General features: G+C 38.0%; 3 protein-coding genes across 3 annotated transcripts; 1 reads left to right on the forward strand and 2 right to left on the reverse strand.

Moving 5' to 3' along the window:
- Positions 1–7: 7 nt before the first annotated feature.
- LOC109219981 lies at positions 8–3,352 on the reverse strand (the record flags this gene model as incomplete). Its single annotated transcript, XM_019384442.1, has 3 exons — positions 3,035–3,352; positions 692–1,386; positions 8–434 (listed from the first exon to the last, which is right to left on the reverse strand). Coding segments are annotated over exons 1-3 (1,440 nt in total), but the record flags the coding sequence as incomplete, so codon positions are not given.
- A 3,193-nt stretch (positions 3,353–6,545) lies between these two features.
- On the forward strand, positions 6,546–9,628 carry LOC109219982 (40S ribosomal protein S15). Its single transcript, XM_019384443.1, has 4 exons — positions 6,546–6,656; positions 6,770–6,915; positions 7,214–7,271; positions 9,040–9,628. Exons 1-4 carry the CDS (start codon positions 6,654–6,656, stop codon positions 9,286–9,288), a joined length of 456 nt encoding a protein of 151 aa, XP_019239988.1. The 5' UTR covers positions 6,546–6,653; the 3' UTR covers positions 9,289–9,628.
- A 3,682-nt stretch (positions 9,629–13,310) lies between these two features.
- LOC109219983 (auxin-responsive protein IAA14-like) lies at positions 13,311–15,645 on the reverse strand. The gene is made up of 5 exons (XM_019384444.1): positions 15,367–15,645; positions 14,921–15,168; positions 14,182–14,317; positions 14,024–14,085; positions 13,311–13,704 (listed from the first exon to the last, which is right to left on the reverse strand). Exons 1-5 carry the CDS (start codon positions 15,624–15,626, stop codon positions 13,667–13,669), a joined length of 744 nt encoding a protein of 247 aa, XP_019239989.1. The 5' UTR covers positions 15,627–15,645; the 3' UTR covers positions 13,311–13,666.
- Positions 15,646–57,163: the final 41,518 nt, after the last annotated feature.

A 57,163-nucleotide genomic window follows, 5' to 3' on the forward strand; every position in this document is an offset into this window, starting at 1 on the left:
GTGCAACGAAAGCATACATGAACAAGTCTTCCTCTGTTTTTTTCAAATTTACCACCGACATAGGATTTGTAAGAACTAGCATATAAAAGTAGCTTGGCAGCTTTTCATATGATTCGCTTGGGTTCCCTCTCAGTACTTGAACTGCATATTCTTTCGATCTCCATGCTTGCATATATGTCATCTGAAGACCATACTGCTTGTTCATGTCTCCAATTATGTCATTAGGAGTGTATATTGTTTTTGGGTCTTTATACTTGTCTATCAGAAGACTGCCGATGAGTTTTGCAGTAGCTTGACGTTGTGCGTAAGATCTGTCTTTCAGGGGGCATGAGTGCACTTTGCTGAAATTTCTGACCTTGAAAACGTTTGCTTTTTTCAGGCTCGAAGACTTAAAATACCAATCACAGTTGTTGTTGATGCATACTAGGCAGTACCTACGACAAGGATATAAACTTTTCCATCAATAAACAGAGCGACATGAAATACAATGATACATAGTGATACACACTGCAATCAACAATACTAGATGAAAAAATACAACGACTATACAGTACTAGACGACGACAACCACAATTTAAAAGTGTACATCCACATACTTACAAGTAACAACTTATTTTCTGCATAATTATGCTTCTAACATCAACTACGATATACATTGAGATACATAATTATACAATAAAAGTTTTGATACCTGCTTTCACTTGATCTATGCACCTTAAACTGAAATTTTTCCGTTAATGCCAAGTGCTTCATGACTTTGATTATCGTTGCCTTGTCTTTATAAATTTGACCTTCTTCTACATCTGTGTGTTGAGGGTCAGTTATTATTGTATTTTCATCAGATTCTGTATCATTCCAGTCTTCTCCATCCCCAAACTCGATCATCTTAATTGTATCGCCATTGTATCTCTCCTCTACAACTGAGCTTTGTGCACATTCTGAGGAAATCACAGCAGAATTGGAATTGTAGCAGATCATGTCCATATCCTTTTCACTCGATGTTATACAAAGGGGATACATTGTAAATTCTGAGCTTTTTTTCAGCTCAAGATATACACATAGACCCATACTATTGTGTATCACTATTGGCGGAGAACTGTTTTGGACAGTGTATTTGATTTCAATATCATTCAATGAAGTATCTATCTTAAGTTGTTTCGAAATCACGTCTACAAAATCTTCAAAACTTATATTTGGAGTAACTATTACAACGTCTGCATTATAATCTACAAAGCTGTTGTCAACATTCCATCGGCCACCATACTGAATAAAAATTGGTAAATTTGCCATAGAAGTAGCTGAAATTAGGTCAAAACTCACTAATTCCTTGATTGATTGTGATTGCAGTTCGTAGTTCCTTCTACACAGAAATTGCAAAAGCTGTATCTACACAGAAATTGCGAAGGTATATAGTGAAATTGATCGATTTTGAGTGAAATTTGGAGCTCATTTTGAGAATTTTTTTGAGAGAGAATGTCGTGATTTACAGAGGTAGAGAATGTCGTGATCTGTTAAATTGATACACACAGGGAAGGAAGGAAGATTTTTAGCGTGATTCTCGGATAGAAGAATCCTTCCTTACGTGTATCTCTAATTTTGGGCTACTTTTGGTAAGTGTCTAATTTTGGGCTACAGCTCGGTAAGTTTGTATTTAAATTGGCTATTTCTGTACTTTTCCCAAAAAAAACGATATTTCTGATATCAATTTTGTGATTTTGAATTAAACAAAGAGAGTTTAAAACCAAACGGAGCGTATTGGGCCTGAAAATCACTTCTGCAAAGGCCTCATCTCTTACCCAACCCAGTTTATATAGAAAAACTAAGGGAAAATGACATTGTATAGCCGCTTTTAATATAATAGCAAAAAATAAATATTTTTTGTATACATACATTATGTATATTATATACAAAGATATATAAATTTTATATACTTTTTCGGCTACCGAATGTAAATAGGTTTTGGTGCGAGCTAATAGTGATAATATCCCAAAAATTAACCTAAATAGCCTCCCAATGACAACTTAAACTAAGAATAATCAACAATAATAACAACAACAATAATAAATCCAGTAAGTTTCCACAAGTGGGGTTTGGGGAGGGTAAGATGAACACAGCTTTACCTCGACTCTGGAAGGGTATAGAGGTTGTTTCCGATAGACACTCGACTAAAGAAAGGAATACTAAGAATAATCATCGGATATTAATATATGTATAATCTAATTAATACTATATGTATAACTATTTACTATAAGTATCTAATCAATGTATACTAGCTAGAAAAAATAAACTGTAGCTTCAGTCGGCTATTTCTATACAGATCGTATACAAGGCCCAAGAGCTTCACTGTGGTTTCAAATCTTCCTCATCAATGGTAAAGCTTTTCTTAAAGGAAAAAAAAAAACTTTCTTACGCAATATAATGTATTATCTAGAGGATTTTATATAGTCATCTTACTCCTTTTATAAACGCCAAAGTTGTGCTTTTCTCTAAAACTGTTCCTTATATCAAGACAAGACTTTTTATACTCTTGACAATTTAGAAGTACTTTTAAACAATACTCATAAAAAAGGCAGTCTGATACACGAAGTATTTCGTATTTACGCAAGGTTCGAAAAAAGGCTGCAACTCAAGGGGTGAGATGTAGGTAGTCTACCCTAATGCAAGCATTAGCGGCTGATTCCACGGCTCGAACTCGTGACCGATAGATCACATGGAGAAACTTTACAGTTGCTCCAATGTTCCCCTTCTTTAAACAGTACTTATCAAGGGGTATGATGTAGGTAATCTACCCTAATGCAAGCATTAATTATTGATTCCACGACTCGAACTTGAGACCTATAAATCACACGAAAGACAACTTTAACGTTGCTCCAATGCTCCCCTTCTTTAAACAATACTTATCAATAATTTAAAAACTATAGAAAAAAAAGCCTAAGGAAAACACTTATGCATTTATCATTAATCACATGATTAATTACAAATCAATCTCTTAATCACTTCAAAAGGAGTATTTGGATGGATCAGCAAAACGAACAGAGAATGATTTAAAAAGATGATCAGGTTCGTCTGAGTTGAAACCATTGTCAAAATTCTGTGCATAAGTGTATTCATTATAACGAGGATTTTGTACATGCACAGACCTAGAAAACTCAAGCCTTAATCCCTTCTTCTTTTCTTTTTTCTCCTTTGTCAACTTTTTCCACAAAACTTTCCAAATTGAACTTTTGCTACCTCCACTTTTAGAAAATACTGTTTCTTTCACTCCTTCAACTTCATCTTGATAATTTCTTCCCAATTGAATACTTCTTGTGCTTCTTGTGCTAAAGCTTCTGTACCAATTCTTGACATCCATTGTTAGTAAGAACTTTGATCAATAACAACAACAATAGCAGTAATTATGTCACGGTTTCAAGTGAGTTAGAGTTAGCTATATAAATCTTCACCGAGCAAAACCGTTGGTCAACAACAACAATAAACTCAGTGCAATCTCACGGGTGAGATCTAGGAAGGATAGTATGTACGCAGACTTTATCCCTACCTTGAGAAAGTAGAAAGGCTATTTCCGATAAACTCTCGGCGAGTAAAAATCTTTGTTCAATTAACGAAAACCTTTGATCAACAACAACCATAATCCCACGGGTAGGGTCTAAGGAGGATCGTGTGTATACAGACCTTACCCTTACCTTGAGAAAGTAGAAAGATTGTTTCCGATAGACCCCGGCGAGCAAAACCTTTGATCAATTAACGAAAAAAACTAATTAGTTGCTCGGAGTATATTGAGATATGTATGGTTGTGAGAAAGTATAGATCTATATAGTTGAGAATGATATATATTTTGGACTTAAATAGAATTGGTTGTGTGGCTTTTCAGTTATGACAATTGAAGTTTATGTAGCATGGTCCAAAATGGCAGCTAGCTAGCTATAGTTGAAATATTTTGCATGCTTTTGATAGGAGATTTAAGACAAATTAAGATGAAGGGCTTAGACTTTTGATTTTTTCCAGAAGGTTGATCACTTGGTTTGACAAAATAAACTAGCTGGCAATATAATATTGTGAGAACTATTAGGAGGGTAAAACTTATTTGTATCGATGTTTACTTCGAGCCAATTCAACTTACCAATTAACTAAGTGATTCATCCAGGAAATTAAAATATTTTTTTAAACACCTATTAACCAATTATTTTTAAAAAAAATGGGGCCTCCCAAATTTTGGGGCCTAAGGCACAAGCCTTATTAGATACAAGGTTAGAGCCGGCGCTGGTAGTTGATCTTAGGGGTGGCAAATGGGGTGAAATTCAAAAATAGCTAGATTTACAAGTGGTAATTGAAAAATAGCCACAGTTTCAAAAGTAATCGAAATTTAGCCTCTTTTCATGTAAAGATAAATCTAAACGAAACAGTGTTCAAAATCCGAAAATATTCCAGCATAATATACCGGACTTCTAGCATAATATACTGGACTTCCAGCATAATATGCTGGACTTCTAGCATAATATACTGGACTTCCAGCATAATATGCTGGACTTCCAGCATAATATATTGGAGTTCCAGTATAATATATTGATCCAGCATAATATGCTGGAAGTTCATACACATGTGCTCAAATCTCCAGTACATTATGCTGGAACTTTCCGTGTGTTGGAGTTCCAGCATAATATGCTGGAAGTTCATATAGAGGTGCACCAATCTCCGGTATATTATGCTGGAACTTTCCGTGTTGCAGCAAAATAGTGGTTATTTTCAATGACTTTGCAAACGCTGGCTATTTTTCAATTACTAGTCTGAAAACTGGCTAGCCCGTGCTATTTTCACTGGCAAATGGGCTATTTGGCTATGTTTGGTTGGTCAAGATGGGCTGAACTAATAAATGGATCAATGCCCAACCCAACCCAAAATTCACTTGGGTCAAGATGGGCTAAATAATGAGTTATGCCCAACCCGCCAACTTCACCAAATTTTTAAAATGTCATCAACTTTGCATTTATCCACTGTAAATCAACAATACAAACTAGTTAACTTATTCTCATGAATCGCATCAACCTAACAATGCATTTCAAATTTTCAACATAATAGTGCAAACATTTCACAATTTGACATCAGATAACTAGTTATGTGTTGACGTTTTAGATTTTGTTAGTCATAAGTTTTATTAGTACTCAAACATTTCTCTAATAAAATTAATTAATGTAAAACTGATATTTTGTGAGTATCTAAATTATTTAATTTTACCCTATCAAAAAAGAAAATAAATCAGAACCAATCAAAAAATTCTTTATATTTTGATATGATTGTCTAATCTAATACTTTTTCCAAAGAATGAAAAAATAGCTAATACTTCTAGGTATATTTGTTTGCATATTTTTTATTAGATGTAACATTAAGCATTGGTTTCTGAAACAAAAAAATATATGAAAACAATATTTTTCTGTTTTCTAGAGTACAATTTAGTAATTAATTTTTGAGTCAGTCAAATAGGAAAAGAATTATTTTAAAGAAATAGAGAAAAACTAATGAAATGGGAAAAGGAGCAAAGAGAACTTTGTATGTGAGTTCTTCCTCTTCTTTGTCAATTTAAAGCTTGGAAAAATGACACTATATAGCCGCTGTAAAAATAATCGTCGAAAAAATATATAAAATTTGGATATTTTTTGTATATATATACATTCTGTATATTATATAAAAAAAATTATATAAATTTTATACACTTTTTCGACTATCAGATATAAACAGTTTCTGACACGGGCTAAAAGTGATAATACCCTTAAAGCTTGGACACGAGTTAGCTTTGGGTTCCTTCACTGTTGCACTTGGGCTAGCTGATTTTTGGGTTAATATGGGCTATGTCCAAAGTCAGCCCATCAGGAATTATATCATGCCCAACCCATGAAATATTGGGTGGGTTGGGTAGGTTGGATGGGCTTGGGCCATTTTTGCCAGCCCTAATTGGTTAAAATAGTACGGTATAGCCAGTTTTCGGACTGGTCATTCAAAAATAGCCAGCGTTTACCAAGTCAATGAAAAATAGCCACTATTTTGCTGCAGCAGAGACCAGTCCAGCATAATATACTGGAGTTCGGTGCACCTGTGTATGAACTCCAGCATATTATGCTGGACCGGTATACTTTGCTGGCTCCAGTATAATATACTGGAGACTGGAGCACTGGTGCTCCAAACTCCAGTATATTATGCTGGACCGGTATACTTGCTGGAACTCCAGTATATTATGCTGGAGTTCTAGTGTACTTACGCTGGAACTCCATCATATTATGCTGGAGTTCCAGCATACAAATCTTGGAACTCCAGTATAATATGCTGGAGTTCAAGTATACTTATGCTGAAACTCCAGCATAATATGCTGGCGTATTTTCCGGGTTTTGAACAATATTTTCACTCAGATTTATCTTTACATGAAAAGTGGCTAAATATCGATTACTTTTGAAATTGGGCTATTTTTGAACGACCAGTTGTAAATGTGGCTATTTTTGAATTTCACCCCTTATACTCACTTACCCAGCAGATCCATCAAAGGGCCCATTTGGCCCCAACATCTCAGCCTCTTGTGATATGTATTCCATTCTCACCAGAAAACCCTAGCCCCTACTGTACTCGATCTGTTTCGTTGCTAGGTTGCCAATTCCATCTCCACAACCATGGTATCTTTCTTCGTACCATCGTCATTGCAAAGCATTCACATTATAGCTGTTTGTGCATACACGCAGATGCTTTTTGCATGTTCTCGGTGTTCTTACAGTTGTTTGTTTTATAGGCGGATGTTGAAGCCGATGTGACGGCAGGACAGCCAAAGAAGAGGACGTTCAAGAAGTTCAGTTACAGAGGGGTTGATCTCGATGCTTTGCTTGACATGTCCACTGACGAGCTCGTAAAGCTCTTTAATGCTCGTCCTCGCAGAAGGTATTTATGTACTGTATATTCTTCAACCCAATTTGTTGCTCATTGTTCCCTTTTTTTGGTTAAGCATTGAGACAAACTTATTAATTTGAACGTTCACTTAATTTTATGCCTCAATGGATGATACAAGGGTCTTTATACGTAATACTATAAATATTTAGTTCATGTGCCGATTTTTTTTGAACTCCGGTTTTAGTCGAACAAATGCCAAGCAAAATAGGATGACGAAGTACAATTCTAGTGATAGCTTCATTAGGTTTGTTAGTGGCCCTTAATAATAAGTTGGGCCCATTTGTTGTAGGTTCCAGAGAGGTTTGAAGAGGAAGCCAATGGCGTTGATCAAGAAGCTACGCAAGGCGGTATGCATGTTAATTATTGGTCCTTTTTCAGTTGCTTGTGCGGTGTGCCCTTAAATGTTCTCACTGTGTCCATTTGACCAACTAATATATATGACTTTGGGTGTTACTGCTTGAGTAGTTGCTGTATAGCCTTTTCAGTGATAGCTGATGAAGCATAAGATAGTTTATCAATGGTACATACTTGCACTTAGCTTACTTTTGATGATATATGATAGCCAAGTTGGTCTCTTGGATAGTTGCTTTTGCACTTCAAAGCACTTATATGATATGATAGATGCCCATCCCATGATGAGAAGATTACTTATTGTCTACTTGTTATTGGATGGTTCCTGGCTTCCTGCATATTGTTTTCTCCTTTTGTCTCTAGTGTTTTGATTTTTTCCCCCTGTTTCTCTAGTTTTCTTAACTTAATTTTTGTTGTTGACTTGGATTTCTCTATGGGAAATTTCGTCACCCAAAACTCATCTCTATAAACTAAATTAAGTTGGGTCCTGCAGTGTACATAACTTTGATTTCACACGGAGTAACATATAATCATCCTGTTATGCTAACAACCCATTTTCCTACTCTAGCCAGTTTCTAGTCCACAGCACATTTAATATCTTTACCAGATTCTTCAACACTTCTGTTGAAACAATAAGGTGTAAGTAATGGAGTGTTTATAATTCTTTTTGGGCTGTAAAATTACCGTTCTCTTTTCTGATCTCTAACAGTAAGAAAATTACCATTCTTCTGGCTGATGTTATTAGTGAGTGAATGATTTGGCACCTTTTGCACATAAATTCAAGGATAATCACAAAATGCGTATGATATTGTAGGTACTAAAATTAATAAATAGCCGATAATATATGGACAGAAGAACTTTGAAAAGTTCGTATATGGTATTTGGCTGCAATAGTCAAACGTCATTAGTGTAAACCCCCAAAACGGGACTCAAAGAAGGTTTGAAGCATATGAACAAATGTTGCTTTAAGCATAGAAAAGAGTTTTACTTGGTTCTTTTGGTTTGAATCATGATCTGTCTTTGACGTACATGGTGGTTAGCTTGTCTAGACTTTCATAGAAAAGAGTTTTACTTGGTTCTTGTAGTCTGAATCCTGATAAGTCTTTGACGTACATGGTGGTTAGCTTGTATAGACTAAGGTTGGATTGAGAAAACAAGTTATCCCGTTTTTTCATGAGAAAAGCTCTTCTTGACTGATTATGACATGATTGAGGAAAAAATTGATTTCGTTATCTGCTTTATGTTGCATTTTCACTATTGTTAACCATTGGTATTTAAATTTGAGTGACAGAACCTTTAATAAGTTGCTTCTTTGGGCTCACTCTTCTCTTTGAGTTTTACTGGCTGAGGCATAATTTTGTTCCAATGAATTACATACTGGTAGCATCAGAGGGTAGAATAAGAATCTCCTCAGGCTTTTGCTTGTCCTGAACCAAATCTCTGTTGGTAGTCCAGGCCCCAGGGCAATTTTATGTGTGATTCTACCCGTTTGTCTAGCACGCTTTTGTTGGTTTCTAGACGAATTGATATCTACATCGTTTCTCGAAGTTGCTGTTTAAGTGAGTGAACACACCATATTTTCGCGTTTTCTTATCTTCTTCCCGCCCTAGGAGTAGCACACCTTGTGTTGTAGTTATTATAAAAGTTTCCTTGTTTATTTTATTCCTTCAGTGTTGTATGAGTTCCATATGTATGTATAATTTGGTATTGCTTATCTTTGTTTGGTATGCTAGTGCACCTTTTCATTTGAGCATTTTAATGCAGAAACGTGAGGCGCCACCAGGGGAGAAGCCAGAGCCTGTCAAGACTCATCTGAGGAACATGATTATTGTTCCTGAGATGATTGGAAGTGTCATTGGAATCTACAATGGAAAGACGTTCAATCAGATTGAGGTCAAGCCTGAGATGATTGGTCACTATCTGGCTGAGTTCTCAATCTCATACAAGCCTGTCAAGCACGGGAGACCCGGTATTGGTGCTACTCACTCATCCAGGTTCATTCCTCTGAAGTAATATGGGATGTCAGGTTATTTAGTGCCTTCTTTTAATAGAATTTTGATGAAGGCCACAGATTATGAAAGAGTTGAGTTTGAAATTGCAGTGGTCAGCCGATAAATATCTATTTTTAGTTGTTTGTTATGACGTTCGTGTCTTAGACTTTTCTTTTCAAATGCTCAATTTAGGAGAGGGCTTGATGAGTGATGCTCACAAGCCGTATATTCAAGTTCTCTCCTGATTTCCTAGCACACTCGAGTCTTTTCTTGAGTTCTTAACAGTTGAATGAATTATAGTTTTGTGAGAACCTTTGCACTTTCTTTATTTGTTTGTGAATATCTTGTGTAATTGTGGTTGAGCTTGTGCATCCTGGGACATGTTGGACAGTTGGCCTAAATCTTTTCATGTGAGAGTTGCTCTGTGCTTAGCTGGAAGGATGATTACAGGATAATATAGGTTATGGAATTAAACGGTGCCTTGGTGGTTCTGAAATTTCAAAATATTTGCCGAAAAGGATGTGCTCTGAATTATTAGTTTGTTTTTGGAATATGCTGAGCTTATAAAACAATTTTCCACAAGCAAATTGAAATTGTAACATATTTTGGTGTCAATGGCATGTGCGATGTTGGGAAGGTGTCTAAATGAGCTCGACTTGTACCAGTAAAAATGATCATCTTTCACATTGCGAGTGGAATTCCTTTCTATTGAAAGTTGATACTGGAATTTTTACTCTGCTATCCTTGATGGACTCCCCCACCCCCACACCCGAAACACACACGCATACACTCCGTCTCTCACCATAAAAGGTGGATATACAGCCAAGTTACGCCAAATTCTCATCTGTTAAATGCTTGAGCTGCTAACTGAATTAAAATTTTGAAGAGTTACTAAAAACGGAATCTTAAATACAGAGAGTTTCTCTTGAAGATAATGTGACCAACGAAAACAAAGAGGACGGGAAGAAGTAAATAGGTCTGTTTTCATCTTATTCGATGCTACACAGTCTGTCGAGCAGTACCTGGAAAGGTATAAAGTATAGTGATATTTTTATCATCTACTCTAGTTTCTTGCAAGTAGTAGGAGGAAGTTTCTCTCTGTTGTAAATAAAGTACTTGTGCATTGCTTTTGCCACTCCCTACTGCTCTTCTCGGTCTTCGGAAACATTTTGAATAGACATAAAATATAACACACTAACGAGAAGTTAAAAAACATCATTAAGTGGTCGTTTGGTATGATGGATAATATTCGGAATAATGATATTCGGGAGAAGGTGGGCGTGACTCCCATTGATGTTAACATGCGGAAGTCAGGCTCAGATGGTTTGGCCACGTACAAAGGAGAAGCCCAGATGCATTGATGAGGGGGTGTGAGCGACTGGCTTTGGAAGGTACGAGAAGAGGTAGAGGGCGGCCTAAGAAGTATCAGATAGAGTAATCAGGCACGACATGGCGTGACTTCAAATTTTCGAGGATATGGCCCTTGATAGGAAGTTGGGAGGTCGAGTATTAGGGTAGGAGGTAGTTGCCCCTATTTCTACTTCGTAACTATGTGAGGCTAGTTTGAAAGGATTTTTGTCTTAGATTGCTAAGTGGTTTATGTTGTGTTCTCACTACTCTTTCGTTTTTTATAGTGTTGGGTCTATTTACTATTTATTTCTATTGATTTTCATCTATTTTCTGATTTTTATGATGTTGTTATTATTCCTTTGGTTTCTGTTGATGTACTGATATATTGTCTCTTTTCTCTGTTCGTCTTCTTGAGCCGAGGGTCTTTTGGAAACAGTCTCTCTACTCCCTCAGGTAGGGGTAAGGTCTGCATACACACTACTTCCCCAGACTCCACTAGTGGAATTTTACTGAGTCGTTGTTGTTCTATCGCTTTATCCCTTATTTGGTTACTAATCTTGGGATAAAGAAAATAGTCGGATGGACTAGTAATCTCATGATAAGTTATTCTAGGGTAAAGCATTAAAATTGACAACCCCTAGATTAGACAATATACTAAACAGTCAATAATAAATAAGGAAACTACCAGCTATGTCCATTTATAAGTAGCTCATTACAAAAATTGGCCAATTCATTAAATATTACTAATATTAGTCGAAAGTTACTAATATTAGCCAATTAGCTATTTGTAGCCAAAAAAAGGTTAAATTTTTGCTTTGTTTTGAGTGAGTGTTAGTAGAATAAATTGGGTACATCTCAAGGAGTTTGAATCTCAGTTTTCGGATGATTTGTCGGAGTTTTGAGGTGGTTTGAATTGAAAATTCGAATTAGAAGATGAAACATGAAAAAATGACATTGGTATCATTTATTTATCATATATGTATCATTTTGTATCAAATGTCTATCACATGTATACCTTTTTGCGTGATACATGTGTTGCAGAAAATTTTTTTGAACTCGATTTTAACTACGAATTTTGATCCAAATCAGTCCAAATAACCTCCAATCTTTATGAAAATTTGTATATTGACTCATCTCTTTTCAATGAATTTCAACCATACCCATTGAAAAAGGTCTTTTTTTGCTTAGATTTTTGGAATCTTATATATATATATACATATATATATATATATATATATATATATATATATATATATATATATATATATTTTGTATTTCATCACATTGTTTGCTACCTCATCCATGAAATTTTCTTTCCGTTTTGCATCAATGTTGCTGATCACGCTTAAAAATATGGAAGGAGATCTTTGCGTGTGATTTTTTGAGAGAATGAACCTTATTTATTTAGGTTTTCAATTTTTATGTGCTTGACTAGTTTTGGTAAGTCTATGATTAATGGCTAGTTTTGGTAAGTTTATGATTAACGACTAGATATTAATAAGTTGGAACTTATTTGAGACATATATATAAGATTCCCTAAGAAATAATATCAAGATAACTATTCTAACATAATTAATTACAGTATAACTAATTCTAGCATAACTTATATCTTTAAATGAAACGACGCCTAAGAGTTAGCTTTTTATCTCTCTCGGTGTAGTAGGAAGGTGTAGGTGGAATATATGGGCTTTCATGGATCTTTCTACCAAACGATTGCTGCATATGCCAAACCCTTCAGTAGCTGTCGGATGAAAGATTAAAAAATAAGAAAATCGCAGCCTAGTGGCAAATAAAAATAACAAGCCGCTTATAACTTGTCGAAAGATTAAAGTTACCCATGTATGAAAGAAAAACCAAGAAATGCCACTTGGTAACAAGGGATTTTCGTACGTAGGCAAAGAGTAAACGGTTAAAAAGAGATTCAAGGTTGGTTCACTTCCATTATTAATTTTGCCAACTTGTCAAGAAAAAACTAGTAGGTAGTTTTTTATTTGTCCCCAGACATACAGAAACATTGTATGATCCGAGAATAGATCATATTTTTGCTACAAGTGGATGAGTGAATAATGGGTGTTGATGGGAGGAGAGGAAACAATGCATTAAATGGAGAGTTCAAATTCAACTGATCAGCACGCATTCATTACTCTAAAGACTCAACCCTCGGATTTTCTTGATCAACTACTTCTCGAAATAGCAAGTTTTATATACCATTGACCTATTAATTATTGACAGTGTAGTGATCCTTTGAATCTTAAATTAATCACAACAATCTTCTGTGCATATTATATTATTTATCTGTGTATATATATATAGATAGGCCTAAGAGTCTTTGTCTACAATACCCCTTTATTTTTTCTTTAAATATATATCACTTAATTAACACCATAATAATTGGAGCAACAATTGTTACCATCAAATATTCAGTTTGTCAAGATAACTAACATTGAATAATATTTGGACCGGAAGAGAGTATTATAGAGCTGCTTGTTGCATGTGCTCCTAATTATCCTGCACAGTCCTTACATTACAAAATTCAAAGTCATTAAAAGCCGTGGAGTCCATCCCTTACATGTACGTGTACGAGTGATATTAATAATATTTAATTTTAAGGGAAATGGAGTAAATAAACAAAGATTAAATAATTGGCCGAGACCCATAAACATGCACATGGCCTTGTTCCCTCAAAACGTAGACTTCATAATAATAAATGATACTAATTCGATAAAATACACATTGATTATACATAAATGGATGAATAAATAAGATACATGATGCGGAAAATCTGGTTACTGGAGAAAATGTCATTTAAATGAAGGAATAAAACACTATGACAGAGAGGACAAGAACAACCACCCAAAGAGAAGAAAGAAAATGGAAAGAAATTTGGGACAATTATTAAACAAGCCCCATTCCTAATAAACAAACCAGAGATTAGGGTTTTCAGTTTATTGCTGCTTCTTTTTCACTACAAAAATCCAAAGATCATTTCTTGAATTACCTACATATAATAAAAACACAGACATATATAATAAACTGCTTCATCAACGTTTTCAGCTCCTGCTCTTGCATTTCTCCATGGCTCTTGGTGCTAAAATTAAATGAGATAATGAATTAGGATAAACTTCTCTCTGATCTCAAAATTTGTCTAAAAATGTTTGACGTTTCATAAAAGCAAGACATCATTTATAACATTTTCTTTAAATCTTACCCTTGTTGTTCCATTTAATGGAGTATCAAGTATGAGATGCTTAGGGAGAGATAAATGATAGTTTAAACAGATACTGTTATAACTAATAGTATAATTTATTTATTTTTGAAAAAATATAGAAAAATCTTAAAGGACAAATAATATAAAGAGTAAATAGTAATTTTGTTGAAACTTAGAAAGGAAGGAAAGCCATATATACCAAGTCCAATAGCTTCAGATCCTTTCATTATGCGTAAACGCTTGCATGAATCAACAAACATCCTGAATAAAATCATATGGGTACAGAAATTCGATTACCCATTTGAATATTGTTAATAGTAAGGAGAAAAACAATTTTACAAATTAAAAAGAACTTACTGCCAAGGTACATCTCCCACGAGCATCCAGTCCCCATCCTTATCTTCATAGGTAGGTACATAGTCAGAAGTGTTGAGGAGATCCATCAGTTTCCTCTCATTCATAAAATCTATCATTCCTTGGGCCCCATAATTACCTGTTCCATCAATATGCATCCCATAATTATTTACTAGATAGTGGAATTCAAATAACTTTATAAAATATCACACGCTACTATATTTGTATTAAAAAGCTAGCTAGGCTGTACTATATGCACCCATATGATCATGATATACTAACATCTAGCTTTTTCCCTTTAATATTTTCAAGATTCTCTTCTGAAAACGCATAATAAACTTATTACTTTAGTTTATCCTCAAATATGACATTTCTTACATGCATTATGGTTTTAGTAATCAAAACTCTTCACCATTAGATCCTTAAATGGGATGTTCTAAAGAAAGTCATATCATATTAATCCCTCCATCCATTCTATAAGAAAATTTGATTTCTTAATTAAGATAAATCCTAACATATCTGGTAGAAAAGAACTCCACTTTCCTTTGTCGATGCAATTATGAGAATTGTTGAAAGAGTTCAATTTCTATGTTGTAAAAGTCTTTCTACACTACTATTAAGACACCTAAAAGATATATGTAATATTCCATAATAAGTGTGATTAATTAATAATTACCTGCTACAAACATGTTAAAATATATACTAATTAACTTGTTGAAATTGTAGAAAATTGGGGAGTTACCCATAGTAAAGGAGATGAACATGTTGGCCAAAGCATGAGAGAGTTGTTGGTAGCTTTTGTACATGTTTAAGTCTACCTTTCGAAGGTAAGGTGCTCCATCCATGGACACCTTCACAAATGCTGGAGTAGTACTGCTGCTTATTCCTCCCTTGGAATTCTCACTTTCTTCACTATTACTGCTGATGCCTTTTTGTGCCATTATGTTCTTCCTGAATGATCTCACTGGTGGCCAACCCACCACTTGTGCCCTGGAATTTGCATAAACATATTTCATAAATACGTCAACTTCTATATATGTACTGATGATAGTGTAAAAAGATGATAGGTTCCGGGGAAGGGCCGCACCCCAAGAGGTGTGATGTAGGCAGCCGTCTCGAACCCATGACCTAGCTATATATATATATGTACTGGCTGACAGTGTAAAAGGAAGAAAAACAGGAGTTTACTTTGCCGGTGGTTTGGTTGAGTCCTTGTTACAAGTTTCCTTGGAAGGATTCTTATTCTTCAGATCCAAGGCAGAAGAATCATTGGATTGAAGGTTGAGTTTCAGATCAACAGTCTCAGAAAATCCTCTTTTTTTAGTGATGGAGTCAATATTATTCTGATCAGCAGGATGAGCTGCTCTTAATTCTCCACCGCCACCAGGCAGCCCCAAACATAGCTCAGTCTCCTTGAGATTCAAGTCCATTTTCCGCCCAACTTCCATCAAAGAACACAACCTCTTCTTTCTTGATTATAATGCCTACTTCTTCTTATTTTTTTCTTCTTAAAAGGAAGAGAGAGATAGATACACTCACACAAAGGTTTATAATGTGTAGTTCGATCTAACAAATAAGGGGAGCATGTATATGGATTTATGTGCTTATATACCAATTATTCAATTTTCTATGACATTACAATCCTATGGCATGTTGACACGTGGACATATTTGGTATGTTGGTTTTCTTGGGATCAGAGGGTGTATTTTTCTTTAAAGGATTAGAGGGCATTTAGTAACTATAATTATATAACATCTAGTGTGACGTGATGAATGAGATTCCTTCATTTTAGTTTAATTAGTTTTATTATACGCGTTTTGCACGTCTACCCATGTCAATTATTATAAATTTTTTTAAACAAACGTATAAATATTATTAAATATTATGTTTGTATGAAAGAACAAAAATAAAAATAAAAGTTTCTAAAAAATAATAAATCATGATTCTTCCACCTCAATGCCCCAGGCGTATGGCAGCATGCACCCAACGCCTTGCGCATAAGCTCGTTTCAAAGTTCTTTTGCAATCATCTGTAATTATATTTGCATGTAGATCATTGAAAATCATTAACAATCCATTGAGCCGTCAAAAACTTTCTTTAGTAATCGCATCTCAAAATTTGAGAATATAAAGTGAATTTGATAAAACTTTTCATCTAAAGTTCTAATTTTTGTCAGGTATTCAATTTGATTACTTATATTTTTCTTCAAATTTTATTTTTTATGTTATTTTGTTTGGCAAATAATTTTTTTATTTGTGGTTTATGAAAGTTATTATTTATTAGTTAGTATTAGTGAGTAAAAATTTATGAATATTCATAATGTTATTTTAGTAATGAATTAACGTATTGGATTGTCTGTCAATTTTTTTTTTTTTTTTGGTGAGAAAGATAATTTGCATTAAACATAAGTAGAGTAACTATAGAGAGGGAGATGCGTACGCATCTGCATGATAGTTGTTTGATATGCGAGAAATAGAAATACTAGCACTAGCTATCCTATGATAATTGTCCATTATAAAGGAGCTATTATATGCAGTCATGCACAGATCATTTGAGTTGTTATAAAAAATGTCCTGATCTACGTCTTCCAGTTGTTGTTGTAATAAGCATGTTGCCTTCCTTGTACGAATTACTCCAGCTTGGTCCTTTTGCAAAAAAGTGTTAACAAAATCTGGTGGTTCTTCAAAAATCAATGGTTTATCTGCCGATTGGAAGTTGCAGCCAGCTTTAGCTAAACCATCAACCACCTCATTGCCCTCCCTGTAGGTGTGTTATACGATCACACTATTATCTGTCAAATTATTAATAGCTTATTAGAAGCACACGATGGTAAAATATAATATATAATTGTGAATTATTCCTCTAAGAATAAATGTTGTTTTCTAATTTATTTAATTCTTAACTTGGTTTGCCTCTCAAAACTATGTCAGTAAAGGAGACATTAGTCTTCAATTTACTTTTTTTTTTTCATTTACTTCTCGCCCAAATCAATATAATGGATTAAAGTAATAGATAGTCAAATATAGAATATGGCTTTTGTGGTAAACTATTTTTTTAAGAAAATAATTATATAAACTTGATGTATATAGAATAGTTTAAATATTTAATTTGGAAGATAACTGTACATTATATGGAATCTTAACATACTTTATCAAAATTTATAAATGCACGTTCCTAGTTTGTAGGTCTAAAAAAGTAGAAACAAATTATTATAAATGAATTGTTTGATCTATACAAGGTCAAATTTTAATTGATTTGATGTCCTAAATTTTAGACTTATATGTAACCGTTTTAATAAGGAAAACTTTAATAAGTAAAATTTTATTTGATTTAAAAATTCTAAATATTTTGAGATAAATTAAATGACGATCTTGTCCAATATAAATTAAATTTTTAGGGTAAAAAAGGTGAACGACATTTCACTAAAGGCATTCGTGCTTTTAATATAGTATAGATAGATATAAATATAGATTAAAGATTTTGGGTTAGACAATTAAATTAGATAGGATGGGTGTCCTTTAATACTAATGAAGTAAGTGGACATTCAATTTTAAATACATAATGATTAAACTAAAAAAGAAAAAAAATCTGTAATTGTTTTAAATTATTGCTTTTGCTTTAGCTGGGGACATATGTAAATTCTAGGAGTAATTATTATGATACCCCCTAATGATTTTCCTTTTTTTTATTTATTTAATAGTATGTCAAGTGGATGGGGAATTTTTAATTTAAATATTTTAAATAATGAAAAATAAAAATATAAATAATAGGAGGAGAAATAATGACATGTTAATGTAACAATGAGCCTGAAATGAGTAGTGGTCCAATGAAGAGCCATGATCAATCAGCACCGATGTACAATATTTATTGTATATTCTAATAAATAAAAATAAAGTATTTTCTTATTAAAGTATATACCGATAGCTCCATATTATTTAATGTAGGACTTGAATTATTATGTATTGTCACTTGCAACTCTACAACAACAACAACAACTACCCAGTATAGTCCCACAAGGTGGGGTCTGGGGAGGGTAATACGTACACTGGCCTTACCCCTAGCCGAAAGGGCAGAGAGGCTGTTTCCAATCGACCCTTGGCTCAGGAAAAGGAAAAGGAAAACAAAAACAAAAAACAAAAAGCAAAAGAGCATTAGTAACTCCAGCAGAGATCACATAAATAATTATCTAAACATAAACCATAAATAAAATGGCATGCAAATATATCGACCGGTAACTACCATAAGGGGGCACAATACAATACACAGATCATCTATGGAGAGCCCTACCAAAACCCCCCAGCCCCGGGACAGAAGTACGATGTCACTTGCAACTCTATCCATCTGTTTTCATGTGTTCCATTTTCCTTTTCATCACAATCATCAACCGGCCTGAATTTAGGTAACTTAAGTTTAGTTTCGTAATGACTTACTTAATGATGATAAAGAATGATAAATTAAATGGGAAAGTACCTGGCTGTTTTAATTGCATTTTGTTGATGTAACCACAGCAACTGGCCTAGTCAAGATTTATAAAATATAGATACTACTTTGTTTGGTCTTCCTCTACTTAAGTGAAAGCAAGACAATTTGATCTGGTAGACGGGATTGAAATAGTTATTTTAACTAAAGACCAAATTAATCACATTAAAGGAGATGCAATGGTGTAAGTATAATTTCATAACTTTTATAGTAAACTCCTATAGGTAATTAATAATAACTATTAATTTGAGAAATATTTTTTTTTAGTCGCTCCAAAAAATAATAGCAGATAAAAATAATTTATTTTGTATATATGTATATTATATACATATTGTCACGATCCGGAATTCGCACCATCGGGACCGTGATGACGCCTAACATTCCACTTGCTAGGCAAGTCGACTTTAGAGAATTATTAAGCCAACCCTTATTCAATTCAGTATATAATAGCCAATAAGCTAAAATGAAATAAAGCGATCGAGTTTGGAATAATATAAAAACTTCAATACTTACTACCACCCGGATCTAGAGTCACAATTCACCAACTTCTAGGATTTTACTACAAATAAAAGTCTGAAAGGAATAAAACTGTTTGAATGAAAAACAGTAATAACAGAAAAGATAGACAGGGACTTCAAGGTCTGCGAACGCCGACAAATCTACGTTGAGTCTCCGATGAACCAGTCCGAGCTGCTATGCCTCTCGATCAGCTGCGACCAATACCAAAATCTGCACAGGAAGTGCAGAGTGCAGTATCAGTACAACCGACCCCATGTACTAGTAAGTGTATAGCCTAACCTCGACGAATTAGTGACAAGGCTATGACAAGACACCTATATATCAAACATGTGCAATTTAATAGTATATGTACAAATAACAACAATGAAAGAAACTAGACAGGTAATATCGGGAGGAGGAAACATGTTGAGGGGAATACAAGATAGAGAACTACAGCAGAATAGTAACTTGAACAACCAATATGCTATGAACCAATAAGAACAAGTAAACACGGTAAAGGAAAAATGCACGGCATCACCCTTCGTGCTTTTACTCTCAACCTTACCATATAATCAATTGAAACAGAACGGCATCACCCTTCGTGCATTAACTCTCATAACATAGCACGACATCAGTCTTCGTGCATTAACACTCACAATATGGCACGGCATCACCCTTCGTGCATTAACACTCTCCCTTACCAAAAAGCAATGAACAAATGAATACAAGGAGATAGAAATATCAAGAACATGTTTTACTTCAACATTTGGTTCCACAATACCAACCTCAACCATGGATCAATACTCAATTATTACCAAAAGTCCGTAAACATGATAAGAACGATCAACTTAATGATTAACTAGTCTAAGCATGGATAATATGATCAAGAAAGGCAACAATTACAAGAATAAGACCCACCCGCATGATATAACCCGAAAACAACGCATAGGTACTCGTCACCTTACCTATACGTTGTACCCAACATCTAAACACGTAGCAAATAGACAAATTAGTCCTAATCCCTCAGGTTAAGGTTAACAACGACACTTACCTCGCTCCAACGGCCAAACTCAAAGCACAACCACGGCGTTTCACTACTACAAAAAAGGTCTTTGGCGGCAATTATTTAGCGGCAATTAGGTAATTGCCACTAATGAATTATTTAAGCTAAAATACTAGCGACACATGACCATTAGCCAGTAAAAGATATATTTTTAACGATAATAAAAAACAATTGCCACTAAAAATCCCTAATTGAATTATATTTTTTATTATTTTGACTTTCCCTCTGTAGAATCTTTCCCTCCAATTTTTTGGGACAATAAATTACATTTCCTCCAATTAGAAAACCCTACAATTAAAAAAACAATAGGAAAAATCAAACCCTGTAATTAAAACGATACAGAAGAACGACGCCTGTAATTAGAACGATACAGAAGAACGACGGAAAACCTGCGCGTTAGCAACATCGCTACAAAAGCCTCCCCCTGCCACAGTCTCCGGCCATCCCGGGTCGTTCTCGATCGACTTACATATAATTTTGGGTTGATGTTGCTCAATTATTATCAGTCTTCTCTATCAATCTTCTCCCTCTCATTCGTCTTCAACTTCTGTTTCCTGTAGGTTTCAAGAATTATTGCAGAAAGCCTTCGTCTCCTTCAATTTCTGCTCTTAATCGGCAAAAGTTTTTGCTTACCATGTTCCAATTTTGATTTTTGATTTTTGATATCCAACTACGGCCTTTTGGGATTAGTGAAAGTATAGCTTTTTCTGTGTTTACTAAGTCGTTTGTGATATCTGGTTGTTGTTAGATTGATAGTCGATTGATTGAATTGATTCCTCCTCTGTTACTCTCTTATTTTTGAATTGGTTCCTCTGTTTTCAAGGCTACTGTTATTTTTGTGATATTTCAGAAATTTTCTAAGTGTCAGTTGATGCATATTGATGTTTTAGTTGAATGCCGGTTGTCGAGATATGAATTCAACCATGTTCAAACTTTTTGCCCGAGTATGATATATATATATATATATATATATATATATATTATTATATATATATATANGAAGGTCTGAAAGGATCAGAATAATCTTTTACTTATATTTGAACACTAAAAGTATCTATTCGAAGTGAAATCTGAAAAAAAAATAGTAGTATCGAATAACTGAGAATAGATAGAATAGAAGAATGAGATAAACGAGTATATACAGAACTTTGTTCTTTGTTGTACAATAATTTACTCATGATAAAATTGGTTGAATCATTTTGCATTCTCTTAAGTCTGTATTTTCTGCTTCAACTTGCCTTTTCACATTAGTCCGAACATCTGCTACATTAAAAAGATTTCCAGATTTGTCTAGCACATGTAATGCAGCTTCAGGTTACACCTATGTTTTCAACTCACGTCCATCAATATTCCATATAGTACCTCTGTTTTCGACATTTAGTTGTTGCAAAAATTACCCCAAAAGTATATTTTATGATTTATATCTGAATTGGTTTAATGCAATGGATTAATGTTCAGTAATTTTGGTAGTTTGAATGCTATCTATTAGGGAGATGATCAGGAAGGCATTTCCTGTTATGCCTTCCTTGTGGGATCAAAACTTGACATCTGGTACTAGACTGATTTAGTGTATGATATGTTACGTTATGGAATGGGCCTATTTCTTTTAGGAGTCCTAAGTGTTATGTATAATTTTCACCGTTCGCGGCTTCTCAAGAAGGCTATGCACCATTGTCACTGTTTTCTGTATGAAAATATTTGTAACCGATGTATTTCTTTGTTCTTACTATATATGAGATTTTCAAGAATATCTTCAATGTTTTCTTCTTGTAGCAGCAGCTATGTGTACCTGAAAGTTATCGTCGTTGTTCCTAGCCCTTTGCACCTTTCATTGTACCATGTATGACTTTAACATTTTTAAGAGAAAACTGTTAGCTTTACAAGATGATACATTAGTTAGCTTTGATACTAACTAACCATATTGAGCCTGTATCCGGCATATTTTGGGGAAATATTATGAACTTGGACGCATAAACTTTGTTTATTGGTAAAACTGGTATTTACAATTTCATACTTTTAATATATAAAATAACTTATATTCCGTTTAGCTTTAGAACTAGTTAAACTGATGCTTAATGAACAAAAGAGTTTTAAAAAAATCGGTAAAAATGGAGTATATATCTAGAGAGTCAACAAATAGGAGTAGTAAGTTTTGAAAATTTTAAAATATATGATATATAGTTCTTCTATAAATTATTAGTTTAATAATTCTATTCTTAAAAGTTTATTCCCAATATGTGAAAACCATAGAAGAAGTATAATTTAGAAGTTTAATAATTCTATTCTTAAAAAATTTATGAACCAATATTTGAAACCACAGAAGAAATTAGAGATAGTTTCAATTGTTAAAATGATAGTTTTAATAGATTTATGTTTGATAGTTTTAATTGTTAAAATGATATATTTGAGCTATAGAATTACCTGCCAATAGGGTGATTATTTTATATATTTGAACTACATTTTTGTTAATTCCTCCTTTTTACTAATGAATTTTTAGCTCTTGCAGCAATTATACAAAAGATAAGAATATCTTGAACGTCATGGACAATCCTAGAAATAAAAGATGGATGTATTGTGATAGAGTTAGTAAAGAATATTTGGATGGAGTAGAGGATTTTTTAAATCATGCCTTTTCTGAAAAACAAGAAGGAGAAAAAATTGCATGTCCTTGTACGGAGTGTGTGCTCATCCATCAAGTAAATCGGGCTACAACATATGATCGTCTTGTTATTAATGGTATTATACCATCATATGATACTTGGTTTTGTCATGGGGAGTCTTTAAAGGGATCAAACAATGCTCGAGCAAATAACCGCAGCCAGTCAACTCAAAGGAGCGATGATATGAGAGGAATGAAACATGATGCATTTGGAGGTATTACACAGTTTATGGATACTGATGTTAGTGAAACAGGTGGCATAGAGCAAAACTTACAAGAGAGTACCGCTCATCCATCTGAAAATCACCTCCATCAAGAGGTGGATAAGTTTGAACGGCTCATGAAGGAGGTAAATGAAGAATTATATCCTGGATGTAAGAAGTTTAGCAAACTGTCCTTTTTGCTGCATACGTATCGCACAAAGTGCATGTTCAAGTGGTCAAATGAACCAATAGAATTTGGCAAAATTACCAACCAAACGATTCAAATTAAGCCTCAGGAACTACCCACGATTGCAAAGAATTCAATTTAGGCCATTATTGAAAAAGTCAACAAAAGTCAACACCCGGACCCACTTGGTCCAAACCCGAAATTCGGTTCAAAATCCGATCACCCATTCACCCCCTAGCCCGATTATATAATTAGTTTTGGAATCCGACCTTAACTTGAGGTCCAAATCCCGAATTTACCAAATCCCTTAATTTCTACCCAAAAACCCAATTCCACCATGCAAACTCTAGTCTAAAAACATCATACTAACTTGCTCGCGTGATCAAATTGCCAAAATAACACCTAGAACTACGAATTGAACACCAAATCAAATGAAATTTTCAAGAAAACTTTGAAACTTCTGTTTTCACAACAGCACATCCGAATCACGGCAAACCAGCTCCGTTTCTCACCAAATTTCACAGACAAGTTATAAATATGGTACTGGACCTATACCGGGTTCCGAAACCAAAATGCGGACTCGTTATCCAAAAATTCAAACATTGGTCAAACATTTACAATTCATTAAGCCTTTAACTTTCAAATTTCGACAAAGTCCGATATCTCGGGCTAAGGACTTCCGATTTCGATTTCGGGCATACGCCCAAGTCCCAAATCACGATACGAACCCACCAGACCGTTAAAACACGAATCCGAGTCTGTTTACCAAAAACATTGACCGAAGTCAACTCCAATGAAGTTTTTAGACAAAATTTCTTATTTTTAACAGTTTTTAACATAAAACTTTCCGGAAAGACGCCCAGACTGCGCACGCAAATCGAGAAAAGGTAAACAAGATTTTTAAGGATTCAGATAATAGAATTAGGTTTCAAAACATGAGATGACCTATTGGGTCATCATATTCTCCACCTCTAAAACAACTGTTCGTCCTCGAACGGACATAGAGAAGTACCTGGACTGGTAAAAAGGTGGGGATATCTACTCCGCATGTCCGACTCAGACTCCCAGGTAGCTGCCTCAACGGGATGACCTCTCCACTACACTCAAACTGAAGGATAGCTCTTCTATCTCAATTGACGAACCTGCCAAGATAGAATAGGCACCGCCTCCTCCTCATAGGTCAAATCCTTGTCCAACTGGACAGTGCTGAAATCTAACACATGGGATGGATGGATCACCGTGTTACTTCTGGAGCACGGACACATGGATCACCGGATGAACTACTAATAAACTAGGTGGCAACGCAAGCCTGTAAGCCACCTTTCCCACTCGCTCAAGAATCTCAAAAGGTCCGATATACCTAGGGCTCAACTTGCCCTTCTTACCGAACCTCATTACACCCTTCATGGGTGATACCCGGAGCAACAGTCTCTCTCCGACCATGAATGCAATATCACGAACTCTACGTTCGGCGTAACTCTTCTTCCTGGACTGAGCTGTGCGTAGTCGATCCTGAATAATATTGACCTTATCCAATGCATCCTTTACTAAGTCTGTACCCAACAATCGAGCCTCCCTTGGCTCGAACCATCCAACTGGCAATCGACACTACCTACCATATAATGCCTCATAAGGAGCTATCTGAATGCTTGACTGATAACTGTTGTTGTAGGCAAAATCCGCTAGCGGCAAAATTGATCCCACGAACCTCCGAAGTCTATAACACAAGCGGGGAGCATATCCTCTAATATCTGAATAGTGTGCTCGGACTGCCCATCCGTCTGAGGATGAAATGCTGTGCTCAGCTCAACCCGCATTCCCAACTCATGTTGTACTGCTCTCCAGAAGTGCGAGGTGAACTACGTACCTCGATCAGAAATGATAGACACGGGCACACCATGAAGACGGACGATCTCGCGGATATAAATCTCTGCCAACCGCTCTGAAGAATAAGTAACTGCCACGGGAAAAAATGCGCTGACTTGGTCAACTTGTCCACAATGACCCATACTGCATCGAATTTCTTCTGTGTCCGTGGGAGTCCAATAACGAAATCCATAGTGATTCGCTCCCACTTCCACTCAGGAATCTCTAACTTCTGAAGCAAAAACTATCGGGTCTCTGATGCTCGCACTTTACCTGCTGACAGTGTAGACTCCGAGACACATATGCAACTATATCTTTCTCCTCTACCAATAATGCTGCCGCAAGTCCTGATACATCTTGGAGGCGCCCAGATGAATAGAATATCGGGAACTGTGGGCCTCCTCAAGAATCAACTCAAGAAGTCCATCCACATTAGGCACACAAATATGACCCTGCATCCTCAAAACTCCGTCATCTCCAACAGTAATCTGCTTGGCATCATCGTGCCGCACTGTGTCCCTAAAGACAAGCAAATGAGGCCCAACAGTAATACAAGCTAAAAATCAGCTAGGCTCAGAAACATCCAGCCTCACGAACTGATTGGCCAAAGCCCGAACATCTAATGCAAGCGGTCTCTCCCCGACTGGAATGTACGCAAGGCTGCCTATACTCGCCGACTTTCTACTCAAAGCATCGGCCACCATGTTGGCCTTCCCGGGATGATACAAGATAGTGATAGTCTTTCAATAGCTCCAACCACCTCCTCTGCCTAGAATTGAGCTCTTTCTGCTTGAACAAATACTGCAAGCTACGATGATCAGTGAATACCTCACACGGCACATCGTACAGATAGTGCCTCCAAATCATCAGCGCATGAACAATGGCTGCCTGCTCTAGGTCTTGACCGGGGTAATTCTTCTTGTGAACCTTCAGCTGCCGCGAAGCATATGCAATTACCTTGCCATCCTGCATCAATACCGCACCGAGTCTAATACGAGATGCATCACAATATATCGTATAAGATCCTGAACTGTGGGCAACACCAACACCGATGCCGTAGTCAAAGCAGTCTTGAGCTTTTAAAGCTCGCCTCACACTCGTCTGATAATCTGAACGGAGCACCCTTCTGGGTCAACTTGGTCAATGAGGCTGCTATAGATGAGAACCCCTCCACAAACCGACGGTAATAACCCGCCAAACCCATGAAACTCCGAATCTCCGTGGCTGAAGTAGGTCTAGGCCAGTTCTGAACTGCCTCAATCTTCTTAGGGTCCACCTGAATACCCTCTGTTGATACAAAGTGCCCTAAGAAGGCGACTGCGTCCAACCAAAACTCACATTTTGAAAACTTAGCATATAATTGGCTGTCTTTCATAGTCTGAAGTACGATCCGAAGATGCTGCTCGTGCTTCTCTCGGCTGCGGGAGTAGATAAAGATATCATCAATAAAAACAATCACAAAGGAATCCAGATAAGGCTTGAACACCCGTTTCATCAAATCCATAAATGCCGCTGGGGAATTTCTCAGTCCAAATGACATCACCAGAAACTCATAATGCCCATATCGAGTCCGAAAAGCTGTCTTAGGGACATCAGATGCCCTAATCCTCAACTGATGGTAGACGGACCTCAAATCGATCTTTGAAAACACCTTGGCACCCTGAAACTGATCAAATAATCATCAATCCTCGGCAATGGATACATGTTCTTAATGGTGACTTTGTTCAACTGCCGGTAATCTATGTATATCCTCATCGACCCATCTTTCTTCTTCACAAACAACACGGGCGCACCCCAAGGCGAGACGCTAGGTGTAATGAAGACCTTATCAAGCAAATCTTGCAACTGCTCTTTTAATTATTTTAACTCTGGCGGGGCCATACGTTATGGCAAAATAGAAATGGGCTGAGTGCCCGGAACCAAATCAATACAGCAGTCGATGTCCCTGTAGGCTGGCATCCCCAGCAGGTCTGCAGGAATACCTATGGAAACTCACGGATAACTGGTACCGAATCCATGAAAGGAACCTCCGCACTAGAATCGTGAACATAAGCCAAATAAGCTAGACACCCATTCTTGACCATACGCCGAGCCTTCATATAAGAATAACCCTGCTGGTAGAATGACCAGAAGTCCCTCTCCACTCTAATCGAGGCAACCCCGGCAAGGCTAAGGTCACCGTCTTGGCGTGACAATCCAATATAGCATGATAAGGTGACAGCCAATCCATACCCAAGATAATATCAAAGTCTACCATATCGAGAAGTAGAAGATCCACACTAGTCTCAAGACTCCCAAGGTAACCACACACGAACGATAAACGTGTTTTACTACAATAGCATCTCCCACAGGTGCGGACACATACACGGGGGCACTCAAAGAATCACGGGGCACAACCAAATATGAAGCAAAATAGGATGACTCATACGAATAAGTAGAACCCGGATCAGATAGAACTGAAGCATCTCTACTGCAAACTGAAACAGTACCTGTGATAACGGCGTCAGAAGACTCAGCCTCAGGCCTGGCTGGAAAAGCATAGCATCGGGGCTGCGCCTCACCACTCTGGACTGCATCTCTAGGACGGGCCCTAGCTGGCTGGCCTCCACCTCTAGCAGCCTGACCTCCACCTCTAATGGCCTGACCACCCCCTCTGCTGCCTGAGCCCTACCTCTAGCTGACTGAGCGGGCGGTGAAGCACCCGGTGCCAGGTCCATGGCATGAGAATTCTGATGCTGAGAACTGCTCGATACACGAGGGCAAAATCTAGCGATGTGCCTCGAATCACCACAAGTATAACAGGACCTCAGCTGCTGCGACTGCTGACCCTGAAACTGACCCTGTCGGCCTGAGTAACCACCCTGAAAATTCTGGAGCGGAGGTGCACTAATAGGAGCTGGTGGTGCACTGTAGGCTAGCTGCTCGGAATAATGCATATGAGGACCACGACCACCTAAAGCACCATGGGATGCCTAGAGTGCTGAATGAAACGGCCTGGGAAGATGGCCTCTACCAAAAGTACCTCAGCCTTCAGATGAGGCTCCACTGAATCCACCGGAGTGACGCGACCTCTTGTTACCCCCTGACCACTCCCCTGAGCTAGAACCATCTCGACTCGCCTAGAAGCATTGGCAGCCGTCTGAAAAGAAATCTCACTCCCAGTCTCCTTAGCCATCTGCAATCTGATAGGCTGAGCAAGTCCCTCAATAAAGCTCCTCACCCTCTCTCTCTCTCTCTCTCTCTCTCTCTCTCTCTCTCTCTCTCTCTCTCTCTTTCTCTACCTCTCTCTCTCTCGGTAGGAAGTAGAAAAAGAGCATGACGGGCCAAATCCACAAAACGGGTCTCACACTGAGTGACGGTCATACTGCCCTGCTGGAGACGCTCGAACTGCCTGCGATAGTCCTCTCTCAGGGTGACAGGAAGGAACTTCTCAAGAAATATCTAGGAGAACAGGTCCCAAGTAAAAGTAGGCGACCCAGCTGGTCTGGTCAGTACAAAGTCACTCCACCATCTCTTGGCGGAACCAGTCATATGAAACACAGCAAAATCGACCCCGTTGGTCTCCACTATCCACATGTTCCGCAGCACCTCATGGCAGCGGTCAAGATAATCCTGTGGGTCCTCAGAAGATGCCCCACTGTAGTGTCTGGAAAGAGCTTAGTGAACTTGTCCAACCTCAATAAGCTCTCAGAAGACGTAACTGATCCACCGCCGGCCTATGTCGTAACAACCGGCTGTACCACCCCAACTGGCTGAGCTGCTGGAGTATGATACTGGGGAGCCATCTGCTCCGAGGTGTGAGTAGCAGCAGTCTGTGCTCCTTCTCCAGCCTGAGAGACGTCTGGTGCCATGGGAAAAGTGCCAGCCTGGGCTACACTCTCCATTCGGCCCACCAAACGGACCAAAGCATCCTAAAGCACTGGGGTGGCGATGAACCCCTCTGGGATCTGAGCTGGTCCTGCTAGAACAGTCTGGGCTGGAACCTCCTCGTCGAACTCCACCTGAGGCTCCGCTGCTGGTGCTGCTACTCGAGCTCTAGGCTGAGCCCTGCCCCTCCCTTGGCCTCTACCTCTGCCCCTCGTAGGAGCTACCACTGGGGGCTCTGGCTGCTGCTCAGCTGAGGATGCGGTACGTGTTCTCGCCATCTGCAAGAGAACAAGAGTAGAAGAGTTTAATTAGCAATGAGAGAACAAAATCGCACGATAGAGAAGAATATAAATGAAATTGTTCCTAAACTCCGTAGCCTCTGGAAGATAAGTACAGATGTCTCCGTACCAATCCCCTAGACTACTAAGCCTGCTCGTGAATTGTGAGACCTAGGCAACCTAGTGCTCTGATACCAACTTGTCACGACCCGGAATTCCCACCGTCGGGACCGTGATGGCGCCTTAACATTCCACTTTCTAGGCAAGCCGACGTTAGAGAATTATTAAGCCAATCCTTATTCAATTCAGTATATAACAGCAAATAAGCTAAAATGAAATACAGCGAGTGCGGAATAATATAAAAACTTCAATACTTACTACCATCCGGATCTAGAGTCACAATTCACGAACTTCTAGGATTTTACTACAAATAAAAGTCTGAAAGGAATAAAATTGTTTGAATGAAAGAAACAGTAAAAATAGACAAGATAGACGGGGACTTCAAGGTCTGCGAACACCGACAGATCTACCTTGAGTCTCCGATGAACCAGTTCGAGCTGCTACGCCTCTCGATCAGCTGGGACCAATACCAAAATCTACACAGGAAGTGCAGAGTGCAGTATCAGTACAACCGACCCCATGTACTGGTAAGTGTCGAGCCTAACTTCGACGAAATAGTGACGAGGCTATGACAAGACACCTACATATAAAACATGTGCAATTTAACAGTATATGTATAAATAACAACAATGAAAGAAACTAGACAAGTAATATCGGGAGGGGGAAACTTGGTGAGGGGAATACAAGATAGAGAACTACAGCAGAATAGTAACTTGAACAGTCAATATGCTATGAACCAATAAGAACAAGTAAACACGGTAAAGGAAAAATGAATGGCATCACCCTTCGTGCTTTTACTCTCAACCTCACCATATAACCAATAGAAACGGTTGGGACCCTTCGTGCATTAACTCTCATAACATAGCACGGCATCACCCTTCGTGCTTCTACACTCACAGTATGGAACGACATCACCCTTCGTACATTAACACTCACAATATGGCACGGCATCACCCTTCGTGCATTAACACTCTCCCTTACCAAAAAGCAATGAACAAATGAATACAGGGAGACAAAAATAACAAGAACAAGTTTTACTTCAACATTTGGTTCCACAATACCAACCTCAACCATGGATCAATACTCAATTATTACCAAAAGTCTGTAAACATGATAAGAACGATCAACTTAACGATTAACTAGTCTAAGCATGGATAGTGTGATCAAGGAATGCAACAACTACAAGAATACTCACATGCTATAACCCGACAACAACGCATAGGTACTCGTCACCTCACATATACGTTGTACCCAACATCTAAACATGTAGCAAATAGACAAATAAGTCCTAATCCCTCAAGTTAAGGTTAACAACGACACTTACCTCACTCCAACGGCCAAACTCAAAGCTCAACCACGGCTTTTCCTTTCAAACAAGCCTCTGAACCAATAGAATCTGGCAAATTACCAACCAAACGATTCAAATTAAGCCTTAGGAACTACCCACAATTGCAAAGAATTCAATTTAGGCCATTATTGAAAATGTCAATAAAAGTCAACACCGGGACCCGCTTGGTCCAACCCGAAATTCGGACCAAAACCCGATTACCTGTTCACCCCCGAGCCCGGTTATATAATTTGTTTTGGAATCCGACCTTAATTTGAGGTCTAAATCCCCAATTTACTAAATCCCTAATTTCTACCCAAAAACCCCAATTACACCATGAAAACTCTAGATTTTAGGTTGAAAACTTGTGAAATGTAGTGAAAGATTGAAAGGAATTAGGTTAAATTCACTTCTCAACAATTTGGGGAAGAAGAAGTCTTGGAGAAATCGCCTCTAAGGTTTTAGATTTTGAAAATTTGAAGAATGAACCAAAAATCCCGTCTAAGTCCTATTTGTTAAGGTGCAGATGTCGCATTTGCGACCTGGGGTTCGCAAATGCGAATCTTGCAAAAGAGAAGAAGCCATCGCAAATGCGAAGCTCTTCACACTTCAGCTTCCTTCGCAAATACAAAGAATGGCTCGCAATTGCGACCAATGATCTCCGCAAATGCGACCATTTGATCGCATATGCGATCACTGCCTCCCCCTGTCCCTCTTCGCAAATGCGAAACTTTGTTCGCAAATGCGAAATCTGGCCTTCCCAGCTACTCTTCGCAAATGCGATGAGTAGATCGCAAATGCGAACCCAACAGTGGTCGCAAATGCAATGATTGACCTTGCAAATGCGAGGTCTGAGGCCTGCAACAAAAATATGAACACCAACAACATTTTCCAAGTCAAATTGCACTCCGTAGCCTATCCGAAACTCACCCGAGGGCTCTAAACCAAAAGTGCACTCTATTCTAAAAATATCATACGAACTTGCTCGTGCGATCAAATCGCCAAAATAACACCTAGAACTGTGAATTGAACACCAAATCAAATGAAATTTTCAAGAAAACTTTGAAATTTCTATTTTCACAACTGCACGTCCGAATCACGTCAAACCAACTCCGTTTCTCACCAAATTTCACAGACAAGTCATAAATATGGTATTGGACCTATACCGGGTTCCGGAATAAAATTACGGACCCGTTATCCAAAAAGTCAAACATTGGTCAAACATTTCCAATTCATTAAGCCTTTAACTTTCAAATTTCGACAAAGTCCGATATCTCGGGCTAGGGACTTCCAATTTCAATTCCGGGCATACGCTCAAGGTGGGCCGTCAAAACACGAATCCAGGTTCGTTTACCAAAAATGTTGACCGAAGTCAACTCAAATGAAGTTTTTAAGCAAATTTTCTTATTTTTAACAGTTTTTAACATAAAAGCTTTCCGGAAAGACGCTCGGACTGTGCATGCAAATCGAGGAAGGCTAAAACATGATTTTTAAGGCTTCGGATCACAGAATTAGGTTTCAAAACATGAGACGACCTATCGGGTCATCACACATATAATATATACATTTTATATTTTTTGATACCGAATGTAATTAGTTTCGGCCGACCGGCCAATTTTATACTTTGCCGTAATAATTATTTCTTCTATTGTTTTTTCTTCCAATTTTCTTAAGAAAAAAGTTATTTTTCTTTTATTTGTTTCCTCAACCCTTAACTTCCTTTTATTCATTTATTTAATTATTCATATAGTGCAAGTCGAATTTGAAAGGCGTAATATTTTTTTCCCCATTGCGTTCCTTAAAAGTAAAGTGCATGTATACTAGAGTGATATCAATAGAAGGGTGAAAAAATAGAAAATTGAAGGGGAAAAAAGGTCAACTCCCCTTCTATTTTATATATACAGAGTGGGAATCCAAAAAAAATTCTGCCACCAGACAGATGCGGCAGTCTGTCCACCTCTTCCCTTTAATATTTCGGCTTCATTCATACATGTCGATTATATTTGCATGAATCTATAATTTTTTGGTCGATTATATGTTGGAGGGAACATATCACTGAAACTATGACTCTGCCCTAAAACTTTTTAAGTACTACATAATTGTGCATGTAAGTTTCAACATACAGTAACTATAGATATTTAATTTGTAGCTAGAGGGGTGGGGGTTGGGGAAAGAGGTACATGCATGAGCTTGTTCTGCGAAGCTTCTTCTTCTCTGTGTCTCCAATTAATTAATGGCACATCGAGGAATTTTTTTTGATTTTTCACCCGGTGTCGTATCTGCTTTGGAACCTATTCAATCCAGACTCGCACCGTGTAATATTAAAAGGAAAGAATTTTCTAATAAGATTTTTTCATTTTCAGGACTCAAACCCGAAACTTACAATTAAAAGTGAAGCTAGCTATCCCACTACAACTTTTGGTGGCGCACGCAAGAATTATTCATTCACTGCACAGATATATACAGAATTACAGGTTTATATCATTACATTTCATCTTGCAACTTAGAAAGATATCTCTCTCTCTCACACAAAAACAATCATGATTGCATCGTCATTTTAATAATAGGCTCTCGTGAAAGCAAACCAAACCCATATGGCCGGTTTCACATTGAAATGTTTTATAATGGAGAAAAACAATAAGCTATCATGAAATTAAAGGAAACAGTTAGATACATCATTTAACGGTTTTTCAGCGGAAGTTAATTAAATATATTATGCAACATGTGAAACATAAATGCACTGAATGGTCAACAATAATTTCAAAGTGAAATGTTTCATCCAATAGAGGTTTATAGGTTCATTCTATATTACAAGATTCAGAAAGTTTAACATAGGATGCAAATAATTGTGTTTATTTATACAAGTCAAATTCTTATTATTTGTAAATTCAATTTCAAGTACATAGAACTGATTACCTGCTCAAGCAAACACCGCATTCACTTCATCTTTTTACCATTTAATGCTAATGTTGGCAGAAATGGCCATATGGTCCAATCTTCTACTAATGTGCTAATGGCACAGTTATAGAATTAAATCTGTAGACGATCGAGTAGAAAAAGCTAAGAACCCTGATAAATAATGCCGTTCTCTTTATATAAACTTATGTGTGTGATATGAGTTGAAGCTATTTGCAAAAATGACCACCTTTTATTCTTCTTTACGTTGTGCTTGATAATAGTGCCTGAGCTTTAATTATCGTGTCATGTCATGATCAAATGACAAATTTGAAGGGATAAGCAGGTAGTTGACTCAATGCTAGATTTTAAAAGCAGCCAAGTACTAAAACGATGGTTTTGCTTAAAGAATTTATGGTTGGTGCATATGAACACTGAGTTAACAATAATTAGCATGACGTTGTTGGGGAAGGGAAAATTGAGAGATGAAACGCAATACTGAGACATATCAATGTGATACTAAAGGGCGAAAAGAACAAACGAATTCGTAGACTAATCCATGATTTGTTTGAAATATATGAGTTCAAAATTTATTATTTATACATATTAGTAAGATTTTAACACATATATTGGGTCTGAGCCAAATCTATTAAATTTCAATAATATACCCTTCATCTGCCCTTAAATGAATATGTCAGGTTCATACTGTAATGGCATTTCAGAAAATTGATGAGTTAACTTAATTACACGAGCGTATTGTCACGACGGAAATTAGGAGCCGAGACTCAATGAGCCCTCCCACCTCAAGTACTCAAGTGAGTTACTTGTACACTTTTCTAATTTTATTATTAACTAGTAAATTCACGCGCTCATAAATTGTTTTTGAATATGACCAAATAATGATGTCATACTCCATCTTTATAACCAAATTTTTGTTCATGATTTTACCCTAAACTATTATAATGGATAAATAACCTACTACAACTGGTAAAATTGCATTAACAGTTCAATTGATATGAAGGCAACAACATCCTTTATCATCTTATGGTTCATTGCTCCAGTATCTCCTTTTTGCTATAAAAAAACATGAAGAACGGTGATGGATCAGGAGTGCAATAAGGTAGCCATAGGTCGTAGGTAGCAAACAATTGATATGAAGTGCTAGTTTTTTTTTTAATAATAATAGCCAATACTATTAAAAGCAATAAAAATTTGCTGAAATATTGCCAGATGCATGGACAATATTGTATTGGTCTAAATTTGGTGACCTAGTAACAGCAGGTAAACAACTAAACATATAGATCCAGCAACACGTGCTTACACAATCAGCACCTCGATGCTCAAGCTATAGGCAAATATCCGGCCTTGAGTCCTCTAGACTGGCCCAACATCAGCACATAGAGATCACATCTCGCCCCTCGACCGGGGAATCACAAGCCATCGATGCACATCTGATACCGAGCGCTCATGTGCGCATACGAACGCGTGGAAGGAATTTCAAGAGTTACTTTTCAAGCTGAATAAAGGACGCACGATAAGAATTTAAAGAATGTGAAGCTTTTCCTAAAGGTTCTGCAGCCTCTCGAGGATAAATACAGACGTCTCCGTACCGATCCGCGAGACTCTACTAAACCTGCTCATGACTCGTGAGACCTATGTAACCTAGGCTCAGATACCAACTTGTCACGACCCTAAACTCAGACCTGGTCGTGATGGCGCCTCTCGTGAAGACAAGGCCAGCCGACACGACACCCATATTAACCCTTTAATCATTTATAGCCATTTTCAAGCCTTTAATTAAACAAATGTTTCATAATATGAATCTAAATGTACAGTGCGGAGATAACATACAAGCCCAATATCGGGGTGTCACTAGCCATGAACATCTACCAAGGTCTGAATACAACAAAAACAGTCAAAAATGTACTAAGTACAGAAATGGAAATGAGAGGAAGGAAGAAGTGCTGCGAACGTCATGCAGTCACCTTGCTAACTCTGATGACGACTCCGCGTCCGAGCAATCCACACCCGCTATCGGGTTCTGAAATACCTGAATCTGCACACGAGGTGCATGGAGTAATGTGAGTACTCCAACCCAGTAAGTAATAAGAGTAAATAAAGACTGAGCAATATGAAAACGATGAGTCCACATTTATGGTAAACTCAATAAGCACAACAGGCTTCCACATCATAATACGAGTCAATCGTCTCATTTAAAATCCAGCTTTTGGGTAAAAATTGTTTGAAAAATGCTATCCAACCGTTTCAGTAGGGGTTCAATAGCATTTATAATAAAAGGGATGAAAACCATAACCGACCCCTCGGCATAACAGAAAATTCACAATCCTTTTCGTAACTTAAAAACTTCAGTTTAAATGAAAGATTATATAAAACATCTGTTCAACATTTTCAATAGAGGCTCGGTCTAAAGATGAGTGAAAACAGTAATTAAATCACCATGTTCAATGGAAACTCACTTTAAAGAGGAGTGAAAACAGTAAGTTCATATACTAGCCCCTCAGNATGAAATCATAAACAGCCCCTCGGGTAAAACATCACTCATATACAACCCCTCGGGCAAACCTCACAGTCACTCGTATACAGCCCCTCGGGCATACCTCACCATCACTCATGCCTCCCAGTCACTCAGCACTCAGCACTCGGCACTCGCACTCAGTAGGTACTTGTGCTCACTAGGGGTGTGCAGACTCCGGAGGGGCTCCTACAGCCCAAGAGATATATCGCTGCGGCGTGCAGCCCGATCCATATATATATATATATATATATATATATATATATATATATATATATATATATATATATATATATATAGCTGCGGCGTGCAGCCCGATCCATAGATATATAATCCTCACAACCAGGCCCTCGGCCACTCTCAGTCATTAACCTCACAATCAGACCCTCGGATTAACCTCACAATCAGACCCTCAGTCATTAACCTCACAATCAGACCCTCGGTCTATCAGTAAATCAGAGAATTCAGCCTAAACAGTTTTCACATTTTCAAGAAATATAGTGATAAAACCAGATTTTAAACAATAAAAAGGTAAAACATGACTGAGGATATGTTATCAAACACATAGAGTGAGGAAAAATAGTAAAAAAGTGCCCCTATGGGTCTCAACAGGCCAGCACAAGGCCCCAAACATGGCATACAGCCCAAAATATAATATAAGTCTCTAGAACATAGAATATCATAAGATTTTCAAATCAAGTACGCGACTTATCAGTCGTACGAGACGGACCAAGTCACAATCCCAACGGTGCACAACTCTGCGCTCGTCATCTAGCGTGTGCGTCACCTCAAAGTAACACAACGATGTGAAATCAGGGGTTTCAAACCCTGAGGACAGTATTTACAATCATTGCTTACCTCGATCCGGTCCAAACTCTAGCCCGCGATGCCTTAGCCCGCACGAATCGGCCTCCGGATGCTCCAAATCTAGTCATAATCAGTACATAATCATTAAAATATGCAAGGGGAGCGAAGCCCACTCGAAAATATCCAATTTATATCAAAATCCCGAAGTTGCTCAAACCCCCCCCCTCCCCCCCCGGGCCCACATCTCGGAATCCGACACGAGTTACATAAATAGAAACCTCGTCCTCACACGAGTCTATACATACCAAGAACATCAAAATCGGACCTCAAATGGCCCCTCAAATCCCAAATTCTAGGTCTCCAATTACAAGCCCTAGTTCTTCAATACTAGGCTTAAATTCCATGATAAATTAGGTAGAATTCACATAAGAATCGAGTATAAGGTCTATAAAGCTTACCTCCAAGTGTTCCCCTTGAATCCCTCTTCAATCTCCTTCAAAAAGCTTCAAAAATGACCAACAATGGAGGAACTTAGCCTCAAATTCGCGGAGATGAACTTTTAAAACATTCTGCCCAGCTCCCATTTTTACTTAATCGCGCTCGCGGGAAACCAATCGCGATCGCGAAGCACAGTCCATAATTCACTTTACGCGATCGCGTGTATCCTCACGCGAACGCAATGCCCAAAATCTTCCTACTACGTGATCGCGAATGAGACCACGCGACCGGGATACGCAGAAACATAAAGCTATGCGATTGCAGCCCTATCTACGCGAACGCGAAGAGCAACCTGGATGCCCCCCTGAGATAACTCTACGCGATCGCGAGCCTCCTCACGCGATCGCGATGAAGAAAAACCTGCAACAGAACTGAAGCCAAAATCTGCAACTTTTAACATATAAATTTGATCCGTTTAATCACCCGAAACTCACCCGAGGCCCCCGGGACCTTAACCCAAGGCACTAAAATATCCCATAACATCATTCAAACTTGTTCCAACCTTCGGAACGCTCAAAACAATCATTAAAACACTGAATCTTATCGGATTCAAGCCTAAGGATTTCAAGAACTTCCAAATTATGTTTTTGATCAAAAACCCAACCAAACCACGTCCGAATGACCTGAAATTTTGCACACACGTCACAAATGACACAACGGGGCTACTGCAGCTTCCGGAATTTCATTCCGACCTCTATATCAAAATCTCACCTGTCAACCGGAAAACGCCGAAATCTCAATTTCGCCAATTCAAGCCTAAACCTTCCACGGACTTCCAAAATGCATTCCGATCATGCTCCTAAGTCCCAAATCACCCAACGAAGCTAACCAAATCATAAAAATTCCGATCCGAGATCATATACAAACAAGTCAAATCTTGGTCAAACCTTTCCAATTTCAAGCTACAAACTGAGAACTGTTCTTCCAAATTCATTCCGATTACCCTGAAAACCAAAACCAACGATTTACATAAGTCATAATACATCACACGGGGCAAGTAATGCCCGAGAACTAGCGATCAAAGCGCAAAAGCTAAAAACGACCGGCCGAGTCGTTACATCCTCCCCCACTTAAACATACGTTCGTCCTCGAACCTGGCCAGAGTTGTTACCAAAGCCAACCAATCGCTGAATAGCCTTACCATGCATATACCCGGGGGGTGATCCCACGTCACCCTATCTCATATAGGTCCGATAACACATATAAACTGAAATTTCACAATCCCATCTAGCCCATAAACCATAGAATCATATTTCCACCTCTGAAATCCTCAATGCGATCAAAATCTCACATTTATACTGCGAATAAGCCCGAACAAGCTGTAATAACCCCTACCTGCAACCTCAGGTGCAATTACAAGATATACCACATAACTCAAACACTTGTAGCGATAACTTCTATTCACAGCAGCTGCACACAACAACCGAATACCGATAGAAAACCTCTTATCAACTAAAGTCTCATCCCAACACTTCATATACTTCCAGATATAAATAAAACACACAGTAAGCCATAACCATTCCCCAGGTCAACCATTCATGAAGCCACTTCTCCTTTGGCAAGGACCATAGCAATTTCTGAGCCGAACATCAATATTATCCCTCCAACACGCTGAAACCGAATCCGTTTGTATTCATTCTAGATCCCGACAATCACATCTAATTCCAACACAACTACTCTGGTGACATGACACACCAATACAATCTAAAGCCACAAATCGTGCAATCCGCGCACTAATAAGCAACAATCTGAACGTACTCAAATCATGAAAATGACTCAAATGAGAGAGCTGTACCACAAGCTCACCAGTACCACTAAATCTATTTCACTCTAATTCGATCTAAGAAGAAAAAAATCACGCTCTGTAGGATTTGAACCACCAAATGCTGCGAGCCCGTCGCACCTCGTAGAAACATAACACACGAATCTAGCCCGAAGGATCATACCTCCACATACTTCGCTGAAATGCGCGACTCTATCCAAACACTATCCGCATGAAACACCTCAAGTCACCATGCCCAAATCATCAACCAAGCTAATTTGATGCCTAGCACCCAAAAGTGAATCACCATAACCATGGAGAAGCAAATGACGCAATGCCACACCAGTTCGAAGGAACATATCCAATGTGCAACAAATCATGCAACACCCAAATACCCGTCTCATTCAAATCCCGCCATAAAGCCCAACTGAAACCGCACCGTTTGTGCATATAACCACCAAATCTCAACTCCTGGTAACACAAGAGAGTAACTCATAGATCAAGAATAAGCTCAACAACAATCGAATGGCACATCTCTCAACAATAGCAGTTCGGAGTAAACAAATCTGACCAGGTGCAGAACACACATCCATGTTGGACCTACCAATGAATCCCAAATCAACTCTGGTCACCCACAATAGATAATTAACTCTTTGAAGGTTCGCAACGACTGAATCATAACACATACTAACCTCTGACCAACCTTAGCTATTTTATCACAGTCCACAACCACAAAGCCATCTAATCACGGAAACTCTCAGTCTCCCAATCCATAAAGCACACGAATCACCATATCTGATCCCAGCTACACTGCCCGAACATCTAACACACATTCGATACTCGATCATTCCACGAGGGATACTCCTATAATTCTTCTGTGCTACCAAGCCAACAGGAATATCAACAGTCGATCCAATAAGAGAGTGCCACAATACTAATGAAGTATCCTTAGTTCAAATACATTGCCCTTTTTCTGAAGTTTATACCCTTATCAAGACACACTATTTAGTAATATCATTTACCTAGTCATCTGAAGCTGCCGTGCTGTCTAAGAATTTATGACCTTCCTTTCAGAACTGAACTGTGACCTTACCCATGCCAATCTCAACCCTACACAACATACCACATATACCATGCCATCCTATGATAAATATGAGAACTTCATAATCCCTTCCGAGCCACAATCAAATATATACTCAACTAGTCAAGAACTTTCCATTTGATCCCATCTAGAAGAAAATCACTATACATCCCATGCTCCTCATGCCAGTAGAAATTATACATATCTAACCATGGTAGAAATTATCAAGAATTCTACGAATCCCCTTTTGCACAAAACCGAACCATCAAAACTAACTCCTTCTAACTCAACCAAGCTACACAAGATATCAAAGCCTAACAGTATTGCCACGAAACACTTGTGGAAACCCGCCGCTTCATAAGCACTCAAGAACCGATCATATCCATTACCATGCCAATCCGGCCTACTACCAAGCTATCCCATCTATCCGAGTTCCCTTCTGACTCACCTTCAACTTGATATTCCTTCTTGCTACAACATCNCATAGCACATAACCGTGCAATCGCCTAATCAAAAGCAGACTCCCCCACTTGGCTCGAAGCCATAGATCAAAACACACACAATAACTCATAACGCATATACTTAATTGCTGCCATAATACCACAGTGAGATTAACTCAATCCTTCATAAGCTCGTGGAACACAGACCATCTGGTACTTCATATCTTCTGTAACTCTCGCATTTACTCACGTAACAATTAGACCCACTCTCTTAAGCGACCCGAATTAAATTTCAACACATATATTTCACTTGTAAATGGGATCTTCTAACAGACAACATATGGATCACACAACTCCAGAACACTTCGCAGGAGATAACTCACCTGCTTTGCCTCAAACTGGCATTTTCTATATACCTTCCACCGTCATAACCATTACGCAGTCACTTAGTCTTCCTGAGTCTGAACTCATACCGTAACATGAAATGTACTTCACTCCCAACTAGGAAACATGAAAGGATTCTTCACACACCCATAACTCGGGACTATACATCCAATCACAATGGAAATCAAACACCTAATAGATCATCTATCTTCTAGCAGACCCTCCAAATCATATGATCACATCTCGCAGTCTCATCACTCTCATCACGTACTAACCAGTCATTACTCCCCTTAATAGGGACACAACAGAACATATAGATCCAGGAACACGTGCTTACACAATCAGCACCTCGGTGCTCAAGCAATAGGCAAAGATCCGGCCTCGAGTCCTCCAGACTGGCCCAACATCAGCACATAGAGATCACATCTCGCCCCTCGACCGGGGAATCACAAGCCATCGATGCACATCTGATACCAAGCGCTCATGTGCGCATACGAACGCGTGGAAGGAATTTCAAGAGTTACTTTTCAAGTTGAATAAAGGACGTGCGATAAGAATTTCAAGAATGTGAAGCTTTTTTCCTAAAGGTTCTGCAGCCTCTCGAGGATAAATACAGACGCCTCCGTACCGATCCGCGAGACTCTACTAAACCTGCTCATGACTCGTGAGACCTATGTAACCTAGGCTCTGATACCAACTTGTCACGACCCTAAACTCAGACCTGGTCGTGATGGCGCCTCTCGTGAAGACAAGGCCAGCCGACACAACACTCATATTAACCCTTTAATCATTTATATCCATTTTCAAGCCTTTAATTAAACAAATGTTTCATAATATGAATCTAAATGAACAGTGCGGAAATAACATACAAGCCCAACATCGGGGTGTCACTAGCCATGAACATCTACCAAGGTCTGAATACAACAAATACAGTAAAAAATGTACAAAGTACAGAAATGGAAATGAGAGGAAGGAAGCAGTGCTACGAACGTCATGCAGTCACCTTGCTAACTCTGATGACTTCGCGTCCGAGCAATCCACACCCGCTATCGGGTTCTGAAATACCTGAATCTGCACACGAGGTGCAGGGAGTAATGTGAGTACTCCAACCCAGTAAGTAATAAGAGTAAATAAAGACTGAGCAGTATGAAAACGATGAGTCCACATTTATGGTAAACTCAATAAGCACAACAGGCTTCCACATCATAATACGAGTCAATCGCCTCATTTAAAATCTAGCTTTTGGGTAAAAATCATTTGAAAAATGCTATCCAACCGTTTCAGTAGGGGTTCAATAGCATTTATAATAAAAGGGATGAAAACCATAACCGACCCCTCGGCATAACAGAAAATTTACAATCCTTTTTGTAACTTAAAAACTTTAGTTTAAATGAAAGATTATTTAAAACATCTGTTCAACATTTTCAATAGAGGCTCGGTCTAAAGATGAGTGAAAACAGTAATTAAATCACCATGTTCAATGGAAACTCACTTTAAAGAGGAGTGAAAACAGTAAGTTCATATACTAGCCCCTCAAGCCAACAACACTCATGTAAATGTATATATATATAGCCCCTCGGGCAAGCCTCTCAGTCACTTGTGACTCAACTCTTACCAATCAGCGCTCAGACTCAGCACTCACACTCAATAGGTACTATATAGAAACTGCTGCGGCGTGCAGCCCGATCCATACATCGCTGCGGCGTGCAGCCCGATCCATGTATATAGTCGACTGCGCTCACTGGGGGTGTGCAGACTTCGGAGGGGCTCCTACAGCCCAAACGCTATATCGCTGCGGCGTGCAACCCGATCCAACATATCGCTGCGACGTGCAGCCCGATCCATATATATATATGTATTGCTGCGGCGTGCAGCCCGATCTATAGATATATAATCCTCACAACCAGGCCCTCGGCCTCTCTCAGTCATTAACCTCACAATCAGACCCTCGGTCTACCTCAGTCATTAACCTCACAATCATACCCTCGGTCTACCTTAGTCATAAACCTCACAATCAGACCTTCGGTCTATCAGTAAATCAGGGAACTCAGCCCAAATAGTTTTCACATTTTTAAGAAATATAGTGATAAAACCAGATTTTAAACAATAAACAGGTAAAACATGACTGGGGATATGCTATCAAACACATAGAGTGAGGAAAAATAGTAAACAAATGCCCCTAAGGGTCTCAACAGGTCGGCACAAGGCCCCAAACATGGCATACGGCCCAAAATATAATATAAGTCTCTAGAACATGGAATATCATAAGATTTTCAAATCAAGTACGCGACTTATCAGTTGTACGGGACGGACCAAGTCACAATCCCAAACGGTGCACAACTCCATGCTCGTCATCTAGCGTGTGCGTCACCTCAAAGTAATACAACGATGTGAAATCGGGGGTTTCAAATCCTCAGGACATAATTTACAATCATTACTTACCTCGATCCGGTCCAAACTCTAGCCTGCGATGCTTTAGCCCACACGAATCGACCTTCGGATGCTCCAAATCTAAGCCCACTCGAAAATATCCAATTTACATCAAAATCCCGAAGTTACTCAAACCCGGCCCCCGGGCCCACGTCTCGGAATCCGACACGAGTTACATAAATAGAAACCTCGTCCTCACACGAGTCTATACATACCAAGAACATCACAATCGGACCTCAAATGGCCCCTCAAATCCCAAATTCTAGGTCTCCAATTACAAGCCCTAGTTCTTCAATACTAGGCTTAAATTCCATGATAAATTAGGTAGAATTCACATAAGAATCGAGTATAAGGTCCATAAATCTTACCTCCAAGTGTTCCCCTTGAATCCCTCTTCAATCTCCTTCAAAAAGCTTCAAAAATGACCAACAATGGAGGAACTTAGCCTCAAATTCACGGAGATGAGCTTTTAAAACATTCTGCCCAGCTCCCATTTTTACTTAATCGCGATCACGGGAAACCAATCGCGATCGTGAAGCACAGCCCATAATTCACTCTACGCGATCGCGTGTATCCTCACGCGAACGCGATGCCCAAAATCTTCCAACTACGCGATTGCGAATGAGACCACGGGACCGCGATACGCAGAAACATAAAGCTATGCGATCGCAGCCCTATCTACGCGAACGCGAAAAGCAACCTGGATGCCCCCCTGAGATAACTCTACGTGATCGCGAGCCTCCTCACGCGATCGCGATGAAGAAAAACCTGCAACAGAACTGAAGCCAAAATCTGCAACTTTTAACATACAAATTTGATCCGTTTAATCACCCGAAACTCACCCGAGGCCCCCGGGACCTCAACCAAAGGCACTAACATATCCATAACATCATTCAAACTTGGTCCAACCTTCAGAACGCTGAAAACAATTATTAAAACATTGAATCTTATCGGATTCAAGCCTAAGGATTTCAAGAACTTCCAAATTACGTTTTTGATCAAAAACCCAACCAAACCACGTCTGAATGACCTGAAATTTTGCACACACGTCACAAATGACACAACGGGGCTACTGCAACTTCCGGGATTTCATTCCGACCTCTATATCAAAATCTCACCTATCAACCGGAAAACGCCGAAATCTTAATTTCGCCAATTCAAGCCTAAACCTTCCACGGACTTCCAAAATGCATTCTGATCATGCTCCTAAGTCCCAAATCACCCAACAAAGCTAACCAAATCATAAAAATTCCGATCCGAGATCATATACAAACAAGTCAAATCTTGGTCAAACCTTTCCAATTTCAAGCGACAAACTGAGAACTGTTCTTCCAAATTCATTCCGATTTCCCTGAAAACCAAAACCAACGATTTACATAAGTCATAATACATCACACGGGGCAAGTCATGCCCGAGAACTGGAAATTAAAGCGCAAAAGCTCAAAATGACCAGTCGGGTCGTTACACCAAACTAAGTTAACTGTTATTACAAGCCCATTCGAAACCGATTATATTTGTCTAGTTCAAAGTGGATAAAAGTCAAAGATTATTTTGTACATCATTATAATCACCGTCTAATGAACTTTCATCACCAAAACGGTATCCAGAAGGGTGTACTTGTCGAGGACGGGAAGAACGATCACGGGGAGGACGGGAGGAACGAGCACTTGGAGGACGGGAGGAATGAGCACGGGGAAAGCGAGCCTTTGGCGATGACTCACGAGATCAGGGAATTGCAAAAGAGCCAGAAGCTAGGAGAGATTTGATCTGCTCTTGCATGCCAGTGACCTGAGCATCTCTAAGCTTTTCTCTTTCCTTGGCCGCTTCTAGCTCGGATGTGAGCTTTGTCACAGTCTCCCGCATAGAGGAGAGGCTATCCCTATCTAGTAGCTCGACTTGCGAGGAAGTCCCTATTCCTCGCATTCCACACTTATAGCGATGGAATTTCTTAGTCGGAAGCCCGTATACCTTCCCCCATTTTGGACCGCCAGCAGCCTGCGTCCACATTCTTTCAGCATCCTCGTCCGAAGGTTGGATTGGCTCTCCCGACTCATTAGGTGGCTGACTGCGTATGAATTCCTGCAGTTCAGCTGTGAAGCGACCCTATAAGAAAAATTACATTGAATTAGTATTTCAAAATTTATATAAAAGTAAATCAAAATACTTAATGAAAAGTGAAAACTTACATGTACAGTCGAGGCTCGGCCCTCGACCCACCTTTCTTGACCCGTCTCTTTCTTCTTCTTTACAATATGAGTCTCCTTGAATAGCTCATCTTGGTTCATCGGATGCCCCAACTTCTTTTCCTGAAAACTCATAAATTTTAGTTAATAAACAGAATAGATATACTTTGAAAATTAAAATAAATTAAGCAATTACGTACCGTTCTTCTTTTTATTGTCCCTAGGCTGATCGCACCTCCAGTGTGCAAGGATCCTCCCTTCTCAGATGCGCGAGCTTTCTTTCCTTTTTCGCTCTTCTCTAAGAACTTTGCGGTAAGCCATTGCCTTTGCAAATCCTCCCATTAATTCTGAAGCAACCAGTCATGCTTCTGGTTCAACTTTCTAGCTTTGGAGAAACAATGCGACAACCGCTTGCGAGCTTTTGAGATGAAAGTTTGCAGCCACTTCCGCGCTATAGCGGTGTTCCCATACACACTTGCTCTGTATTTCAAAAGTTAAATATTATATGGAAATATCATAAATATAAATAATTATACTGCTTAAAAGAATATTTATACCTTAAATTGATTGAAAATTTGCTCCTTCAGCGAGAATGGGAATTCACTCCAAAACGCTAAGATTCTTCTCTTCAAACAATTTCTTCCCCAAATTAGTAGGTAAAACTAAATATTTTAGCTACTAACAATTATCATAGATCTAATTTAGCTAAGAATAATTTATTTTTGCAAATCAAACTAGGAGGAATTAAAAAAATCAGTGTATTCCGAAAAAAATAAAGAAAGGAGAGAGAAACCTACCTGGGAAGTGGAGGTCGCCGGCGGTGGAGCTGCTGCCGTCAGTGGTCGTCGTTGGCGTGGGTGGCGCCGCTGCTGCTGGGAGTCGGGAGGGGGGGGGGATTTGAGTGTGAGAGAGAAAAGAGAGATTTTGGGGAAATTTTTTGAAAGAATGGGAGGGGAAACCCGATTTTGACACTGGAATTAGAAATATCGACCAACTTTGGTCGCTATTTTGATAACAATATAAGTTGACTTTTTGACCAATATAGCAACCAAAGTTGGTCGCTATTTTTTGACCGTTTGACCAAAATAGCGACGAAAGTTGGTCGCTATTTCTATAAAAAAAAAAGATTAAATTACTTTTAATTCAATTTAAAATTATGTACATATGTAGTATAAATTTAGGATTAGAGAGAGTATAGTGTATTATATTCACTAAGTGTATTATATATACTAAGTGTATAGTATAGTGTATTATATAATACACTATACTATATTATACTATACTAATATAGTATATTAGTGCATTAGCTTATATATATATATATATATTATAAATTTAGAATTTTAATTCAATTTACAAGTGTATCAATACCTAAATGAACCCGGCCCTGTGTTCCTAGCGCTTCATGTACTAATATATATATATATATATATATATATATATATATATATTATATATATATATATATATATATATAGTGTGCATATACAACTATTCCANGAGTATATTTGTGATGACCCAAAGGGGTCATCACTTGTTTTAAATTAAATTCTGTGCTTCCGAGGCCTTGAAAACCTCATTAAGAGCCACCTCGATTTGCTTGCGCAGTCCGGGCGCGTAGCCGGAAAGCTTATATGTGAAAATCTGTGAAAAATGATAAGTTTTGACTATAAAATGAATAAATTTGACTTCGGTCAACGCTTTGGGTAAACAGACCCGGACCCATGATTCAACGGTCCCGGAGGGTCCGTAGGAAAATATGGGAGCTGGGCGTATGCCCGGAATCGAATTCAGAGGTCCCGAGCCCTAGAAATAAATTTTTAAAGGAAATTATTTTCGAAAATTGTTTAAGAAAATTTGAAATGAAATTTGATTAGAACGTGTTGGTATCGGGCCCGTATTTTGGTTCCGGCGCCCGGTACAGGTCTTATATATGATTTAAGATGTTCCTGTAAAATTTGGTGAATAACGGACGTCGTTTGACGTGATTCGAACCTAAATTGCTAAATTTGATACTTGATTAAGTTTGAGAAAAAGTTCTTGATTTTGAGGTTTGATTCATTGTTATTGAGGTTATTTTGGCAATTTGATCACATGAATAAGTTCGTATGATGTTTTTGAGTTAGTACGTGTGTTTGGTTAGGAGCCCCGAGGGCTCGGGAGTTTTTCGGATGTGTTTCGGGAAGTTTTTGACTTAGAAAACATTGCAGGTTTTTCAGCTGTTGGGTTCCTGATGTATTCTTCTTCGCGTTCGCGGGAGTACCTACGCGAACGCGAAGTGTAAATTTTGGTGGAGGGAAAATCCTTCTACGGGAACGCGTAGCTCAGGTCGCGAACACAAAGCAATGGGGGTTTATACCTTCGCGAACGCGGTCCTGGCCAAGCGAACGCGAAGGCCAAAGTGGGCCTGGGCAGGGGGAGGGGTAATTACCCTACGCGAACGCGACCCATTGGATGCGAACGCGAGGGCTCGAGGGGATCCTTCTCCGCGAACGCGAGCCCATTTACGCGAACGCGAAGGTTTAACCAGCCTTACCCATCGTTAACGCGAAGGTTATGTCGCGATCGCGAAGGTAATTTTGCCCAGTGATTTTAAAAGACCCAAAACAGAACACTTACGGGATTTTATCAAAATTTCACAAACCCCTTCTTCTCCAAAGCTCTTAGGCGATTTTTGAAGCATTTCTTCATCAAAACTTTTTGGTTAAGTAATCTTTAACTTATTTTCTTCATTTTCCATTAACATACATTAGATTTCTAGGCCTAAATCATGTGAATAAGGGTAGAAAATTAGGGATTTGGGTAGAACTAGGGCTTTTTGAATAATTGTGATTTAGACCTCATTTTTGGGTCGAATTCTGAAAATAATTATATATTTGGGCTCGTGGGTGAATGGGTGATTTGATTTTGGTCCGAACCTCGTGTTTTGACCATGGCGGCCCGGGGTCGATTTTTGGGTTTTTGGGAAGAATGATTAGAAGCTATGATTTGGCATTGGAATTGAATTGTTTAGCGTTTATTGATGTTATGAAGTCGATTATGTATAGATACGATCGATTTGGAGCCGAATTCGAAAGGAAAGGCGGTGTTTGAGGCTTGAGTTGGCCGTGAAAGTTTGAGGTAAGTGTCCGGTCTAACCTTAGCTTAAGGGATTAGGAGTTGTGTCCTATTTGCTAATTGCTTCTTGTTGAGTACGACATATAGGCATGGTGACGAGTATCTATACGTTGATGTCGAGCATGACCGTGAGTCCTGAATTGATAGATGTTGTGTTCTTAAATGTTACTACGGATGCTTTAATTGATGATTCTCGATATTGAGCGAAGATTTAGTTTATATTCGTGGATTTTATTTATGATTGAATATTGGTACTAATTGAGCTGAGTAGGAGTTGAGTTAGGATTGGTTATAGCTGATTCTCCCTTGTCGGGATGTTTATCTTGATATTGTTGATATCTTGATATTAGATTGCTTTGTTCCCTTGCCGGGAAGTTATTATATTGCTTTGTTCCCTTGCCGGGATTCCTTGTGATTTTGTGTTGGCTTGGAAATGGGATCCGGGGGTACGCCTACCACGAGATATGATGAAATGGGATCGGGTGATACACCTACCACGAGATATGATGAAATGGGATCGGGTGGTACGCCTACCACGAGGTATGATGAAATGGGATCGGGTGGTACGCCTGCCACGAGATATGATGAAATGGGATTGGGTGGTACGCCTACCACGAGATATGATGAAATGGGATCGGGTGGTACGCCTACCACGAGATATGAGAAATGGGATCGGGGTGCACGCCTGCAACGAGGTGTGAACTGAAAGTGTAAATTGCCTTTGTTTTCCTTATCTTTGATAGAAGTTGAATTTTTGGTTTCTTGATAATTCTCTTGAAACTCTATTTTATCTGTTATTCCCCGAAGCATGTTTCCCCTTCCCAGCTTTTAATTATTTGTTCTAGTTTATTTTTTGCTGTATATATATTTATATATATATAACTGCACAGGTTTATCTGGAGTCTGGTCCTAGCCTCGTCACTACCTCGCCGGGGTTAGGCCAGGCATTTACCAGCACATGGGGTCGGTTGTGCTGATGCTACACTTTGCACTCTGTGCAGATACCGAGGCAGCACTGGGACAACATCAGTAGTTCGGGAGCCAACCTTCAGTCCACCGAGACACCGAGGTAGCCCTGCAGGCGTCCGCAGGCCCGACGTCTCCTCTATCTTTTATTATGTTCTGTTATCTCTTGTATTCGAGACAGATAGTGTTACTTTCTTTCAAACGGTTGTATGTAGTAATCTTAGTAGTCCGTGAATGATGTGACACCAGTTTCTGGGTAGAGGCATATGTGGATTTCCTTATCATTTTGGTTCATTTTGTCTAAGTCTTCCGCTTAAATCTCATATTCCGCTGTTATTTAAACGTTTATTACTTGTTAATGTATGTTGTAAAAAGGATTAAAACAAAAGAGTTAACAATTTATAATTTCGTGGCTTGCCTAGCTTCTACGAGTAGGCGCCATCACGACTCCCGAGGGTGGAAAATCCGGGTCGTGACAATATTTTAGTCTATTCTTCCCTTAATTGCATATATAGCATGTTAGAGTATATTTTAGTCTATTCATCCCTTGTATTACAAATTTGTTAACGGCTTACATTTATATTATTTAGATAGTAAATACAAAAGTTATTTTTAATTTTGACCAATGTTGACCTCAAAAGAGACCAACTTTGGTCGCTAATTGTCCAGGAATTAAAATTAGCGACCAAAGTTGGTCGCTAAATTTAAATCAAATTTATTTTGTATTTTATATAATATTTAAAATAATAATATAATTGTTAAACGTTAGAACTGGGTCCCAGATTAGCGACCAAAGTTGGTCTCTAAGTGCTTCCCCTTCCGTAAGCGACCAACGTTGGTCGCTAATTTAGAATTATATTTATTTATATTTTATATATTTTTTAAATAATAATATAATTAGTAAAATTTTATAACTGGGTCCCAGTTTAGCGACCAAAGTTGGTCCCTATCTGCTTCCCCTTTACTTAGCGGCCAACTTTGATCGCTAATTCTAAATTATATTTATTTATATTTTATAATTTTTTTAAAATAAAAATATAATTAATAAAAGTTTATAAGTGGGTCCCATTTTAGCGATCAAAGTTGGTCGCTAATTTGAGTATTTCTTTGACCAAGCAAGTCTGACCAGTCCGGTCAACATTTTGACCACATTATCGACCAAAAAGCGACCAACCTTGGTCGCTAATTTATTTAGAATAATTATTTAATTATTTTCTCCATCTTGGCGACCAACGTTGGTCGCTTTTCTTGACAGACCAATTTTGGTCGCCATTTTTTGGTCACTTTTTTCCGGATTTCTAGTAGTGATACTACTAAAAGCAATAAAAATTTGCTGAAATATTGCCAGATGCATGGACAATATTGTATTGGTCTAAATTTGGTGACCTGGTAACAACAGGTAAACAAGATCGAGGACGAGGTCGACTACGGCGCAATAGTGGGAGGCCGTCCTCAGGAAGGTTATTGTCAGGGACGAGCAATTGGAATAAAGAGATAACGGAAAGACAGATTAAAAATAGGCATAAGAAATATTCCTTTGGATATTCCTTATTTTGTACTTTTTAGAGTTTCTTGGAAATACCCCTTATAAATAGGAAGAGAGAAAGAACAAAAGGGGGATCTTCACTTTACGATAAAAACACATTGTAAAAGGTTGACTTGAGAGAATATACAAAAGTTGTCTTGTTCATTGATTATCTTATTCAAGCGCACCCTATTTGATCTTTGTTCACAAGATCCAAAGATTCCATAACCATCTTCGCTTCTCTTCTTTTCACGCTGCTATCAGGAGAAAGAACCATCCAAATCTTATAATAATTGGGTGGTAGATTCTTTCTTATTACATTTATTGCCATTATTTACATTTATTGCATGTTTATGCTATCATATTTATTAGTATTCATTGAATACAAACGTGCTATTTAACGCTGTCAAACGTCGTTCTTCTTACCGATTTCCCACAATATTTGATCTAGAATATATTATTTTTAACTAAGATTCATCCTTCATTTCATCATTAATTAGTTTAACTAGAAGGCTCAAACACTTTTTGGTCAAACAAATATATTTCCACCCAATGAATTATAGACCTTTTGAAGGCAACATAAATTGTTAACGTCCAAACTGAACTGAAGTTTTATAGGCAAAAGAAATCCTTTACATCCAAACTGAACATGGGTTCAGTTCCTTCCACTTCTTAAGCTATACTCACTCACAGCCTTCTTGAAGAACATTAACATATACATGAGTATGTGTATTCTCATTCCAATATAATTATTTTGAGAGTCAGAGGTCTAGATCTTCAACAAAAATATGGCAAGTTTTAATACTCCCCTCTGACATTAAAGGAAAAAAATATGAGAGCTAATTCTTAACACATTCAACTAAAAAATAAGAGGATCAAACCACCGGTGAATTGCTGGGGCCCATTGAGAATTTATGTGACGGTGGGACATTATGTTCCTTATTTGTCTCCCATTAGCATGATTATCTATAAAAAGTGTAGCAACAAAGAGATACTCCATAGTTAAAAGAATTTATGTGAAAAGCACGTGCTTTAGCATTGTATGATTGTTCTATAGCTTACGCTTCGAGCTAACGTAGCCAAATAAAAAGCGACGGAAATAATACAACAAAATATTGTATGAAAAAAAGAGAAATATAAATAAAATAAGACGGTTGGTTATTGGATGATGATTTCTATTCAGCATCATTACTTCCCTATTTTGTGTATATGGGATGTTGTCTATGAAAACCTCTTTGGATAGAGATATACATGAAATCAAACACCAACCAAATATGAAGTGACATTGTGACGCAAAGACGAAAAGCAGATATAGCCCTGGGATGAGTTTAAGAGACATACGAGAAGTCAAACACCAACCAAAGATAGAACCGATGATTGTGACGCAAAGACAGAAAAATGAATATAGGCCATTAGAATTGAAAACATGAATATTTTAGTTTGAAACCGACTCATGTTGTGTTGATTTCCTCTTGTCTATTGCTTTCTAATTTTCATCGGCTTGGTCGTCGTCATTCAAATTAAAAGCATGTAATCTCCACTGGCTTGGTTGTGATCATTGAAATTGAATTTTGGTTTGACTTGTTTCTAAAGGATTCTCTCTCCTTATTTGCAGTATAAAAGATAATTAAGCCTTAGTAGTTTGGATGAACTAAAACGTCAAATTTTGGGTTTGAAAGCGGCGAATCCCGAAAAGGTGGTTTCTGTCTTTTCATAGCTTAACTGTCTGGTTTTAATAATAATCTATCTATTTACGCTAAATATTGAACGACTAAAATATCCTTGAAATATTGATGGACTTTTATATCCTTCCAAAATTAAATTTTATCTTCAAAAGAAAATTTTCACATAGGATAAAATAGTAATCTTTAGCACTTTAGTTAAATCAACTCAAACTTTGTTAATGCCACAATCATATGCCAAATTTGTAAAGGACTTCAATGCAACTTTAAGATTCATGTATGTGTTGGACTTATGTATCATATATACATGGAAACAAGCACTTGGAAAAATATATTTCACAAGTACAAGGAGACTTTGTATAACCCATATATGTTACTTTATATAAACCCTTCCTATTTGGAAAAAAAAATAAAAATAAACCCTTCCTATGGCTAGATTTAATTTTTCTTCATTCTATGAGTTTTCTCTCAAAGATTATTCTATGTATCTATTTCAATAGCATTTAAGCTTTGCAAATTTCATATCGTCAACTATGTTTGAGCTCATAGGACGAAATCAAATTCTCCTACATTATCATAGAACTAATCAATTCATAAAAGAGGATATAAAAATTTGATGATCGATCAATAGATGTTAATATAATATGTAATTGTTTCGCATTATGCATTTATTAATTTCCTCTTTGATCTTTCTGAAATTTTATGTATGCTTACGAAATCTTCTTTATGTTTTTTTTTATTGCTCTTGAGGGAAATTGGGTTATTTTACCAAATTTCTAATGGGAAACCGAGAGCTTTAAAAATAAAGGTCTAAAAGCAATAGGTATAAAAAAAATAATGCAAGACCACGTGAAAATAATATAGGGTCCTATGATGATTGAAATAAGTCGGGGATTTCTTTTTGTTTGAATTCTTATGGAAGAAACTGAACGAATTAGAGTGGAAAATTAATTTTTGAAAGGAGAGATGACATCACCGAAAAACTTTAAAATGGATATATGGGAGTGGCAAAACATAGTCCCTAAAAGCGTGGATGCACCGACGATGGTGATAAAGCTCAGCGGGTGCTGAAATAATCAGATATATAACGTGAGTATATGAGAGAACAAATCAGTCACACTTCTTAAAAATTAAAAACAAATAGGTCAAAATATTTAAATAATTATTCATAATGAATACATTTTGAATTCAAATATTAGTTTGCTAATAATGCTAATTTATTATATACATACATTAATTGGTATACATTTTATTACTCTAACAAGTGTTACTATTAGAATACATATGAGACTAAGGTTTAACTATCTGTTATCAAATTATATGATACTTGACTTGAAACATTCGTGCAACGCACGAGTATAGAGTCTAGTATCTATACTATATTAAAAGCACGAAGGCCCTTAGCGAAATGTCGTTCGCCTTTTTTGCCCTCTAAAATATGATTTTACATCGGATAATCTTGTCATTTAGCGCTTCTTCAAATTAGGACATTAAAGTCAAATAAAATTTAGTTACTTTTCCTTATTTACATGAGGTTAAGGCCTTTAAAATCAATTAATAAAAGATTTTCTTATTCTAACAAAAAGGGAAATAGAAAACTTAAAAAACTTGCCTAACGTTAGTTAGATAAACATGGAAACTTGAACAATTCTAATTTATTGCAACATAAATAACGAAAAAGTAAATATAGTTTCTTTAATTAACTATAAAATTCTAACCATCTATGAAGATTAAAGTGGCCGATCTCTTATTTAGTCCTAAACTTGTACATGTTTTAGTATTGTTATTGGCAACGGGAAGACGTTGCTTTACCGATATATATATATATATATATATATATATATAGGTCTTTAAAATTAAATACCACTCCCTTTAAATATGATTTTGAGCATCCATTACTTTGATTAAACAACTGTTGTTCTTCTTTAATTTTATCATATTTCTTAATTATATTCATGGAAATTGAACTATATGTTATTCTATAGATTACTGTTAGTGTTTGTCTGTTATGTACATATTTCTTCAAGGCCAATAAACGATGGTTCTTGCTATGAAAGAATTGTTAGGACCGGAAAAAGCAGGTGTCATGCGGAATCTAGCAAAGCAAACGTTGAACGACCATAAATCATACAACAAAGAAAAATCTACCAAAAGAGACACAAACATTTAACGTGGTACGGTCAACTGACCTACGTCCACAACGGAGATGAGCAATCCACTATAATAAAAGAGAGTACAAAATATCGAGAGAACAACCTCACGAAGAGGTAAACACAAGTGACACACTAACACTTGTCCCGTAAAGTTCTCCCCCTAAACAAGACTCTCAAGCCCCCCTATGGCTACATTATGGATGCTACTGAATGTGAAGGAAGGACCCTCAATTTATAGAAGTCCAAACCTTTTCCTACAAGAAAAAGGACTAGCCAAATATTGGAGATTTATAATTTCCTTTTACAAAAAGGAAAACCCACTTAAGGTAATTATATTGCCCTTTTCCTTCAAGAGATAGGAAAACCAAATATGGTAAGAAAATTATGGCAAACACCTAACAATTCTCCCCCTTGGCCTGAATTTTCTGATAAAATAAACTTGATCCACCTTCTTCACATAGCCTTCAACAGGTCGCATCTCCAGATCTCCGCCACAAAGTTTGTCTCAACGTGCGTAGCACTTCGGTCAAATTTCTCAGACAAAAAATCACGATTATCGTCAAATATGTTGCAGCTAGAACTGAACACACCAAGATGAACCTGTCTTGAACCTCGCTCTGATACCACTTGTTGGGCTAAAACGGCCCAATGACACTCTTAACATGGTGTGATATTGTCCGCTTTGGGCCAAGCCCGCACGGTTTTTCCCAAAAGGCCTCACACCATTAAGAAATCCCTACACCTTATATGTAGACTCCCAATCTTTTCAGCTACCAATGTGGGACTTTGTTCGCACACCCAACAATGTCTTGAACCTCGCTCTGATACCACTTGTTAGGACCGGAAAAAGCAGGTGTCATGCGGAAGCTAGCAAAGCAAACGTTCAACGACGATAAATCACACAACAAAGAGAAATCTACCAAAAGAGACACAAATATTTTAACGTGGTTCGATCAACTGACTTACGTCGACGACGGAGCAATCCACTATATAAAAGAGAGTACAAAATATCGAGAAAATAACCTCTAGAAGAGGCAAACACAAGTGACACACTAACACTTGTCCCGTAAAGTTCTCCCCCTAAACAAGACTCTCAAGCCCCCCTATGGCTACATTATAGATGCTACTGAATGTGAAGGAAGGATCTTTTTGGCGGGGCAGCACGTACACAGTGTTGGGCTAAAATGGCCCAATGACACTCTTAACATAGTGTGATATTGTCCGCTTTGGGCCAAGCCCGCACGGTTTTTCCCAAAAGGCCTCACACCATTAAGAGATCCCTACACCTTATATGTAGACTCCCAATCTTTTTAGCTACCAATGTGGGACTTTGTTCGTACACCCAACAATCTCCCCCTCGAACTAAGTTCCACGTGGCCCAGCACCACGATTTACGGGTCAATTTTCGAGATTCACTGTGTGCCACCCACATTGTTAGAGTATTATGACAACCGAAGCCCGCAACTAGCTTCTTCTTGTGTGTGCACCGCCCTGCACCATCACTCCGCCATCTCCATACTCGTTCCGCTGAACCTGGGCTCTGATACCAGTTGTTGGTCTAAACTAGTCAGGTTCATGCGGAAGCCAGCAAAGCAAACCTTGAAAGATGATAAGTCCGACAACAAAGAGAAATCTACCAAAAGAGACATAAACATTTAACGTGGTTCGGTCAACTGACCTACGTCCACGGCGGAGATGAGCAATCCACTATAATCAAAAGAGAGTACAGAATATCGAGAAAACAACCTCACGAAGAGGCAAACACAAGTGACACACTAACACTTATCCCGTAAAGTTCTCCCCCTAAACAAGACTCTCAAGCCACATAAGGCTACATTGTGGATACTACTGAATGAGAAGGAAGGATCCACAATTTATAGAAGTCCAAACCTTTTCCTACAAGAAAAAGGACTAGCCAAATATTGGAGAATTATAATTTCCTTTTACAAAAAGGAAAACCCAATTAAGGTAATTATATTGCC

The sequence above is a fragment of the Nicotiana attenuata genome, unplaced genomic scaffold, assembly GCF_001879085.1.
Source record: "Nicotiana attenuata strain UT unplaced genomic scaffold, NIATTr2, whole genome shotgun sequence".
Lineage (NCBI taxonomy): Eukaryota > Viridiplantae > Streptophyta > Magnoliopsida > Solanales > Solanaceae > Nicotiana > Nicotiana attenuata.

Coding starts and splice junctions, on each gene's coding strand:
- LOC109219982 (XM_019384443.1), top strand. Junction 6,916..7,213: donor AATGCTCGTCCTCGCAGAAG/GTATTTATGTAC, acceptor CATTTGTTGTAG/GTTCCAGAGAGGTTTGAAGA. Junction 7,272..9,039: donor TCAAGAAGCTACGCAAGGCG/GTATGCATGTTA, acceptor ATTTTAATGCAG/AAACGTGAGGCGCCACCAGG.
- LOC109219983 (XM_019384444.1), bottom strand. CDS start 15,626: ATGGAAGTTGGGCGGAAAATGGACTTGAATCTCAAGGAGACTGAGCTA. Junction 14,086..14,181: donor GTGGGAGATGTACCTTGGCA/GTAAGTTCTTTT, acceptor GATTTTATTCAG/GATGTTTGTTGATTCATGCA. Junction 13,705..14,023: donor ATCTGAAGCTATTGGACTTG/GTATATATGGCT, acceptor ATTTAATTTTAG/CACCAAGAGCCATGGAGAAA.